General features: G+C 38.7%; 2 protein-coding genes across 3 annotated transcripts; one reads left to right on the forward strand and one right to left on the reverse strand.

Moving 5' to 3' along the window:
- Positions 1-1,008: 1,008 nt before the first annotated feature.
- On the reverse strand, positions 1,009-14,700 carry LOC145738444 (translation initiation factor eIF2B subunit epsilon-like). Its single transcript, XM_081993270.1, has 9 exons — positions 14,460-14,700; positions 10,966-11,090; positions 9,569-9,760; positions 8,575-8,752; positions 7,152-7,396; positions 7,052-7,102; positions 2,878-3,179; positions 1,236-1,433; positions 1,009-1,172 (listed from the first exon to the last, which is right to left on the reverse strand). The coding sequence occupies exons 1-9, from the start codon at positions 14,565-14,567 to the stop codon at positions 1,024-1,026; spliced, it is 1,548 nt and encodes a 515-aa protein (XP_081849396.1). The 5' UTR covers positions 14,568-14,700; the 3' UTR covers positions 1,009-1,023.
- Positions 14,701-14,835: 135 nt separating this feature from the next.
- Positions 14,836-49,996, forward strand: LOC145738440 (vacuolar protein sorting-associated protein 18 homolog). Of its 2 annotated transcripts, XM_081993263.1 has the most exons (16): positions 14,850-15,072; positions 17,732-17,828; positions 18,258-18,435; positions 20,466-20,629; positions 20,699-20,777; positions 22,294-22,382; positions 22,908-23,115; positions 23,171-23,277; positions 27,192-27,444; positions 27,506-27,651; positions 32,488-33,140; positions 35,839-35,974; positions 38,110-38,314; positions 47,578-47,970; positions 48,052-48,147; positions 49,791-49,996. In XM_081993263.1, exons 2-16 carry the CDS (start codon positions 17,766-17,768, stop codon positions 49,937-49,939), a joined length of 2,919 nt encoding a protein of 972 aa, XP_081849389.1. In that variant the 5' UTR covers positions 14,850-15,072; positions 17,732-17,765; the 3' UTR covers positions 49,940-49,996. The 2 variants fall into 2 exon arrangements, with proteins under 2 accessions (XP_081849390.1, XP_081849389.1); XM_081993264.1 differs by lacking the exons at positions 47,578-47,970; positions 48,052-48,147 and having other exon boundaries at positions 14,836-15,072.
- The last annotated feature ends 2,266 nt before the right edge of the window (positions 49,997-52,262 follow it).

Raw genomic sequence — 52,262 nt, forward strand, 5'->3', positions numbered from 1 at the left:
AGAAAAAAAAAAAAAAAAAAAATTCGATTAGACAAAAAAAAAAAACGAAAAAAAAAAACAAATCAGGTTAGACAAAAAAAAAATTAAAAAAAAAAAAATTGGGGTAGACAAAAAAAAACAAAGAAAAAAAAAAAGTCAGGTTAGACAAAAAAAAAATGAAAAAAAAAAATAAGTCAGGTTAGAAAAAAAAATTAGATTAGACAAAAAAAAAAAACGAAAAAAAAAAACAAATCAGGTTAGACAAAAAAAAAATTAAAAAAAAAAAGTCAGGTTAGACAAAAAAAAAATGAAAAAAAAAAAAGTCAGGGTAGACAAAAAAAAATGAAAAAAAAAAAATAAGTCAGGTTAGAAAAAAAAAAAAAAAAAAAAAATTAGATTAGACAAAAAAAAAACGAAAAAAAAAAAATCAGGTTAGACAAAAAAAAATTAAAAGAAAAAAAGTCAGGTTAGACAAAAAAAAAAACAAATGAAAAAAAAAAAGTCAGGTTAGACAAAAAAAAAATGAAAAAAAAATGAAAAAAAAAAGCCAGGGTAGACAAAAAAAAATGAAAAAAAAAAATAAGTTAGGTTAGAAAAAAAAAAAAAAAAAAAAATTAGATTAGACAAAAAAAAAAACGAAAAAAAAAAACAAATAAGGTTAGACAAAAAAAAAATTAAAAAAAAAAAAAATTGGGGTAGACAAAAAAAAACAAAGAAAAAAAAAAAGTCAGGTTAGACAAAAAAAAATGAAAAAAAAAAATAAGTCAGGTTAGAAAAAAAAATTAGATTAGACAAAAAAAAAAAACGAAAAAAAAAAACAAATCAGGTTAGACAAAAAAAAAATTAAAAAAAAAAAAGTCAGGGTAGACAAAAAAAAATGAAAAAAAAAAATAAGTCAGGTTAGAAAAAAAAAAAAAAAAAAAATTAGATTAGACAAAAAAAAAACGAAAAAAAAAAAAACAAATCAGGTTAGACAAAAAAAAAATTAAAAAAAAAGTCAGGTTAGACAAAAAAAAACAAATGAAAAAAAAAAAAAAAATTAGATTAGACAAAAAAAAAAATGAAAAACTCTACCTCTTTGACGGCAACGTTGTAAGCGTAGCGGGACGAGTTGATTTCCAAAATGAGATTGTCGCACAGCAATTTGTCTTCGTAGCCGCGCGTCAAACTGTCAATCACTTCGGCGAAAAAAACTGTCAAAAATCGGTGGGAAAAAGTGACATTTGACAGCAAAAAAAAATCAAAAATTTAGTTACGTTTCGTGTCGTCGGGGGGCGGCGACTGCGTGTGCGACAATTCGTCGTCCGTCGCGCTAAACGCGTCGTCGCTGTCGCAGTCTGACGTCATCGTGGCCTCGTGCGAGAGTAGAAGTGACGTGCGCACGCTCGGCGCCTCGTCCTCGTCGCTTGCGCGCAAGCGGTACGCGCGCGCGCCCAGTTTGTCGACGTCGTCGCCTGAAAGTGCGTTTTTTTTAAATTTTTTTTTTTAATTTTTATTTTTTTTTGGAAATTTGACAGCAGAAATGGATTCCCCGACCCCGAGTTAGTCGAAAACGAGTACAAACTTGGGGGAGTTAACTTGAAAAATAACCGAGTTATCAGGCTTTGAAACGCAGGCAGCGCCACCTGAAACTAAAAATAACTTTGTTATTTTTCAACTTAGACCCCCCGAGTGACCACTCGTTTTCGACTAATTTGGGGTCGCCGATTTCAATTCCGCTGTCGGAATTCACCCAACTGTCACCCAGCTCGAGTTTTTCCCACCTATTTCGCGACCGCGTGACCTGATTTGCCGGAAATTTGGCGTGGACTTGAGTATCGACTAAATGTTGCCACCCTAAAAATTTCAGCCTTCCAACTTGAAAAACGACCGAGTTATAGCAGTTTTGATACTCTCCATTGTAATGGAGAGTTATCATAAGTGGAATAACTTGCGAACGGAAAGTGATATCAAAAAACGGATTGCACCAGCGTGTTTGGAAGGAAAAACTCTTCCAAGAAGATAAAAAAAAAATATTTTTTTTCAAAAATTTTTGAATTTTTTTCTAAAATTTTTTTTTTTGGAAATTTGACAGCAGAAATGGATTTCCCGACCCCAAGTTAGTCGAAAACGAGTACAAACTCGGGGGAGTTAACTTCAAAAATAACCGAGTTGTCAGGCTTTGAAACGCAGGCAGCGCCACCTGAAACTAAAAATAACTTTGTTATTTTTCAACTTAGACCCCCCGAGTGACCACTCGTTTTCGACTAATTTGGGGTCGCCGATTTCAATTCCGCTGTTGGAATTTACCCAACTGTCACCCAGCTCGAGTTTTTGCTACCTATCTTGCGACCGCGTGACCTGATTTGTCGGAAATTTGGCGTGGACTTGAGTATTGACTAAATGTTGCCACCCTAAAAATTTCAGCCTTCCAACTTGAAAAACGACCGAGTTATAGCACTTTTGATACGCTCCATTGTAATGGAGAGTTATCATAAGTGGAATAACTTGCGAACGGAAAGTGATATCAAAAAACGGATTGCACCAGCGTGTTTGGAAGGAAAAACTCTTCCAAGAAGATAAAAAAAAAATAATTTTTTTCTAAAATTTTTGAATTTTTTTCTAAAATTTTCTTTTTTTGGAAATTTGACAGCAGAAATGGATTCCCCGACCCCAAGTTAGTCGAAAACGAGTACAAACTCGGGGGGGTTAACTTGAAAAATAACCGAGTTATCAGGCTTTGAAACGCAGGCAGCGCCACCTGAAACTAAAAATAACTTTGTTATTTTTCAACTTAGACCCCCCGAGTGACCACTCGTTTTCGACTAATTTGGGGTCGCCGATTTCAATTCCGCTGTCGGAATTTACCCAACTGTCACCCAGCTCGAGTTCCAAGAAAAAAAAAAAAAAAAAACTTACCAGGAAGCGACTGAACCAAAGCGTTGTCGATCAGCAAACCGGCATCGACAACCACGTCCTTGCCCAGAATCGAGCCGCCGGTGATTTTGGCGCCTTTTTGGACGCGACAGCCCGGTCCGATGACGCTCAACGACACGATGACGTCATCCTCGATTGTGACGTCATCCATGACGAAAGCGTCGTGCAGGGTGACGCGTGCGCCCACAGTCACGCGCGATCCGACCACGCTTCGGCGCAGTGACGTCGTCGCGCTTAATTGCGCGGACGTCGACACGGCCGAGTCGTCGTCGACAAACCGGTTTCTGTAAGAAAAATGTCATTTTGACTCGAGATAAGTGGGCCGTGTTTGTACTCGTTTTCGACTAATTTGGGGTCAAGGAATCCATTTCCACAGTCTGTTTGTCCGTATCTGTCACTCAGTTCGAGAAACTTAACTTTTCATAAAAATCTCGGTTAGGAAGAGAGTTACGCAAAAATGAACGTAACCACTGAATTCCCCGTCCCCGAATTAGTAGAAAACGAGTACAAACTCGACTTTTTAGAAAAAAATCAAAATGGCGCCGCCGGACGCCATTTTGCAATTTCCGCCATTTTGGATCAAATTAGACTAGGCTTGATGGTACTCGTTTTCGACTAATTCGGGGTCAAGGAATCCATTTCCAAAGTCTGTTTGTCCGTATCTGTCACTCAGTTCGAGAAACTTAACTTTTCATAAAAATCTCGGTTAGGAAGAGAGTTACGCAAAAATGAACGTAACCACTGAATTCCCCGTCCCCGAATTAGTAGAAAACGAGTACAAACTCGACTTTTTAGAAAAAAATCAAAATGGCGCCGCCGGACGCCATTTTGCAATTTCCGCCATTTTGGATCAAATTAGACTAGGCTTGATGGTACTCGTTTTCGACTAATTCGGGGTCAAGGAATCCATTTCCAAAGTCTGTTTGTCCGTATCTCTCACTCAGTTCGAGAAACTTAACTTTTCATAAAAATCTCGGTTAGGAAGAGAGTTACGCAAAAATGAACGTCACCACTGAATTCCCCGTCCCCGAATTAGTAGAAAACGAGTATAAACTCGACTTTTTGAAAAAAAATCAAAATGGCGCCGCTGGAGGCCATTTTGCAAATTCCGCCATTTTGGCTCAAAGTAGCCTAGGCTTGATGGTACTCGTTTTCGACTAATTCGAGGTCAGGCAATCCATTCCAGCTGTCAGATTTGACGTATCTGTCACTCAGTTCGAAAAACATGATCTGACGTCTTCTGAGCACTCGACCATCTATGTTTACTAAATTTCTGAGCTTCTAAGGTATGATTCCAAAAATCGTTGCAGGTCTGAGACACACATTTCGTATTTCTTTCGAGCTTCCGAGATCTATTTTAGAATTTCTGATCTGACAAAAATGTCTGATCCTAAAGGTGGTATTCAGACGTTTTGAGCCGGTAATTTCTGAGACATTTTTTTGGAAACTTTTGAAATTGGTCATTTTCAGACGTCTGAATCACAAATTTTAGATTTCTGAGCTTCTGAGCAAATTATTATCGGCCGTCTGAGCCACAAAGACATTCTTTCAAAATTCTGAGTCTAACCAGATTATACACTTCTGAGAGTTTTTTAAAAGTAATTTTGGATTCCTGAGTCCTTTTTGGTCTTCTGAGCTATTTTTTAAGTGATTTCTAAGTATTTTGAGCCATTTTAGCAAAAAACAGTATTTTTTCGGTTTTCTAAGTTATTTCTGTCTTCTGAGTCCTTTTTTGGTCTTCTGAGCTATTTTTTTAAGCCTTCTGAGTTATTTTAACAAATGACCCTCATTTTTGAGCTTCTAAAACTTTTTTAGTTCTTTTGTCTTCTGAGTTTTCTTTTCTGTGTCTTGTGAGTCATTTTGACAATTTATTAGTTTCTAAAGCTTCTTTATGTAATTTCTGCCTTCTGAGTCCTTTCTCGGTCGTCTGAGCTATTTTTCCACATGATTTTAAAGTCTTCTGAGTTTTTTCTAAAAATGTTTAAAATTTCTTTAGTTGGGTTTGTCTTCTGAGTCATTTTGACATTTTTTTTTTAGTTTCTAAGCTTCTTTATGTAATTTCTGTCTACTGAGTCTTTGGTTGGTCTTCTGAGCTACCTTTCCAGATGGATTTTTTTAGTCTTCTGAGTCATTTAAACAAATAATAAACCCTTATTTTGTTTGGTAAGCTTTTTAAAGTTATTTTTGTCTTCTGAGTAATTTTTAGTCTTCTGAGTCCTTTTAAGGCTTTTTGAGAAGATTTTAAAGTTTTCTGATCCATTTTAACAAATGACAGTCTTTTTTCAGTTTTTAAAGCTTGTTTTAGTTATTTATGTCTTCTGAGTCATTTTTGGTTTTCTGAGCTATTTTTTTTAGTCTTCTGAGTAATTTTAACAAATGACAGTCTTTTTTCAGTTTCTAAAACTACTTTAGTTGTTTTTGTCTCCTGAGATTGCTTTTCGTGTCTTCTGAGCCATTTTGACATTTTTTTAGTTTTTACAGCTTCATTACGTAATTTCTGTCTTCTGAGTCTTTAGTTGGTCTTCTCAGATACTTACTAAATATTTTTTAAGTCTTCTGAGTTATTTTTTTATAAAATGACACTCTGTTTTCGGGTTCTAAAATTTTCTTTAATAATTCCTGTCTTCTGAGTCTTTTTTGGTCTTCTGAGCTACTTTTCCAGATGATTTTTTTTAAGTCTTCTGAGCCATTTAAACGAATGAGTTTTCTTTTACTTTGGTAAACTTTTTTTAGGTTATTTTTGTCTTCTGAGTCCTTTTAAGACTTTTCCAGAAGATTTCAAGGTTATCTGAGCCATTTTAACAAATGACAGTGTTTTTTCGGTTTTTAAAGCTTGTTTTAGTTATTTACGTCTTCTGAGTCATTTTTGGTTTTCTGAGCTATTTTTTTGTGCTTTCTGAGTCATTTTGACAATTTTTTAGTTTCTAAACCGTTCTTATGTAATTTCTGTCTTCTGAGTCCTTTTTTTTTTGTCTTCTGAGCTAATTTCTTGCTTCTGAGTCATTTAAACAAATGATAACTCTCTTTTTAGTTTGTAAAACTTCTTCAAATTATTTTTGTCTTCTGAGTAATTTTTTATTCTTCTGAGCCGTTTCTAGACTTCTGAGCTACTTTTCCAGAAGATTTACAAGTTTTCTGAGCCATTTTAACAAAAAACACTTTTTTTCAGTTTCTAAAACTCCTTCAAGTCATTTTTTTCTTCTGAGTCATTTTTTTGGTCTTTTGAGTCATTTTGACCATTTTTAGTCATTTTTCAGTTTCTGAGCTCCTTTACGTTAGTCGGTCTTCCGAGACATTCTGGTTTTCTGAGCCACTTTTTTCAAACGCTACTTTCATTCTTCTGAGTCGTTGTACGTAAAAACACATTGCACCACTGAATTCCCCGTCCCCGAATTAGTAGAAAACCAGTACAAACTCGACTTTTTGAAAAAAAATCAAAATGCGCCACTGGGCGCCATTTTGCAAATTCCGCCATTTTGGCTTGAGATAAAGGGGTCGTGTTTGTACTCGTTTTCGACTAATTCGGGGTCAGGGAATCCATTTCCGCAATCAGTGTGTCCGTATCTGTCACTCAGTTCAAGAAACTTGATTTTTCGTAAAAATCTCGGTTAGGAAAAGAGTTACGCAAAAATGAACGACACCACTGAATTCCCCGTCCCCGAATTAGTAGAAAACGAGTACAAAGTCGACTTTGTGGAGAAAAATCAAAATGGCGCCACTGGGCGCCATTTTGCAAATTCCGCCATTTTGGATGGAGATAAAGGGGCCGTGTTTGTACTCGTTTTCGACTAATTCGGGGTCAGGGAATCCATTTCCGCAATCAGTGTGTCCGTATCTGTCACTCAGTTCAAGAAACTTGACTTTTCGTAAAAATCTCGGTTAGGAAAAGAGTTACGCAAAAATGAACGTAACCACTGAATTCCCCGTCCCCGAATTAGTAGAAAACGAGTACAAACTCGACTTTTGCGAAAAAAATCAAAATGGCGCTACCGGGCGCCATTTTGCAAATTCCGCCATTTTGGCTTGAGATAGCCCAGGCTTCATGGTACTCGTTTTCGACTAATTCGGGGTCAAGGAATCCATTGCCACCATCAGATTTCCGCTAACTCTTACCAGTGACGAGAAAAATACAAAATGGCCGCCAAAAACCACTTACCGTTTACTGGACGGTTCCAACGGGTGAATCCAACGATTTTTCAGTTCCACGCTGCAAAAACCACACTTAGTCTACACTTTTTACCAGAAAAAACACAAACCTGATCGACTGGTAAGTGCGCCAATTGTGGATGGCGCCACCGTAGCTGTCGCCTGTCAAAATGTGACAGTAAACGGTGCTGCCCATAATCTCCTCGTTCATCAGCAGGCAACGGACAAAGTCGTCTTTGGTCTGAAAGTCGAAATTGTCGGAGAAGAGCGGCAACACCGCAGACGAACAAACGGCAACGTTGCTGTCCTTCAAGTTGTGACGTAACGACACCGACGGATGGTCCAAGAAGATTTCCTGTCGACATGGAATATCTCGAAAACGGTAGGAGATAACAAAAAACGGATTGCGCCAGCGTGTTGGGGAGGAAAAATTCAATTTATAAAAAAAATTTAAATTTTTTTTTTTTTTTTCAATTTTTTTTTTTTTTTTTGTTGTAGACATGAAATATCTCGAAAACGGTACGAGTTAGAAAAAAACGGATTGCGCCAGCGTGTTGGGAAGGAAAAATTCAATTTATAAAAAAAATTTAAAAATTTTTTAATTTTTTTATTTTATTATTTTTTTTTTTTAATTTTATTTATTTTTTTTCGTTGTAGACATGAAATATCTCTAAAACGGTACGAGTTAGAAAAAAACGGATTGCGCCAGCGTGTTGGGGAGGAAAAATTCAATTTATAAAAAAAATTTAATTTTTTTTTTTTTTTTTCAATTTTTTTTTTTTTTTTTGTTGTAGACATGAAATATCTCGAAAACGGTACGAGTTAGAAAAAAACGGATTGCGCCAGCGTGTTGGGAAGGAAAAATTCAATTTATAAAAAAAATTTAAAAATTTTTTAATTTTTTTATTTTATTATTTTTTTTTTTTAATTTTATTTATTTTTTTTCGTTGTAGACATGAAATATCTCGAAAACGGTACGAGTTAGAAAAAAACGGATTGCGCCAGCGTGTTGGGAAGGAAAAATTCAATTTATAAAAAAATTTAAAAATTTTTTAATTTTTTTATTTTATTATTTTTTTTGTTTAATTTTATTTTTTTTTTTTTCGTTGTAGACATGAAATATCTCTAAAACGGTACGAGTTAGAAAAAAACGAATTGCGCCAGCGTGTTGGGGAGGAAAAATTCAATTTATAAAAAAAAATTAAATTTTTTTTTTTTTTTTTAATTTTTTTTTTTTTTCCAAAAAACATTTTTTTAATAAATTTTCAAATTTTTTTTTTAATTCTTTTTTTTTTCATTTTTTTTTTTTCCAAAAAACATTTTTTTAATAAATTTTCAAAAATTTTTTTTTTCAAAATTTTTTACAATTCTTTTTTTTTAAATTTTTTATTTTCCAAAAAACATTTTTTTGATAAATTTTCAATTTTTTTTTTTTTTTTTCCAAAAAACATTTTTTTAATAAATTTTTAAATTATTATTTTTTTTTTTCCATTTTTTTTTTTCCAAAAAACATTTTTTTATAGAAAATCTTACCAAAGGAAAATCCATTTTTCTTCCGGAATTTGTAGCGATTTTCTTGTGAAACAGCACTCGATTGGCTTGATTAGTGGCGATCAGAATTTGGTCTTCTGGACACAAACTGCGATGGCCCAGAGCAGTTTCCTGGTAAATCAGGGTCATGGCGGCGCCCCGGTCCGTCTGACATACGTCACTGTAACGTTGTCAGATTGGTGAATGCGCCGCGCACGCGGTTTGGATGTGTTCTTTTCGAGAAATTGAAGTTTCGCGAACTGAGTGACAGATACCGTCAAAATGACTGCAGAAATGGATTCCCTGACCCCGAATTAGTCGAAAACGAGTACCATCAAGCCTGGGCTATCTCAAGCCAAAATGGCGGAAACTAGAAAAATGGCGCCCGCAAGCGTCATTTTGACATTTTCGTAAAAAATCGAGTTTGTACTCGTTTTCCACTAAATCGAGGACGAGGAATTCACTGGTGACACTAATTTTCGTGTATCTTGCGCAGAAACTCAGTTTTTCGCAAAAAACTTCCTAAAATCAAGTTTCTCGAACCGAGTGACAGATACGTCAAATCTGACAGCGGGGATGGATTCCCCGTCCCCGAATTAGTCGAAAACGAGTACCATGAAGCCTGGGCTATCTCAAGCCAAAATGGCGGAAATTAGCAAAATGGCGCTCAAAAGCGTCATTTTGACATTTTCGTAAAAAATCGAGTTTGTACTCGTTTTACACTAAATCGAAGACGAGGAATTCACTGGTGCCACTAATTTTCTTGTATCTTGCGCAGAAACTCAGTTTTTCACAAAAAACTTCCTAAAATGAAGTTTCGCGAACTGGGTGACAGATACGTCAAATCTGACAGCGGGAATAAATTCCCCGTCCGCGAGTTAGTCGAAAACGAGTACCATCAAGCCTGGGCTATCTCAAGCCAAAATGGCGGAAATTTTCAAAATGGCGCCTAACACCAAGCGAACACATCCAAACCGTTCCGGTCGTCTAATTTCACCTGTGTTTTTTCAAAAGCGGCCGCAAATTCACGTTGGACAGCACGCCGGGCTCGCAAAGCACGAAATCGCCCCTCAACAGCCCTTTCGCGTCCAAATCCCTCAAACAATCGCCGAAGGACCGACAACTTTCCGAAACGATCACGTGCACTTTCATATTCACCGACCAGCCGACCGTTTCTTTGACACTTTTACTGCAAAAAAAAATGACACAATTCTGACAGTAAAATGACAGATCAAATGTCAAAATGGACAATTGTTTTGACAGTTTTGACAGCTGTCACAACTGAGAGAGAGACGGTTAAAAGTCAATTTTGACAGTTTAGACACCAAAATGACAGTTGTACATAATTTTGACAGATTCGATTACAAAAATGACTGTTTTGACAGTTCGAAAGTCATAATGACAGTTGTAGACAATTTTTGACAGAATAAACGTCAAAATGACATTTGCAACATTTTTGACAGTTCTAAATAATTTTGACAGTTGCCAACTGAAAATTATTGGATGAAAACAATTTTGACAGCTTGAACGTCAAAATGACAGGAAAAAAACCATTTTGACATTTTTGACAGTCTAAACGTCAAAATGACAGTTTTGACAGTTGCCAACTGAGAGAGACAGGTAAAGACCAATTTTGACAGCTTAAACGTCAAAATGACAGTTGTACATAATTTTGACAGATTCGATTACAAAAATGACTGTTTTGACAGCTCCAACGTCAGAATGACAGTTGGAGACAATTTTTGACAGTCTAAACGTCAAAATGACAGTTTTGACAGTTGCCAACTGAGAGAGACAGGTAAAAACCAATTTTGACACTTTAGACACCAAAATGACAGTCGTACATAATTTTGACAGATTCAATTACAAAAATGACTGTTTTGACAGCTCCAACGTTAGAATGACAGTTGGAGACAATTTTTGACAGAATAAACGTCAAAATGACATTTGCCACAAAATTTGACAGCGTCAAACGGTTTGACATAAAATGACAGGTTAATAACCAATTTTGACAACTCGAACGTCAAAATGACAGTTGTAGGTAATTTTTTGACAGATTCAACTTTAAAAATGACAGGTGTAGCCAGTTTTTGACAGCCAAGTCATTATGACAGGAGTTTTGACAGTCTAAACGTCAAAATGACGATTGCAACTTTTTTGACAGTTCCACAACAATTTTGACAGTTGCCAACTGAAAATTATTGAATGAAAACAATTTTGACAGCTTAAACGTCAAAATGACAGTTATAGACAATTTTTGACAGTCGACATGTCAAAGCGACAGTTGAAGACAATTTTTGACAGCTGTCAACTGAGAGAGAGACAGTTAAAAGTAAATTTTGACAGTTTAGACGTTAAAATGACAGTTGTAGGTAATTTTGACAGTTCCCCCACCTGATGTGACGTTTGATTTCGGCCACGTGACTGCAACAAAAGAGAAACGTCTCCTCGACGCCACCTAGCGACAGAAATTCCAACGTGTAATCGATCAGCGGCTTGTTCACCACCGGAAACAGGCTCTGCAACAAGAAAAATGACAGTTTTTTGACATTTTTTGACAGAACAAAAGTCAAAATGACAGTATTTGACAACTTTGACAGTTTAAATGTCAAAATGACTAATTTTTGACAGCTCCCAGCTTGAAAATGACATTCTTAAACAATTTTGACAGAACTAATAAAAAAATGACAGTTTTAGTTAATTTTGACGGTTTGAATGTCAAAATGACAGCTCCAACCCGATTTGACAGGTACAACGTGAAAAAAAAAACAATCCGAGTTTCGACGTCAAATTAACACATTTTTGACAGCTGTCACACCACACTAAACTGTCATTTAAGTGTCAACTGTCAAAATAACAATTTTGACAGTTCAGTCCGGTTTTCAACTTGAAACGTATCGCACGTCTGTTTCGTGGGCGCCATTTTGTGTCGCTAAGAAACCACGTTTCTTGAAACGGTGTACAGAGAAATTTGAAGTTGACGACCGAACTCCGCAGCCGGTCGAGTGGAGATGGTGGGAGCTCTAAGTGGAAATGTCGATTCCTAAAAGTCTACGGGGAGTTGTCTTGTGCGGTGCACTTCCAGGAGGTGGAAAGGGTGAAAACCTAGGAGAAGACCACGTGGATGTGACAGTGACGGTTATAGTTTCCACGAGGAAGGACTACATCTTTTGCTCGGATCGTGCCTTTAAGCGATTTTTTAGAACTTTTAGTAGCTATCTGGGGCTCAGGGGCACAAGCCCGACTATCTGAGCCTCTTTCGTATCGAGCTGGCAGAATACCCTAGTTGGTAACGCCATTAAACAGAGCAAAAAAAAAAAAAAAAATTTTGACAGTATAAACACAAAAATGACAGCTGGAAAGATTTTTGACAGACGCTACGTTAAAAATAACATTTTCAACTATTTTGACAGTTCCAATGTTAAAGTGACATATTTTTGACAGTTTCAACCTTAAAAATGACAGTTTTTTGACAGAACAAAAGTCAAAATGACACTAAAATGACAACTTTGACAGTTTAAATGTCAAAACGACAGTCGCAACTACTGTTTGACGGTTAAATCACAAAATGACTAATTTTTGACAGCTCCCACCTCGAAAATGACATTCTTAAACAATTTTGACAGAATTAATAGAAAAATGACAGCTCCAAGCCCATTTGACAGGTACAACGTGAAAAAAAGAGATTAACACATTTTTGACAGCTGTCACACCACACTAAACTGTCATTTATGTGACAACTGTCAAAATTGTTATTTTGACAGTATAAACACAAAAATGACAGCTGAAAAGATTTTTGACAGATGCTACGTTAAAAATAACATTTTCAACTATTTTGACAGTTCCAATGTTAAAGTGACATATTTTTGACAGTTTCAACCTTAAAAATGACAGTTTTAGACACATTTGACAGTTTCAAGCTTCACAATGACAGTTTTGAAAGTTTCAAACAATTTCAATAATTCAAATGTCAAAATGACAATTTTTGACAGTTTAAATCCTAAAATGACAAGTTTGTGATGATTACAATACAAAAAATGACACTTTTGGACAATTTAAACGTCAAAATTACTGCTTTTGACAGTTTAAAATCTCAAAATGACACTTTCGGGCAATATTGACAATTTCAATATCAAAATGACAATTTTTGACACTTTTGACAGCTGTCATTTTTAGGCCACACTCTGGGCTACAATCTGTCAAAAAAAACCAACTCGCCAACTGTCAAAATAACCGAGTTATCGGCTGTCAAAGTGACAGTAGAACAAATAGTTAGGTTCTAGTGCATCCGAGCGAATTTCGTGCCATAACTCGGTTAGTTGTCATTTCTCGTACAAATTTGACAGTTGACAGTTTGTAGAGAACACTCTGGGCTACAATCTGTCAAAAAAATCAACTCGCCAACTGTCAAAATAACCGAGTTATCGGCTGTCAAAGTGACAGTAAAACAAATAGTTAGGTTCTAGTGCATCCGGGCAAATTTCGTGCCATAACTCGGTTAGTTGTCATTTCTCGTACAAATTTGACAGTTGACAGTTTGTAGGGAACACTCTGCGCTACAATCTGTCAAAAAAATCAACTCGCCAACTGTCAAAATAACGTCAAAATTTGACATTAAAGACAACATTGCATTTACTAGGTGCCACTCGACTTGGTTCACTTTGACAGCTCGTGATTCTGTCATTTTGACAGTTACGTCGGTCTAGTTTTGACCAAATTGTAGTACTTTCAATTGTCCACCCAGTAACTGTCAAAAAAATCGCGTGACAAGCTGTCAAAGTGACAAATGTCAAATTTTGTCAAGTCACCTTTTAACTGTCAATAACTCAGTTATTTGACATTTCTCGTAAAATTACTATATGAGGTGATTGAAAGAAAATTAAAATAGCTTTAAACTGGTTTTTTGAACCACCCTGTAACTGTCAAAATAACCGAGTTACAAGCTGTCAAAGTGACAACTGTCATTATCAGATTAAGCAATTTTTTAATTCCGGTTAATCACTTTTTAATTGTCAATATCTCGGTTATTTGACATTTTTCCTAAAAACTCTATAGAAAGTGATCGCAAGAGGAGTGAAAGAGCTACAATCTGTCAAAAAAATCACAACGCCAACTGTCAAAATAACCGAGGTACGAGCTGTCAAAGTACTAGAAACCCCCAAAACACTGAAACAGGTACGATCCGAGTTACAGCTCGATGAGTAAGGATTTTGACACTTGTCACATGGTGAGGATCTGTCAGAAACGTCAATTAATCTGTCATTGAAGTGACAGCTGTCAAAATGTCACCCATCGAGCTGTCAAAGTACTAGAAACCCCCAAAACACTGAAACAGGTACAATCCGATTTACAGCTCGATGGATGGAAATTTTGACAGCTGTCACATGGTCAGGGCCTGTCAGAAACGTCACTCGAGCTGTCACTAACGTGACAACTGTCAAAATTGCTTCCAGCGAGCTGTAAACACACTCTCCGAGGAATGGCAGTGAACCCGAGCAGTTTAGTGGGGTTTTTTGACTAAACTGTCAATTTTTGACTGTAAGCTGTCAGTTTGACTGTCAATGCACAAACTGACAGCTGTCATTACAGTGATTTTCACCTTGAATCAACCCTCGTGTACTCGTACCAGGTTATTTCATGAAATTGGCTTGATTTGAGTGGTTCGAAGGAAAAAAAACCATCTGGAAAGCAAACTGAGCTGGTTTCAGGGGGTGGGAGCCCCCTAAAACGCTGCCAAACCCCCCAAATTGCTTTAAACCACTCGAGTAGTCACTGTAAAGCTCGTTTCACTCGGTTAACCCCCCCAGAGGGGGTAGAAAGCGTTCTACAAGCTAAAACCCCCCCAGAGGGGGTGGAAAGCGTTTTACAAGCCAAAACAAGCCACTTACCGGCGGTAGATCGTCGGAAAGAGGGGCAAACTCCCCCTCGAAGGTGTCAGCGACCAAAACAGCTTGCACCCCATTCTCGTTGCCTTTAACCGCACTTTTGGGGCACATAACTCACTCGGGACTGTCCCACCAGGCTTTTAACGCCCAAAACACCACAAAAACACTGGAAAAACCTTAAATTTGGGGCCCCCGCACTGTTTTTGGTTTACACCCCTCTAAAGTTGGGTTAGATTGCCACCGGACTGACATTTGACAGTTCAATGACGTACGTCACTCCCGCGTAAGCTGGGAGTGACATTTGACAGTTGACTGGTTGACAATTCCCATTTTTCAGGTTAATTCACTTGTTAGGGTTAGCTGGGGGTTAGTGGGGGGTTAAACTAGCCCTAAGAGGGTAAAAGGGGTGGCTGGAAGGGGGGCGAAGCCCCAAAAAACACAAAAACCCCAATTTTCTTGACAGTTCATCTGTCATCCGTCATTGCGCTGTCAAGCGTCAAATCCACCGCCCAAACCACAACAATAACTTATTTTTGGTGTTTATTTAGTGTTTTTGATCGGTTTTCGGGTGTTTCGGTGCGTAATCCAGTGTTTTACAGTGTTGGTGCTGTGGCAGGTAGGCAAAATCCAGTTTTTCCGCTTTTTTTGCCCCGCAAAATGTCCGTGTTCCACCCACTTTTCCAGTGTTTTCAGCCCTTTTCCCGGCTTGTTTACTCAAAATTTAGTGTTTTCCCTGCTAAATCAGGCTGGGAACACCCCAAAACACCGACTGGAACACTGTTCCAGCAGGGAAAAACACTTAAACAGCCTCTCCGAGGCCCAAAAAGGTTTACATGTTTTTTCGTGGAAATCAGGCCTAAAACACCAGATTTTTAGTGTTTTTTTCACTGAATTAGCTTTAGAACACCCTAAAGTACACTGTGTGACACTTTTCCACCCTCAAAAAGCACTAAAACAGCTCCTCGAGAGTGTAAAGTGGTTTTTAAGGTTAGTCGAGGAAGAGGGGCCTAAAAATGGTCACATAACCTCAAATTTAGTCTAGTTTTCACTGAATTAGCTTTAGAACACCCTAAAATACACTGTGTGACACATTTCCACCTTTGAAAAACACTTAAACAGCCTCTCCGAGGGCAAAAAAGGTTTACATGTTTTTTCGTAGAAATGAGGCCTAAAACACCAGATTTTTAGTGTTTTTTTCACTGAATTAACCTCAAAACACCCTAAAATACACTGGGTGACACTTTTCCACCCTCAAAAAGCACTAAAACTGCTCCTCGAGGGTGTAAAGTGGTTTTTAAGGTTAGTCGAGGAAGAGGGGCCTAAAAACAGTCACTTAACCTCAAATTTTGTCTTGTTTTCACTGAATTAACCTTAAAACACCCTAAAATACACTGTGTGAGACATTTCCACCCTCGAAAAACACTTAAACAGCCTCTCCGAGGCCCAAAAAGGTTTACATGTTTTTTCGTGCAAATGAGGCTTAAAACACCAGAATTTTAGTGTTTTTTTTCACTGAATTACCTTAAAACACCGTAAAATACACTATAGGACACTTTTCCACCCTCGAAAAGCACTAAAACAGCTCCTCGAGGGTGTAAAGTGGTTTTTAAGGTTAGTCGAGGAAGAGGGGCCTAAAAATGGTCACATAACCTCAAATTTAGTCTAGTTTTCACTGAATTAACCCTAAAATACACTGTGTGACACTTTTCCAGGCTGAAAAGCACTAAAAGAGGTATAAAACAACAGTAAAATGAGACCCCCGAGAGTATGACACCCATCGAGCTGCAAAATGCACTTTGTACCCATTTTGACAGCTCGTAACTCGGTTATTTTGACAGTTATCGAGTTGATTTTTTTGACAGGTTGTAGCTGGGAGTGTCCCCTACAAACTGTCAGATGACAAGTTTGTTGGAAAAATGTCAACTAACCGAGTTATTGTCGGTTGAATGGTGACTTGACAAAAATTGACATTTGTCACTTTGACAGCCTGTAACTGGGTTATTATGACAGTTACGGGATGGTTCAAAACACCAGTTTAAAGCTCGTTTAATTCTCTTTCGATCACTTTCTATAGTAATTTTACGAGAAATGTCAAATAACCGAGTTATTGACAGTTGAAAGGTGACTTGACAAAAATTGACATTTGTCACTTTGATAGCTTGTAACGCGGTTATTTTGACAATTACAGGGTGGACAATTTAAAGAACTACAATTTGGTGAAAACTAGAGTGACGTAACTGTCAAAATGACAGAATTACGAGCTGTCAAAGTGAACCAAGTCGAGTGGCACCTAGTAAATGCAATGTTGTCTTTAATGTCAAATTTTGACGTTATTTTGACAGTTGGCGAGTTGATTTTTTTGACAGATTGTAGCCCAGAGTGTCCTCTACAAACTGTCAACTGTCAAATTTGTGCGAGAAATGACAACTAACCGAGTTATGGCACGAAATTTGCCCGGATGCACTAGAACCTAACTATTTGTTCTACTGTCACTTTGACAGGCTGCAACTCGGTTATTTTGACAGTTGGCGAGTTGATTTTTTTGACAGTTTGTAGCCCAGAGTGTCCTCTACAAACTGTCAACTGTCAAATTTGTGCGAGAAATGACAACTAACCGAGTTATGGCACGAAATTTGCCCGGATGCACTAGAACCTAACTATTTGTTCTACTGTCACTTTGACAGCCGATAACTCGGTTATTTTGACAGTTGGCGAGTTGATTTTTTTGACAGGTTGTAGCCCATAGTGCGGTCTAAAAATGACAGCTGTCAAAAGTGTCAAAAATTATCAACTGTCAAATGTGTCTAAAACTGTCATTTTTAAGGTTGAAACTGTCAAAAATATGTCACTTAAGATTGGAACTGTCAAAATTATTTAAAATATTATTTTTGACGCAGCAACTGTCAAAAGTGTGTCCAGCTGTCATTTTTCTGTTTACGCTGTCAAAATTGTCTAAAAACTGTCATTTTACTGTCAAATTTATGTAAATGTCATTTTTTTACGTGGGAACTGTCAAAAATACGTTATTTTAAGATTTCTTCTGTCAAAACTTGCGCGAAAAGTGTCATTTTAAAGCTCCAACTGTCAAAAGTGTCTAAAGCTGTCATTTTTAGTTGCCCTACTGTCAAAATGTTATTTTTGATTTTTGCAACTGTCAAAAAATATGTCACTGTCAAATTGGTTTTGTCAAAAGTCATTTTGACGTTTAAACTGTCACCGGATAGTTTTGACAGAGGCAACTGTCAAAAATTTAAAAAGTCAATTTTTTTTGGCAGAAAAATCAAAAAGTGCGAGAGAGAGAGCAACAGAATGACGTCATTGTTCGATCAGCTGGAGCAAGTGACGTTTCACAGCAAAACCCGATCGGATTTGGTAAGTGTCTCAACTTTGACGCCCTCTAGCGGCCAAACGCCCAAACCAATCGAGTCGTGTGACCATATTTTTGGAAAGCTCACACTGTCAGCTAACTTTTTTATTCAATGACATTTCGACGTCAGCTGTCAAATAAGCGAGTTATTTGACGTGAAACGAGTTGGTGCACTGGAAATTTGAGGAAAGTGGGTAGTTGCAACTTTGACGCCCTCTAGCGGCCAAACGCCCAAACCAATCGAGTCGTGTAATCATATTTTTGGAAAGCTCACACTGTCAGCTATCTTTTCTATTCAATGACATTTCGACGTCAGCTGTCAAATAAGCGAGTTATTTGACGTGAAACGGATTGGTACGCGAAATTTTTCTCTTCTCGACAAAAATGACGTTTGACAGGTGATTTTTGACAGAATCGGTTCGAATTTTTTCCAGTCCGATTTTGACAGTTTGCCGGGGGAGAACGACGTGCCGATTTTCACCAAATCCAAGAAGGATTTCACTGCGCCGGACAAAATCAGCCACGTTGCCATATCGAACAAATTGATGGTGATCGTCATGACCAATCACGTGCTACTCCGGATCAACTTGCGCACTCCAAACGAACGAAGCGGTAACGTTTTTTGTTTTTCAGCTTCTGTCAACTGTCAAAATGGTTGAAATTTGACAGAAATGTCACTTTTTTTACAGAAATACTGTTAAAATTACTTGTTTATGTCGAAAAAAACTGTCAAATGTCATTTCTGTCAAAAATTTCGACATTTGACAGAAATACTGTCAAAATTGCTTGTTTATGTCGAAAAAACGGTCAAATATCATTTCTGTCAAAAATTGACGTTTCTGTCAACAATTTTGACTTTTGTCAGAAATGTCACTTTTTTGACAGAAATACTGTTAAAATTGCTTGTTTATGTCAAAAAAAACCGGTCAAATGTCGTTTCTGTCAAAAATTTCGACATTTTACAGAAATACTGTTAAAATTGCTTGTTTATGTCAAAAAAAACGGTCAAATGTAATTTCTGTCAAAAATTTAGGTTTCTGTCAACAATTTTGACTTTTGTCAGAAATGTCACTTTTTTGACAGAAATACTGTTAAAATTGCACGTTTATGTCAAAAAAACGGTCAAATGTCATTTCTGTCAAAAATTTCGACATTTGACAGAAACTTCACTTTTTGACAGAAATACCGTTAAAATTGCTTGTTTATGTCAAAAAAACGGTCAAATGTCGTTTCTGTCAAAAATTTCGACATTTAACAGAAACGTCACTTTTTGACAGAAATACTGTTGAAATTGCATGTTTATGTCGAAAAAACGGTCAAATGTCGTTTCTGTCAAAAATTTCGACATTTGACAGAAACGTCACTTTTTTGACAGAAATACTGTTAAAATTGCTGGTTTATGTCAAAAAAACCGGTCAAATGTCATTTCTGTCAAAAATTTCGACATTTGACAGAAATACTGTTAAAATTGTTTGTTTCTGTCTAAAAAAAAATGGGCAAATGTCATTTCTGTCAAAAAATTTAATATTTGACAGAAACGTAACTTTTTGACAGAAATACTGTTAAAATTGCTTGTTTATGTCAAAAACACGGTCAAATGTCATTTCTGTCAAAAATTGACGTTTCTGTCAACAATTTTGACTTTTGTCAGAAATGTCACTTTTTTGACAGAAATAGTGTTAAAATTGCATGTTTATGTCAAAAAAAACGGTCAAATGTCATTTCTGTCAAAAATTTCGACATTTGACAGAAACGTCACTTTTTGACAGAAATACTGTTAAATTTGCTTGTTTATGTCAAAAAAACGGTCAAATGTCATTTCTGTCAAAAATTGACGTTTCTGTCAACAATTTTGACTTTTTTCAGAAATGTCACTTTTTTGACAGAAATACTGTTAAAATTGCATGTTTATGTCAAAAAAACGGTCAAATGTCATTTCTGTCAAAAATTTCGACATTTGACAGAAACGTCACTTTTTGACAGAAATACTGTTAAATTTGCTTGTTTATGTCAAAAAAACGGTCAAATGTCATTTCTGTCAAAAATTGACGTTTCTGTCAACAATTTTGACTTTTGTCAGAAATGTCACTTTTTTGACAGAAATACTGTTAAAATTGCATGTTTATGTCAAAAAAACGGTCAAATGTCATTTCTGTCAAAAATTTCGACATTTGACAGAAACGTCACTTTTTGACAGAAATACTGTTAAATTTGCTTGTTTATGTCAAAAAAACGGTCAAATGTCATTTCTGTCAAAAATTGACGTTTCTGTCAGAAATGTTGACTTTTGACAGAAATGTCATTTTTTTGACAGGAATAGTGTTAAATTGCATTTTTATGTCAAAAAAACGATCAAATGTCATTTCTGTCAAAAATTTCGACATTTGACAGAAACGTCACTTTTTGACAGAAATACTGTTAAATTTGCTTGTTTATGTCAAAAAAACGGTCAAATGTCATTTCTGTCAAAAATTGACGTTTCTGTCAGAAATGTTGACTTTTGACAGAAATGTCATTTTTTTGACATTTGACCGATTTTTGACAGCAACGTCAATTTTGACAGAAATACCATTTTAATGCGACAATTTGACTGATTTTTGACACCGAATGTCATTTGAATGACAGAAATTACATTTTGACAGAAATTGCGCTGTCAAAATTCACCCAAAACCGGCTGTCAAACGTGTTTTTGGACCCGTCCGGCAATCACGTGTTACTCACCTTCCTGCCCCGCAATCGGACAATGGACGCGCCCGAACTGATGTATCTGTCACGGAAATCGGACAAGGTCAAGCCCTGTCATAAGGTAAGTGTCAAATTCGGTTGTCAACTGTCAAAATTTTTTTTGTTTTGTTTTTTTGACGTTTTGTTGCAGTTGAGAGGAAACGAATTTACCGCGGTCGCTTGGAATCGTTTGAACGATTCCGACGTCAACACCGGTCCCATTTTGCTCGGTGAGTGATTTTGACACTTGACATCAATTTGTCCAACTTTTTTGTTTTTTGAGCTAGAGCGTTCATCTTACCGTCATTTTATGTTAAAATTTCCCGGAAAACACTCTGGTGAAGTCGGTTTTGTGATATCTCAAAAACTATTAGAGCAGAAATTTCACTTTTTTATGTTTAATTCGCAAGCAACTCGGCCGAGTTTGGAGATATGGGAAATCTGACTGCGGATTTGAAATCGGCGACCCCAAATTAGTCGAAAACGAGTGGTCACTTGCGGGGTCTAAATTAAAAATCAAAAAAGTTGCGAGCGGAAAGTGTTTTGTCCGCACTAAAAACCAACTTTTTTGCTTTTTGAGCTAGAGCGCCCATCTTACCGTCATTTTATGTTAAAATTTCCCGGAAAACACTCCGGTGAAGTCCGTTTTCTGATATCTTCAAAACTAACCGAGTTAGAGCAAAAATTTCACATTTTAACCACTAATTTGCCAGTAACTCGTCCAGGTTACTAGATACATAAATTTTGACTGCGGATTTGAAATCAGCGACCCCAAATTAGTCGAAAACAAGTGGTCACTTGGGGGGTCTAAATTAAAAAACAAAAAAGTTGAGCGCGGAAAGTGCTTTGCGCACACTAAAAACCAACTTTTTTGCTTTTTGAGCTAGAGCGCCCATCTTACCGTCATTTTATGTTAAAATTTCCCGGAAAACACTCTGGTGAAGTCGGTTTTGTGATATCTCAAAAACTAACCGAGTTAGAGCAGAAATTTCACTTTTTTATGTTTAATTCGCTAGCAACTCGGCCGAGTTTGGAGATATGGGAAATCTGACTGCGGATTTGAAATCGGCGACCCCAAATTAGTCGAAAACGAGTGGTCACTTGGGGGGTCTAAATTAAAAAACAAAAAAGTTGTGAGCGGAAAGTGCTTTGCTCACACTAAAAACCAACTTTTTTGCTTTTTAAGCTAGAGCGTTCATCTTACCGTCATTTTATGTTAAAATTTGCCGGAAAACACTCTGGTGAAGTCGGTTTTGTGATATCTCCAAAACTAACCGAATTAGAGCAAAAATTTCACATTTTAACCACTAATTTGCGAGTAACTTGGCCAGGTTAAGAGATTCCGAAATTCTGACTGCGGATTTGAAATCAGCGACCCCAAATTAGTCGAAAACGAGTGGTCACTTGGGGGGTCTAAATTAAAAAACAAAAAAGTTGTGAGCGGAAAGTGCTTTGCTCACACTAAAAACCAACTTTTTTGCTTTTTAAGCTAGAGCGTTCATCTTACCGTCATTTTATGTTAAAATTTGCCGGAAAACACTCTGGTGAAGTCGGTTTTGTGATATCTCAAAAACTAACCGAGTTACACCGGAAAAACCTTTTGATTTCCCTAGAAGCTCACATTTTTTTGATTTTTAACTTAAAAATTCGACTATCAAGTCAATTTACACAATAATTTACTTTTTTTTTTTGATAAAAATAATGATTTTATTTGATTTCTTTTTTAAATTTTTGTCAAATTGACAGGTACGTCAAAAGGGCTGATTTTCGAAACGGAAATCCAGTTTGAGGATGACAAATTTTTCAGTCACACTCTGGAACAGTATTGGAAACAGGTGAGATACATTTTTGTCATAAAAAAAAAATATTAAAAAAAAAACAGAAAAAACAAAAAAAAAAATGCAAAAATTTAGAAAAAATAAAAAATTTGCAATAAAACAGAATAAAAAATTGAAAAAAACAAATTATAAAAAAAAAAAAAAAAAAAAAATAAATAAAAAACAAAGAAAAAAAATCGTAAAAATTGTAGATAAACAAGAAAAAGTTGATAAACAAATTAAAAAACAATTAAAATCTGAAATGTCAGTCAGTGGCGGCCATTTTGAATTTTTTTCAAAAACCGACTTTGTACTCGTTTTCGACTAATTTTGGGACGAGCAATTCAGTGGTGACGTTTATTTTGACGTCACTCTCTCCCAAACTCAAAAAATCTAATTTCTCAAACTGGATGACAGATACGAACAAACTGACTGCAGAAATGGATTCCCCGTCCCCGAATTAGTCGAAAACGAGTACCATCAAGCCTGGATTATTTCAAGCCAAAATGGCGGAAATTGTGACAGTTTGACGTGTTTTGACAGGTATTCGACATTGGCAAGAACACCAGCACGCCGGTGTGCGCGCTCGACTATTTCCATCACGTGACCGCGGGCCGTTACGTCATCATGGCGGCCACGCCCACTCGTCTCTACTACTTTAGCGGTCACGTGACCCATCCCGAGGACAAACCTGCGCTCCAACACGTGTTTCATCGTTACTTGCACGTGCCCGAAACCGACACTTATTTAGGTCCGTTTTTTTGACAGATTTTTGACAGATTTTGACGTTTCACGTATTTTGACAGCCATCGACAGTCAGCTCAACTACTCGAAATTGCAATTCTGGTGCGACGACTCGGTCACGCCCAATCAGTTTGCGTGGATCACGGAAAAGGGCGTGTACTACGGTCAGGTGCGTGGTAAAACAATTATCTCGAACTGGGTGACAGTTACTGTCAAACTGACTTCGGAAATGGATTCCCTGACCCCGTTTTAGTCGAAAACGAGTGGTCACTTCGTATGTCTAAGTTGACCAATAACAAAGTTGTTTTCAGTTCAAGGTGGCGCTGTTAGCGCTTCAACGCTCTGTAACTCGGTTATTTGCACAGATAACCCCCCCGAGTTTGTACTCGTTTTCGACTAACTTGGGGACGCTCTATTCGTTCCCGCTGTCAAATTTGCGATATTTGGTCAACTAACCGAGTTGGACCCAAAATTCAGGGTTTTAACGGGTAAAATGTCAGTTACTCGAGCTGGGTGAGAGGTACGTCAATTCTGACTTCGGAAATGGATTCCCCGTCCCCGAATTAGTCGAAAACGAGTGGTCACTTCGTATGTCTAACTTGACCAACAACAAAGTTGTTTCTAGTTCAAGATAGCGCCGTTAGCGCTTCAACGCTCTGTAACTCGGTTATTTGTCCAGATAACCCCCCCGAGTTTGTACTCGTTTTTGACTAACTTGGGGACGCTCTATTCGTTCCAGCTGTCAAATTTGCGATATTTGGTCAACTAACCGAGTTGGACCCAAATATCAGGGGTTTAACGGTTAAAATGTCAGTTACTCGAGCTGGGTGAGAGGTACGTCAATTCTGACTTCGGAAATGGGTTCCCTGACCCCGAATTAGTCGAAAACGAGTGGTCACTTCGTATGTCTAAGTTGACCAATAACAAAGTTGTTTTCAGTTCAAGATGGCGCTGTTAGCGCTTCAACGCTCTGTAACTCGGTTATTTGTCCAGCTAACCCCCCCGAGTTTGTACTCGTTTTCGACTAACTTGGGGACGCTCTATTCGTTCCAGCTGTCAAATTGGCGATATTTTGTCAACTAACCGAGTTGGACCCAAAATTCAGGGTTTTAACGGGTAAAATGTCAGTTACTCGAGCTGGGTGAGAGGTACGTCAATTCTGACTTCGGAATTGAAATCGGCGACCCCAAATTAGTCGAAAACGAGTGGTCACTCGGGGGGTCTAAGTGAAAAAATAACCAAGTTATTTTTAAACGTCTAGGCCGCTGTTTTTTTATTTTCTGAGCTTCTGAGTCGAATCTGTACAATTCTGAACTTGCGAAACTTTTTTTGGACTCTCTGAGCTTGGAAAGTATTTTGAGACGTCCGACACAGAATTTTTAACGGTATGAGCTTCTGAGTCATTTTTTTTACAATTCTGAGCTCTCAAAACAATTTCTGAGCTTCTGAGACAAAATTTTACAATTTTGGGCTCTGCAAACGTTTTATGCGCTTTGTAAGGTATTTTAAAACACGTGAGTCACTATTTTGAAATTTCTGAGTTTCTGAGCTAATATTTTTGAATTTCTGAGCCTCACAGACAAATTTTTTACAATTTTGAGCTTTTCAAACCTTCTATGGACAATCTCAGTTTGAAAGGGATTTTGAAACGTCTGAATCATTATTTTCTAATTTCTGAGTCATTTTTTACAATTCTGAGCTCTCAAAACAATTTCTGAGCTTCTGAGACAAAATTTTACAATTTTAGGCATTTCAGACCTTTTACGGACACTCTAAATTTGAAAGAAATTTTTAGTCAATATTTTTACTTTCTGAGCTTCTGAGTCGACTTTTTACAGTTCTGAGCTCTCAAAGGAATTTCTGAGACACAATTTTACAATTTTGGGCTCTAGAAACGTTTTGTGATTTTTCCATGCTTAAAAGGTATTTTAAGACGTCCGAGTTACTATTTTTAAATTTCTGAGCTTCTGAGACAAATTGTTACATTTTGGATTCTCAAAGTGTTTCGTAGAATTTCTGAGCTTAAAAGAGTAATTTTAAGTCGTTTGGGTCGCTTTTTTTTAAATTTCTGAGCAACTATTTTCTAATATATGAGCTTCTGAGACTAGACGTCTGAGTCGCAATTTTTAATTTCTGAGCTTTCTAATGGATTTTTCAAAAGTGTTTTTTACTTTCAAGCTCAGAAGGTTCAAAAAACTTTTTGAGAACCCAAAATTTTCAAAAATTGTCTCAGAAGTTCAGACTTAAAACATAATGACTCAGAAATTTTCAAATAGTGACTCTTGACGTTTTAAAATCGTTTTTAAGCTTAGAAAGGCCACAAAACGTTTTGAGAGCACGGAATTTTAAAATTTTGCCTCAGAAATTGTTTTGACAGCTCAGAACTGTAAAACGTCGTCTCAGATGATCAGAAAGTTGAAAATATTGACTCAAGACGTTTAAAAATGGCTTTCAAGCTCAGACTGTCCACCAAACCTTTTGAAAGCTCAGAATTGTAAAAAATGACTCAGAAATTTAAAAATGGTGGCTCAGAAGTCTTAGTTTTCCTTTCAACCTCACAAAGTCTTAAAAAAAGGTTTTGAAAGCTAAGAATTGTAAAAAGCCGACTCAGATGCTCAGAAAATTAAAACACAGCGGGTCAGACGTTTTGAAATAACTTTGTTATTTTTCTACTTAGACCCCCCGAGTGACCACTCGTTTTCGACTAATTTCGGGTCGCCGATTTCAATTCAGCAGTCAGAATTCACGTATCTATCACCTAGCTCGAGTAACTCACAAATTAACCGTTAAAAACTTGAATTTTGGGTCCAACTCGCTTAGTTGACCAAATATCGTAAATTTGACAGTTGGAACGAATAGAGCGTCCCCAAGTTAGTCGAAAAGGAGTACAAACTCGGGGGGGTTATCTGGACAAATAACCGAGTTACAGAGCGTTGAAGCGCTAACAGCGCCATCTTGAACTAGAAACAGCTTTGTTATTGGCCAACTTAGACATACGAAGTGACCACTCGTTTTCGACTAATTCGGGGTCAAGGAATCCATTTCCGAAGTCAGAATTGACGTACCTCTCACCCAGCTCGAGTAACTGACATTTTAACCGTTAAAACCCTGAATTTTTGGTCCAACTCGGTTAGTTGACCCAATATCGCAAATTTGACAGCGGGAACGAATAGAGCGTCCCCAAGTTAGTCGAAAACGAGTACAAACTCGGGTGGGTTATCTGGACAAATAACCGAGTTACAGAGCGTTGAAGCGTTAACGGCGCCATCTTGAACTAGAAACAACTTTGTTATTGGTCAACTTAGGCATACGAAGTGACCACTCGTTTTCGACTAATTTGGGGTCGCCGATTTCAATTCCGCTGTCAGAATTCACGTATCTATCACCCAGCTCGAGTAACTCACAAATTAACCGTTAAAAACCTGAATTTTGGGTCCAACTCGCTTAGTTGACCAAATATCGGAAATTTGACAGCTGGAACGAATAGAGCGTCCCGAAGTTAGTCGAAAAGGAGTACAAACTCGGGGGGGTTATTTGAACAAATAACCGAGTTACAGAGCGTTGAAGCGCTTACAGCGCCATCTTGATCTAGAAACAACTTTGTTATTGGTCAACTTAGATATACGAAGTAACCACTCGTTTTCGACTAATTTGGGGTCGCCGATTTCAATTCCGCTGTTAGAATTCACGTAAATATCACCTAGCTCGAGTAACTCACAAATTAACCGTTAAAAATCTGAATTTTGGGTCTAACTCACTTAGTTGACCAAATATTGTAAATTTGACAGCTGGAACGAATAGGGCGTCCCCAAGTTAGTCGAAAAGGAGTACAAACTCGGGGGGGTTATCTGTGCAAATAACCGAGTTACAGAGCGTTGAAGCGCTAACAGCGCCATCTTGAACTGAAAACAACTTTGTTATTGGTCAACTCAGACATACGAAGTGACCACTCGTTTTCGACTAATTCGGGGACGGGGAATCCATTTCCGAAGTCAGTTTGACAGTAACTGTCACCCAGTTCGAGATAATTGCCCGAGATGATTATTATCTTAAAAATATCTGAAAAACGGTTTTATGGCGCAGATCGACGCGTCCGCCGACGACAAAATGGCGTCTTTGAAGGAGAAAATCGCGTTTGTCGACTATCCGACGTCGATCGACGAGGATCCGTCGAAACGTCATCCGATCGCGGCGGCCATGACCGAATTCCACCTGCTCTTAGGCTACGCGGACGGCATCAGAGGCGTCTGTCTTCTGAGCGGTCACGTGGTCTACGAGGACGTTTACAACGAGGCGTTTGGCCGATTGGTGAGCGTGGTGCGCGACCTCAGAACCGGTAATTTTCTGATCTTGCGCGCTTCCAGGGCGCATCCGCCATTTTGTTTTTTTTTTTCCAGGCGACATTTGGGCGGTTTCCGAAAACGCCATGTTTCGATTCAGGGTGCGTCGCGAGGCTAGAGACATCTGGCGCATCTACTGCGCCAACAACCAGTTCGAGTTGGCGAAAAAGTACTCGAAAGACGACGACGCCTGCTACAATCAGGTGAGAAAATTCAAAATGGCGCCCGAACGCGTCGAGTTAGAGGGGTCAAGTTTGTACTCGTTTTCGACTAATTTGGGGTCAAGGAATCCATTTCCGCTGTCAGTTTGACAGTAGCTGTCACTCAGTTCGAGATAATTACTTTTTTTCGGTTTGTGTGACAGATACGCAAAAAGTAACATCACCACTGAATTCCTCGTCCCCGAATTAGTCGAAAACGAGTCCAATCTCGATTTTTTTTGAAAAGTCAAAATGGCGTCCCTGGACGCCATTTGCAATTTCCGCCATTTTGGTTTTAGATAATCAGGGCTTGTTTGTACTCGTTTTCGACTAATTTGGGGTCAAGGAATCCATTTCCGCTGTCAGTTTGACAGTAACCGTCACTCAGTTCGTGAAACTGTCTTCTGAGCCGGTAAAATGTCTGCACAAGGTTTTTCTTGCTCAGAAACGCTAAGAAGCTTGTCAGTGTCTCCAAAACGTGGCTAGAAATTTTATCAGTAGCTCAGAAGAATCTGTGGCTCTCAAACGGTCTTCTGAGCATTAAGAGCGTTTTCTGATCCTCTAAAAGGTTACTAGAAATGTTTTCAGTAGCTCAGAAGCATCAGCGGCTCTCAAACTGTCTTCTGAGCATTAAAAGTGTGTTCTGATCCTTTAAAACGTCACCAGAAATGTTTTTAGTGGCTCAGAAGAACCAGTAGCTGAAACTGTCTTCTGAGTCTGTAACAGGTCTGCAGGATTTTTTGCTTGCTCAGAAACCCTAAAAAGTCTGCCAAAATCTCTAAAACTGTCTTCTGAGCATCGAAAATGTTAGAGTTTTTTTTTCTTGCTCAGAAACATCACAAAATGTTACCAGAAGTTTTAAAACTGTTTTTAACAGCTCAGATTTGCTCAAAGGGTATCAGAAGCTTTCAAACTGTCTTCTGAGCTTTTCCAGTGTTGTCAGAGCTTCTCAAACGGGTTTATGGTCGCTCAGAGACACTGAAATGTTACCAGTGCCTCTCAAACTGTCTTTTGAGCATTTAAAGTGCCTTCTGATCGTCTAAAACGAAGCTCAGAAGCACCAATGGCTCTCAAACTGTATTCTGAGCCTCAAATTTGTTACGAAAGGTTCTCAAACTGTTTTTGCGCTGCTCAGATTCTGAAACTGTTTTTATGGCTCAGAAACACATTTTTTGTGTTTCTGAGCGTAGCAAATGGTTTTCTGAGCTGCACAAGACGTAACACTGGCTGTCAAACAGTTTTCCAGTCTTTGAGTTGTCTGAATTGACATTTGAAGCATTTTTGATGTCCAGAACGTGTCAAAAGACGTCATCAGTACCGTACGAGGCACATTTACACCAAAAGTTTCAGTTTTCAGCCGAAAAACACAACTTTTTTGTTTGTCACGCTAGAATTGACGTCTCAATGTCATTTTATGTTAAAATTTTCCGGAAAACACGCTGGTGAAGTCGGTTTTGTGATATCTCCTAAACTAACCGAGTTAGAGCAGAAATTTCACTTTTTTATGTTTAATTCGCAAGGAACTCGGCTAGGTTAAGAGATATGGGAAATTTGACTGCGGATTTGGAATCAGCGACCCCAAATTAGTCGAAAACGAGTGGTCACTTGGGGGGTCTAAATTAAAAACCAAAAAAGTTGTGAGCGGAAAGTGATTTGCGCGCACTAAAAACCAACTTTGTTGCTTTTTGAGCTAGAGCGTTCATCTTACCGTCATTTTATGTTAAAATTTCCTGGAAAACACTCTGGTGAAGTCGGTTTTGTGATATCTCAAAAACTAACCGAGTTCGAGCAGAAATTTTACTTTTTTATGTTTAATTTGCAAGGTACTCGGCCAGGTTAGGAGATATGAGAAATCTGACTGCGGATTCGGAATCAGCGACCCCAAATTAGTCGAAAACGAGTGGTCACTTGGGGGGTCTAAATTAAAAAACAAAAAAGTTGTGAGCGGAAAGTGTTTTGCGCGCACTAAAAACCAACTTTGTTGCTTTTTAAGCTAGAGCGCCCATCTTACCGTCATTTTATGTTAAAATTTCCTGGAAAACACTCTGGTGAAGTCGGTTTTGTGATATCTCAAAAACTAACCGAGTTCGAGCAGAAATTTTACTTTTTTATGTTTAATTTGCAAGGTACTCGGCCAGGTTAGGAGATATGAGAAATCTGACTGCGGATTCGGAATCAGCGACCCCAAATTAGTCGAAAACGAGTGGTCACTTGGGGGGTCTAAATTAAAAAACAAAAAAGTTGTGAGCGGAAAGTGATTTGCGCGCACTAAAAACCAACTTTGTTGCTTTTTGAGCTAGAGCGCCCATCTTACCGTCATTTTATGTTAAAATTTCCTGGAAAACACTCTGGTGAGGTCGGTTTTGTAATATCTCCAAAACTAACCGAGTTAGAGCAGAAATTTCACTTTTTTATGTTTAATTTGCAAGAAACTCGGCCGGGTTAGGAGATATGAGAAATCTGACTGCGGATTTGAAATCAGCGACCCCAAATTAGTCGAAATCGAGTGGTCACTTGGGGGGTCTAAATTAAAAAACAAAAAAGTTGTGAGCGGAAAGTGTTTTGCGCCCACTAAAAACCAACTTTGTTGCTTTTTAAGCTAGAGCGCCCATCTTACCGTCATTTTATGTTAAAATTTCCTGGAAAACACTCTGGTGAAGTCGGTTTTGTGATATCTCAAAAACTAACCGAGTTCGAGCAGAAATTTTACTTTTTTATGTTTAATTTGCAAGGTACTCGGCCAGGTTAGGAGATATGAGAAATCTGACTGCGGATTCGGAATCAGCGACCCCAAATTAGTCGAAAACGAGTGGTCACTTGGGGGGTCTAAATTAAAAAACAAAAAAGTTGTGAGCGGAAAGTGATTTGCGCGCACTAAAAACCAACTTTGTTGCTTTTTGAGCTAGAGCGCCCATCTTACCGTCATTTTATGTTAAAATTTCCTGGAAAACACTCTGGTGAGGTCGGTTTTGTGATATCTCCAAAACTAACCGAGTTAGAGCAGATATTTCACTTTTTTATGTTTAATTCGCAAGGAACTCGGCTAGGTTAAGAGATATGGGAAATTTGACTGCGGATTTGGAATCAGCGACCCCAAATTAGTCGAAATCGAGTGGTCACTTGGGGGGTCTAAATTAAAAAACAAAAAAGTTGTGAGCGGAAAGTGTTTTGCGCGCACTAAAAACCAACTTTGTTGCTTTTTGAGCTAGAGCGCCCATCTTACCGTCATTTTATGCTAAAATTTCCTGGAAAACACTCTGGTGAAGTCGGTTTTGTAATATCTCCAAAACTAACCGAGTTAGAGCAGAAATTTCAGTTTTTTATCTTTAATTCGCAAGCAACTCGGCCGGATTAGGAGATATGAGAAATCTGACTGCGGATTCGGAATCAGCGACCCCAAATTAGTCGAAAACAAGTGGTCACTTGGGGGGTCTAAATTAAAAACCAAAAAAGTTGTGAGCGGAAAGTGATTTGCGCGCACTAAAAACCAGCTTTGTTGCTTTTTAAGCTAGAGCGCCCATCTTACCGTCATTTTATGCTAAAATTTCCTGGAAAACACTCTGGTGAGGTCGGTTTTGTAATATCTCCAAAACTAACCGAGTTAGAGCAGATATTTCACTTTTTTATGTTTAATTCGCAAGGAACTCGGCTAGGTTAAGAGATATGGGAAATTTGACTGCGGATTTGGAATCAGCGACCCCAAATTAGTCGAAATCGAGTGGTCACTTGGGGGGTCTAAATTAAAAAACAAAAAAGTTGTGAGCGGAAAGTGTTTTGCGCGCACTAAAAACCAACTTTGTTGCTTTTTGAGCTAGAGCGCCCATCTTACCGTCATTTTATGCTAAAATTTCCTGGAAAACACTCTGGTGAAGTCGGTTTTGTAATATCTCCAAAACTAACCGAGTTAGAGCAGAAATTTCACTTTTTTATGTTTAATTTGCTAGAAACTCGGCCGGGTTAGGAGATATGAGAAATCTGACTGCGGATTTGAAATCAGCGACCCCAAATTAGTCGAAATCGAGTGGTCACTTGGGGGGTCTAAATTAAAAACCAAAAAAGTTGTGAGCGGAAAGTGATTTGCGCGCACTAAAAACCAGCTTTGTTGCTTTTTAAGCTAGAGCGCCCATCTTACCGTCATTTTATGCTAAAATTTCCTGGAAAACACTCTGGTGAGGTCGGTTTTGTAATATCTCCAAAACTAACCGAGTTAGAGCAGATATTTCACTTTTTTATGTTTAATTCGCAAGGAACTCGGCTAGGTTAAGAGATATGGGAAATTTGACTGCGGATTTGGAATCAGCGACCCCAAATTAGTCGAAATCGAGTGGTCACTTGGGGGGTCTAAATTAAAAAACAAAAAAGTTGTGAGCGGAAAGTGTTTTGCGCGCACTAAAAACCAACTTTGTTGCTTTTTGAGCTAGAGCGCCCATCTTACCGTCATTTTATGCTAAAATTTCCTGGAAAACACTCTGGTGAAGTCGGTTTTGTAATATCTCCAAAACTAACCGAGTTAGAGCAGAAATTTCACTTTTTTATGTTTAATTTGCTAGAAACTCGGCCGGGTTAGGAGATATGAGAAATCTGACTGCGGATTTGAAATCAGCGACCCCAAATTAGTCGAAATCGAGTGGTCACTTGGGGGGTCTAAATTAAAAACCAAAAAAGTTGTGAGCGGAAAGTGATTTGCGCGCACTAAAAACCAGCTTTGTTGCTTTTTAAGCTAGAGCGCCCATCTTACCGTCATTTTATGCTAAAATTTCCTGGAAAACACTCTGGTGAGGTCGGTTTTGTGATATCTCAAAAACTAACCGAGTTAGAGCTAGAAAACGAAAATTTCAGGTTCTGATCAAGGAAGCGGACGTGCTGTTCGAGCGTAAGCAGTACGCTTTAAGCGCTCAGCGCTACGCAGAGACTCGCACCTCTTTCGAAGCAGTTTGCTTGAAATTCCTGGACAAAAGTCAGCGGGACGCTTTACTCGTGTTCCTGCGCAGCAAACTCGACACTTTGGAGGGGAAAAACAAGGCGCAAATCACGATGATCGTGATTTGGACGGTCGAACTCTACCTGACCAAATTAGATCGCATGCGTCGCGACGGTTTGGAAAAATCCGCTTCGTACGCCGCCATTTTGAAGGAATTCGACGCTTTCGTGGCGCTGCGCGCCTGCGCCGAATCCATCCGCACCAACAAAACGACCGTGTACGAGTTGATGCAAAGTCACGGCGACGCCGCCAACTTGACGAAACTCTACATCGTGCACAAGGATTTCGAACGGTTGATACGTCATCAGATTTTTAAAAATGACTTTTTCGCCGCCTTGGACGTGCTCAAGAGTCAAAATAACGCGGAACTGTACTACCAGTTTGCGCCGGTCCTGATGCAGGAAGTGACCAAATTGACGGTGAAAACGCTGATCGAGCAGGGGAGGCGGTTGAGCGCGACGCGGCTTTTGCCCGCGCTGGTCGCGTGCGCCGACGCGTTCGAGGTGATTAGGTGAGTTTTCCGCCATTTTGGGTTGAGTTAGGTGGGGCTTCATGGTACTCGTTTTCGACTAATTCGGGGACGGGGAATACGGTGGTGAAGTCGGTTTTGCCGTATCTCTGTTCCAGTTCGAGAAAACCCATTTTTGAGGGGTTTGCGTTTCGATTGGAGCAAAATGGTTGCCACCGCTCGATTCCCCGTCCTCGATTTAGTCGGAAACGAGTCTAATCTCGATTTTTTTGGAAAAGTCAAAATGGCGGCTCAGACGCCATTTTGCAATTTCCGCCATTTTGGTTTGAGATAGAGGGGCCGTGTTTGTACTCGTTTTCGACTAATTTGGGGTCAAGGAATCCATTTCCGAAGTCAGTTTGACAGTAGCTGTCACCCAGTTCGAGAAACTTACCATAAATCGAGTGGGTGAGGAGTTAGAGGAAAATTAACCCCACCACTCGATTCCCCATCCTCGATTTAGTCGAAAACGAGTATAAACTCGATTTTTTTGAAAAAAAATCAAAATGGCGGCTCAGACGCCATTTTGCAAATTTTGCCATTTTGGTTTAAGATAGAGGGGCCGTGTTTGTACTCGTTTTCGACTAATTTGGGGTCAAGGAATCCATTTCCGAAGTCAGTTTGACAGTAGCTGTCACCCAGTTCGAGAAACTTACCATAAATCGAGTGGGTGAGGAGTTAGAGGAAAATTAACCCCACCACTCGATTCCCCATCCTCGATTTAGTCGAAAACGAGTATAAACTCGATTTTTTTGAAAAAAAATCAAAATGGCGGCTCAGACGCCATTTTGCAAATTTTGCCATTTTGGTTTAAGATAGAGGGGCCGTGTTTGTACTCGTTTTCGACTAATTTGGGGTCAAGGAATCCATTTCTGAAGTCAGTTTGACAGTAGCTGTCACCCAGTTCGAGAAACTTACCATAAATCAACTGGGTGAGGAGTTAGAGGAAAATTAACCCCACCACTCGATTCCCCATCCTCGATTTAGTCGAAAACGAGTACCTACAAACTCGATTTTTTTGAAAAAAATCAAAATGGCGGCCGTAAACGCCATTTTGCATTTTCCGCCATTTTGCTTTAAGATAGATGGGTCGTGTTTGTACTCGTTTTCGACTAATTTGGGGACGGGGAATTCATTCCCGCTGTCAGATTTGACGTGTCTGTCACTCAGTTCGAGAAACTTGATTTTGTAAGTTAATTTGTCTTTTTCTGAGCACCGCAGACGTTGTAACTAAATTTCTGAGCCTCAAAAACTATTTTCAATCACCCGAGAGGCTTTTTCAAAAATTGTTGAAACTTAAATTCGTAATTGACCTTCTGAGTCATCGATTTCTGAGCTTCTGAGACTTATTCTAATATTTCTGAGATTTGAAATTTTTTTCTGAAAATTTCTGAACCTGAAGAACATTTTTAAACATTTCTATGATTATTTTCTAATTTCTGAGCTTCTGAGACTTATTCTAATATTTCTGAGATTTGAAATTTTTTTCTGAAAATTTCTGAACCTGAAGACCATTTTTAAACATTTCTATGATTATTTTCTAATTTCTGAGCTTCTGAGACTTATTTTATTATTTCTGAGCGTTCAAAACTTTTTTGGTACTTTCTGATTCTGAAAGTCATTTTCAAACATCTGATTCATCAATTTTTGAGTTTCTGAGACCAATTTTTTTTTATTATTTTCCAATTTCTGAGCTTCTGAGACTTATTTTAGGATTTCTGAGCCGTCAAGACTTTTTCGATACTTTCTGGTTCTAAAGGTCCTTTTCAAACATCTGATTCGTTAATTTTTGATTTCTGAGCTTCTGAGTACAATTTTAAAATTTCTGATACTGGTCGTGGTGTGGCGTTGTCTTCTGAGCACTCTTCTGAGACAAATTAAGCTTGTGAAGGATTTTTTGCTGTTTTCTGAGCTATTTTCGTAAAAATCTACGTCACTATTGAATTTTTGTAGGAAAAAAATATTAAACGGCGTTTTCTGAGCCTTCTGAGACACTGAAAAAATTTCTAATTTACGCGCTGATATTTTTTGTCTTCTGAGCCATTTTTTCAGGTAACAATATTTGCTGATATTTTAGTTTTCTGAGTCTTTCCGGTTTTGTATTCTGAGCCCCCTTTTTAAAGTGTTTTTGTCTTCTGAGTCATTTTTAACCTTTCTTTTAATTATTCAATTTTCTGAGCCTTGTTTTGTGTTTTCTGAGCTATTTCTTCTCAGCCGAACTTTTGAGCTTTTTCAATGTTTTTAGTCTTCTGAGTCTATATATTTTTGTCTTCTGAGCTCTTTTTGGTGTTTTCGCCTTCTGAGCCGTTTTGCAGATATTTTTTAAACTTTGGGGTTTCTATTTGTGCCTTCTGAGTCATTTTTTCATTCCTTTAATTATTTGGCTTTCTGAGTCTTGTTTTGTGTCTTCTGAGTCATTTTCCAGATCTTCTGAGTCGCTTAGGCAAAAACTACTTTTACCATTAAATTCCTCGTCCTCGAATTAGTCGGAAACGAGTACAAACTCGATTTTTTCGGAAAAATTCAAAATGGCGCCCGCAGGCGCCATTTGCAATTTCCGCCATTTTGACTTAAGATAGAGGGGCCGTGTTTGTACTCGTTTTCGACTAATTCGGGGTCAAGGAATCCATTTTTAACGTCAAATTGACAGTAGCTGTCACCCAGTTTGAGAAACTTGTTTCAACTGTCATTTTTTTGACAGGTACCTGGAATTTTGCGTCGGCAAACTGAAGAACACGGACCGCGCCATTCACAATCTGTTGCTGTCGTTGTACGCGAAATGCGATCCCGCCAAACTGATGGACTATTTGAACGCGCAAGGTCCGGACCTCAGTTTGGTAAGTTTGCTTTTACCACTTTGGCACTTTTGGCTTGAAACGTGAAAATTTTGCAATTTTAACCTCAGAAATGGATTCCCCGACCCCGAATTAGTCGAAAACGAGTACCATCAAGCCTGGGCTAGCTCAAGCCAAAATGGCGGAAATTGCAAATGGCGCCCGCGAGCGCCATTTTGAATTTTTCCAAAAAAATCGAGTTTGTACTCGTTTCCGACTAATTCGAGGACGAGGAATTTAATGGTGACGGTAATTTTTTTCTGAGACGACTCAGAAGACTGCAAATGACTCAGAAGACCGAATGATTTAAAAAAATTGGTTAAAAAATGACTCAGAAGACACGAATAGAGACTACAAACTCTAAAAATATCGTCATTTTGAAAAAATAGCTCAGAAGACAGAAGAAACACTAAAAAATAGCTCAGAAAACAAAAAACACTAAAAATATAACTCAGAAGCCAAAAACTTAATGGCTCAGAAGACTAAAAATTTTACTAAAAAAATAAAAATTATCACCAAATGCAATGGTTCAGAAATAGCTCAGAAGACACCAAACCGTGCCTCAGAAGATCAAAATTACTTAAAAGTTCACAAGAATAATTTAAAAGCCCTAAAATGGCTCAGAAGACACAAAACAAGACTCAGAAGACTGAATGATTAAAAGAATTGGTAAAAATGGATCAGAAGACAAAAACGGAATGACTCAGAACACAAAAAATTTGTCTGAGAAAATTAAAACTCATCAGCAAAAGAAATGATTGATAAATCCCAAAATGGCTCAGAAGACACAAAACAAGGCTCAGAAGACTATATAATATGTAGAATTGGAAAAAAATGACTCAGAATGCACAAATATAGAATCCAAATCCTAAAAATGTTGTGAAAACCTGAAAAATGGCTCAGAAGACAAAAAAACACTAAAAAAAGAGCTCAGAAGACAAAAACTGAATGACTCAGAACACTAAAAATTTGGTTGCTGAAATCAAAAAATAATTAGCAAAAGAAATGTTTTAGTAATCCCGAAATAGCTCAGAAGACACGAAACCGAGACTCAGAAGACCAAAATGACTTAATTAGTTTAGAAGAATAAAAACGGATGAGATGATTGCAAAGTATTTATAAAAAAATGTCTCAGAAGACAAAACAAGACTCAGAAGACCTAATAATTAAAAGAATGGCTCAGAAGGCACAAATAGAAACTCTGGAGTCTGAAATATTCGTAAATTGGCTCAGAAGACACAAACACTGAAAAGGAGTTCAGAAGACAAAACAAAATTACTCAGAAGACTAAAAATATAAAAACGAGCTCAGAAGATATAAAAGAGGACTCAGAAGACTAAATAATTTTAAAAAATACTCAGAATGTACAAATAAAGATTCCAAAGTCTGAAAATATTGTTACTTGGAAAAATGGCTCAGACGACAAAAACGCACTAAAAAGAGCTCAGAAGACAAAAACGAAAAGACTCAGAAGGCGAATGTCAGCGAGTACAAAACAAGTTTACCATTAGAAATTCTTTCGGTGTCTCAGAAAAAGAGCTCAGAAGACAAAAAAACGAAATGGCTCAGAAGACTGAAAATTTGGCCGAGAAAATTAAAAATTTATGAGCAAAGGAAATGTTTCAGAAATCCCGAAATAGCTCAGCCAAAACAAGACTCAGAAGACCTAATAATTAAAAGTGACTCAGAAGACTAAAAGCATTAAGAAGAGCTTAGAAGACTTAAACTGAAAGACTCAGAAGACAATTAACAGCGAGTGACATAAACGGACCAGTTTACGATCAGAAATTGTTTCGGTGTCTCAGAAGGCTCAGAAGACTTTTTCGAAAAAAAATCGAGTTTGGGCTCGTTTCCGACTAAATCGGGGACGGGGAATCCGGTGGTAAGGTTCGTTTCGACTTTTCATAAACGAAAAGTGCAAAAATCAACTTTCTCGAACTGGGTGAGAGTTAGCGGAAAACTGACTCGAAAAATGGATTCCCTGACCCCAAATTAGTCGAAAACGAGTACCAACTTGACTGTGGTACCGTCAAAATTTTGGTCGGTACCGCTTCGGTTCCGGCGGTACCATTCGAGAAATTTTACCGTTTTTGCGCTAAAAATCGAATTTTACAGTTTTTTTTTTCGTTCGCGCTCAGATCAACTACGACGTGTACTTTGCTCTGAACCTGTGCACCGAACATAAGCTGAAAGAGGCGTGCGTCAAACTGTACAGTTTGTTGGGCATGTGGGAGTCGGCGGTCGATTTGGCTTTGGAAATCGATCTCGGATTGGCCAAGCTGGTGGCCGATTTGCCGCCGAAAGAGGACGCGGAACTGCAGAAGAAATTGTGGCTGAAAATTGGTGAGTGCGCGCGAAAAACTCGAACTGGGTGGCAGATACGGTCAAAGTGACCGTGGAAATGGATTCCCCGACCCCGAATTAGTCGAAAACGAGTGGTCACTCGAGGGGTCCAAGTTGAAAAAGAAAAAAGTTGCGCGCGGAAAGTGTTTTGTCCGCACTAAAAACCAACTTTTTTGCTTTTCAAGCTAGAGCGTTCATCTTACCGTCATTTTATGCTAAAATTTCTCGGAAAACACTCTGGTGCAGTCGGTTTTTTGATATCTCAAAAACTAACCGAGTTACAGCGAAAAAACACATTTTTAACTTTGATTTTGCTAGAAACTCGAACTGGGTGAAAGTTACATAAATTCTGACCGCAGATTTGGATTCCCCGACCCCGAATTAGTCGAAAACGAGTGGTCACTCGGGGGGTTTAAGTTGAAAAAGAAAAAAGTTGCGTGCGGAAAGTGTTTTGTCCGCACTAAAAATCAACTTTGTTGCTTTTCAAGCTAGAGCGCCCGTCTAACCGTCATTTTATGCTAAAATTTCCCGGAAAACACTCTGGTGCAATCGGTTTGTTGATATCTCAAAAACTAACCGAGTTACAGCGAAAAAACACATTTTTAACTTTGATTTTGCTAGAAACTCGAACTGGGTGAAAGTTACATAAATTCTGACCGCAGATTTGGATTCCCCGACCCCGAATTAGTCGAAAACGAGTGGTCACTCGGGGGGTCTAAGTTGAAAAAGAAAAAAGTTGCGCGCGGAAAGTGTTTTGTTCGCACTGAAAACCAACTTTTTTACTTTTCTAGCTAGAGCGCCCGTCTTACCGTCATTTTATGCTAAAATTTCCCGGAAAACACGCTGGTGGAGTCGGTTTTTTGATATCTCAAAAACTAACCGAGTTACAGCGAAAAAACACATTTTTAACTTTGATTTTGCTAGAAACTCGAACTGGGTGAAAGTTGCATAAATTCTGAGCGCAGATTTGGATTCCCCGACCCCGAATTAGTCGAAAACGAGTGGTCACTCGGGGGGTCTAAGTTGAAAAAGAAAAAAGTTGCGCGCGGAAAGTGTTTTGTCCGCACTGAAAACCAACTTTTTTGCTTTTCAAGCTAGAGCGCCCATCTTACCGTCATTTTATGCTAAAATTTCCCGGAAAACACGCTGGTGGAGTCGGTTTGTTGATATCTCAAAAACTAACCGAGTTACAGCAAAAAAACACATTTTTAACTTTGATTTTGCTAGAAACTCGAACTGGGTGAAAGTTGCATAAATTCAGACCGCAGATTTGGATTCCCCGACCCCGAATTATTCGAAAACGGGTGGTCACTTGGGGGGTCTAAGTTGAAAAAGAAAAAAGTTGCGTGCGGAAAGTGCTTTGTCCGCACTGAAAACCAACTTTTTTGCTTTTCAAGCTAGAGCGCCCGTCTAACCGTCATTTTATGCTAAAATTTCCCGGAAAACACTCTGGTGAAGTCGGTTTGTTGATATCTCAAAAACTAACCGAGTTACAGCGAAAAAACACATTTTTAACTTTGATTTTGCTAGAAACTCGAACTGGGTGAAAGTTACATAAATTCTGACCGCAGATTTGGATTCCTCGACCCCGAATTAGTCGGAAACGAGTGGTCACTCGGGGGGTTTAAGTTGAAAAAGAAAAAAGTTGCGTGCGGAAAGTGTTTTGTCCGCACTGAAAACCAACTTTTTTGCTTTTCAAGCTAGAGCGTTCATCTTACCGTCATTTTATGTTAAAATTTCCTGGAAAACACGCTGGTGAAGTCGGTTTGTTGATATCTCAAAAACTAACCGAGTTACAGCGAAAAAACACATTTTTAACTTTGATTTTGCTAGAAACTCGAACTGGGTGAAAGTTGCATAAATTCAGACCGCAGATTTGGATTCCCCGACCCCGAATTAGTCGAAAACGAGTGGTCACTCGGGGGGTCTAAGTTGAAAAAGAAAAAAGTTGCGCGCGGAAAGTGTTTTGTCCGCACTAAAAACCAACTTTTTTGCTTTTCTAGCTAGAACGTTCATCTTACCGTCATTTTATGCTAAAATTTCCCGGAAAACACGCTGGTGGAGTCGGTTTGTTGATATCTCAAAAACTAACCGAGTTACAGCGAAAAAACACATTTTTAACTTTGATTTTGCTAGAAACTCGAACTGGGTGAAAGTTGCATAAATTCAGACCGCGGAAATGGATTCCCCGACCCCGAATTAGTCGAAAACGAGTGGTCACTTTGGGGGTCCAAGTTGAAAGAGAAAAAAGTTGCGCGCGGAAAGTGTTTTGTCCGCACTAAAAACCAACTTTTTTGCTTTTCAAGCTAGAGCGTTCGTCTAACCTTCATTTTATGTTAAAATTTCCTGGAAAACATGCTGGTGAAGTCGGTTTGTTGATATCTCAAAAACTAACCGAGTTACAGCGAAAAAATACATTTTTAACTTTGATTTTGCTAGAAACTCGAACTGGGTGAAAGTTACATAAATTCTGACCGCAGATTTGGATTCCCCGACCCCGAATTAGTCGAAAACGAGTGGTCACTCGGGGGGTCTAAGTTGAAAAAGAAAAAAGTTGCGCGCGGAAAGTGTTTCTTCCGCTAAAAACGCAACTTTTTTGCTTTTCTAGCTAGAGCGCCCGTCTAACCGTCATTTTATGTTAAATTTTCCCGGAAAACACTCTGGTGAAGTCTGTTTTTTGATATCACAAAAACTAACCGAGTTACAGCGAAAAAACACATTTTTAACTTTGATTTTGCTAGAAACTCGAACTGGGTGAAAGTTACATAAATTCTGACCGCAGATTTGGATTCCCCGACCCCGAATTAGTCGAAAACGAGTGGTCACTTCAGGGGTCTGAGTTGACCAATAAGAAAGTTATCTTAAGACGTCTGAGCCGCTATTTTTAAATTTTCTGAGCTTCTGAGTCGACTTATTACAATTCTGAGCTTTCAAAATCTCTTTTAGACCCTCTGAGCTTGAAAAGTATTTTAAGACGTCTGAGTCAGTATTTTAATGTTTCTGAGCCATTATTTTTTAATTTCTGAGATGTAAAAGTCTCTTCTGAGCTGAGTCTTCTTATTCTGAGCTTTTTAAACCTTTTATGAACACTTTGAGCTTGAAACGGACTTTGAGACGTATGAGTCACTATTTTATAATTTCTGAGTTAATTTTTTTACAATTCTGAGCTCTTAAACCGTCTTTGGACTATCTGAGCTTCTGAGTCGATTTTTAACAATTCTGAGCCATCAAAACCTCTTTTAGACTCTCTGAGCATGAAAAGTACGTTAAGACGTCTGAGTCAGTATTTTACACAACTAGTTTCTGAGCAACCATTCCTTAATTTCTGAGCTTCTGAGACAGTTGGTAAAATTCTGGGTTCTCAAAAAAAACGTTTTGTGGATCTTCTGAGCTTAAAAACTAGTCCACTCAGAAACTCTAAAAAACGTAGAAAATGGTTGCTCAGAAGCTCAGAAATTTAAAATTGCGACTCAGACGTCTTAAAATACTTTTTAAGCTTAAAAAGACCACAAAACGGTTTTAAAATCCCAAAATTGTAAAATTTTGTATCAGAAGCTCAGAAATGGTTTTGAGAGCTCAGAATTATAAAAAAAATTGATTCAGATGCTCAGAAAGTTGAAAATATTGACTCGGACGTTTAAAAATTACTTTCAAACTCAGATAGTCCACAAAACGTATTTTAGAGCTCAGAAATTACAATAAATAATGGCTCAGAAGCTCAGAAATTTAAAAACAGTAGCTCTGACGTCTTAAAGTACGTTTTAACCTTAGAAAGACCAGCAAACGGTTTTAGTTCCGAAAATTGCAAAATTTTGTATCAGAAGCTCAGAAATAGTTTTGAAGGCTCAGAACTGTAAAAAGTCGACTCAGAAAGTTAGAAATATTGACTCAGACGTTTCAAGAAAAATTAGTCGAAGACGACTGGTCAATCAAGTGGTCTGAATTAAAGAAAAAGAAAAAAGTTGCGTGCGGAAAGTGTTTTGCCCACACTAAAACGCAACTTTTTTATTTTTTACGCTAGAGCGCTCGTCTAACCGTCATTTTATGCTAAAATTTCCCGGAAAACACCCTGGTGAAGTCAGTTTGGTGATATCTCAAAAACTAACCGAGTTAGAGCAGACATTTCACTTTTTTATGTTTAATTCGCAAGGAACTCGGTCAGGTTACGATATATGGGAATTCTGACTGCGGATTTGGAATCAGCGACCCCAAATTAGTCGAAAACGAGTGGTCACTTGAGGGGTCCAAGTTGAAAAACAAAGAAGCTGCGTGCGGAAAGTGTTTCTTCCGCTAAAAACGCAACTTTTTTATTTTTCACGCTAGAGCGCTCGTCTAACCGTCATTTTATGCTAAAATTTCCCGGAAAACACTCTGGTGATGTCGGTTTGGTGATATCTCAAAAACTAACCGAGTTACAGCAAAAATTTGATATTTTAACCGCTAATTTGTGAGTAACTTGGCCAGGTTAAGAGATATGGGAATTCTGACTGCGGATTTGAAATTAGCGACCCCAAATTAGTCGAAAACGAGTGGTAACTTGAGGGGTCCAAGTTGAAAAACAAAGAAGCTGCGTGCGGAAAGTGTTTCTTCCGCTAAAAACGCAACTTTTTTATTTCTCACGCTAGAAGCGTCATCTCAAATTCATTCTATGCTAATTTTTACCAAGAAACACGCTGGTGAAGTCGGTTTGGTGATATCTCAAAAACTAACCGAGTTAGAGCAGAAATTTCATATTTTAACCACTAATTTGTGAGTAACTCGACCAGGTCAAGAGATATGGGAATGCTGACTGCGGATTTGAAATCAGCGACCCCAAATTAGTCGAAAACGAGTAGTCACTTGAGGGGTCCAAGTTGAAAATCAAAAAAGTTCCGTGCGGAAAGTGTTTCTTCCGCTAAAAACGCAACTTTTTTATTTCTCACGCTAGAAGCGTCATCTCAAATTCATTCTATGCTAATTTTTACCAAGAAACACGCTGGTGAAGTCGGTTTGGTGATATCTCAAAAAGTAACCGAGTTAGAGCAAAAATTTCATATTTTAACCACTAATTTGTGAGTAACTCGACCAGGTTAAGAGATATGGGAATTCTGACTGCGGATTTGAAATCGGCGACCCCAAATTAGTCGAAAACGAGTGGTCACTTGGGGGGTCCAAGTTGAAAAAGAAAAAAGTTGCGTGCGGAAAGTGTTTCTTCCGCTAAAAACGCAACTTTTTTATTTCTCACGCTAGAAACGTCATCTAAAATTCATTCTATGCTAATTTTTACCAAGAAACACTCTGGTGAAGTCGGTTTGGTGATATCTCAAAAAGTAACCGAGTTAGAGCAAAAATTTCATATTTTAACCACTAATTTGTGAGTAACTCGACCAGGTTAAGAGATATGGGAATTCTGACTGCGGATTTGAAATCAGCGACCCCAAATTAGTCGAAAACGAGTGGTCACTTGAGGGGTCCAAGTTGAAAAAGAAAAAAGTTGCGTGCGGAAAGTGTTTCTTTCGTTAAAAACTCAACTTTTTTAATTCTCACGCTAGAAACGTCATCTCAAATTCATTCTATGCTAATTTTTACCAAGAAACACGCTGGTGAAGTCGGTTTGGTGATATCTCAAAAACTAACCGAGTTAGAGCAAAAATTTCATATTTTAACCACTAATTTGCCAGTAACTCGGTCAGGTTAAGAGATATGGGAATTCTGACTGCGGATTTGAAATCGGCGACCCCAAATTAGTCGAAAACGAGTGGTCACTTGAAGGGTCCAGGTTGAAAAAGAAAAAACTTGCGTGCGGAAAGTGTTTCTTCCGCTAAAAACGCAACTTTTTTATTTTTCACGCTAGAGCCCTCATCTCAAATTCATTCTATGCTAATTTTTACCAAGAAACACTCTGGTGAAGTCGGTTTGGTGATATCTCAAAAACTAACCGAGTTACAGCAAAATTTTGATATTTTAACCGCTAATTTGTGAGTAACTCGACCAGGTTAAGAGATATGGGAATTCTGACTGCGGATTTGAAATCAGCGACCCCAAATTAGTCGAAAACGAGTGGTCACTTGGGGGGTCCAAGTTGAAAAAGAAAAAAGTTGCGTGCGGAAAGTGTTTCTTTCGTTAAAAACTCAACTTTTTTAATTCTCACGCTAGAAACGTCATCTCAAATTCATTCTATGCTAATTTTTACCAAGAAACACGCTGGTGAAGTCGGTTTGGTGATATCTCAAAAACTAACCGAGTTAGAGCAAAAATTTCATATTTTAACCACTAATTTGCCAGTAACTCGGTCAGGTTAAGAGATATGGGAATTCTGACTGCGGATTTGAAATCGGCGACCCCAAATTAGTCGAAAACGAGTGGTCACTTGAAGGGTCCAGGTTGAAAAAGAAAAAACTTGCGTGCGGAAAGTGTTTCTTCCGCTAAAAACGCAACTTTTTTATTTTTCACGCTAGAGCCCTCATCTCAAATTCATTCTATGCTAATTTTTACCAAGAAACACTCTGGTGAAGTCGGTTTGGTGATATCTCAAAAACTAACCGAGTTAGAGCAGAAATTTCACGTTTCAACCACTAATTTGCCAGTAACTCGACCAGGTTAAGAGATATGGGAATTCTGACTGCGGATTTGAAATCGGCGACCCCAAATTAGTCGAAAACGAGTGGTCACTTGAAGGGTCCAGGTTGAAAAAGAAAAAACTTGCGTGCGGAAAGTGTTTCTTCCGCTAAAAACGCAACTTTTTTATTTTTCACGCTAGAGCCCTCATCTCAAATTCATTCTATGCTAATTTTTACCAAGAAACACTCTGGTGAAGTCGGTTTGGTGATATCTCAAAAACTAACCGAGTTAGAGCAGAAATTTCACGTTTTAACCACTAATTTGCCAGTAACTCGACCAGGTTAAGAGATATGGGAATTCTGACTGCGGATTTGAAATCGGCGACCCCAAATTAGTCGAAAACGAGTGGTCACTTGAAGGGTCCAGGTTGAAAAAGAAAAAACTTGCGTGCGGAAAGTGTTTCTTCCGCTAAAAACGCAACTTTTTTATTTTTCACGCTAGAGCGCTCATCTAACCGTCATTTTATGCTAAAATTTCCCGGAAAACACTCTGGTGATGTCGGTTTGGTGATATCTCAAAAACTAACCGAGTTACAGCAAAATTTTGATATTTTAACCGCTAATTTGTGAGTAACTTGGCCAGGTTAAGAGATATGGGAATTCTGACTGCGGATTTGAAATCAGCGACCCCAAATTAGTCGAAAACGAGTGGTCACTTGAGGGGTCCAAGTTGAAAAAGAAAAAACTTGCGTGCGGAAAGTGTTTCTTTCGTTAAAAACGCAACTTTTTTATTTTTCACGCTAGAAGCGTCATCTCAAATTCATTCTATGCTAATTTTTACCAAGAAACACTCTGGTGAAGTCGGTTTGGTGATATCTCAAAAACTAACCGAGTTAGAGCAGAAATTTCACGTTTCAACCACTAATTTGCCAGTAACTCGACCAGGTTAAGAGATATGGGAATTCTGACTGCGGATTTGAAATCGGCGACCCCAAATTAGTCGAAAACGAGTGGTCACTTGAAGGGTCCAGGTTGAAAAAGAAAAAACTTGCGTGCGGAAAGTGTTTCTTCCGCTAAAAACGCAACTTTTTTATTTTTCACGCTAGAGCCCTCATCTCAAATTCATTCTATGCTAATTTTTACCAAGAAACACTCTGGTGAAGTCGGTTTGGTGATATCTCAAAAACTAACCGAGTTAGAGCAGAAATTTCACGTTTTAACCACTAATTTGCCAGTAACTCGACCAGGTTAAGAGATATGGGAATTCTGACTGCGGATTTGAAATCGGCGACCCCAAATTAGTCGAAAACGAGTGGTCACTTGAAGGGTCCAGGTTGAAAAAGAAAAAACTTGCGTGCGGAAAGTGTTTCTTCCGCTAAAAACGCAACTTTTTTATTTTTCACGCTAGAGCGCTCATCTAACCGTCATTTTATGCTAAAATTTCCCGGAAAACACTCTGGTGATGTCGGTTTGGTGATATCTCAAAAACTAACCGAGTTACAGCAAAATTTTGATATTTTAACCGCTAATTTGTGAGTAACTTGGCCAGGTTAAGAGATATGGGAATTCTGACTGCGGATTTGAAATCAGCGACCCCAAATTAGTCGAAAACGAGTGGTCACTTGAGGGGTCCAAGTTGAAAAAGAAAAAACTTGCGTGCGGAAAGTGTTTCTTTCGTTAAAAACGCAACTTTTTTATTTTTCACGCTAGAAGCGTCATCTCAAATTCATTCTATGCTAATTTTTACCAAGAAACACTCTGGTGAAGTCGGTTTGGTGATATCTCAAAAACTAACCGAGTTAGAGCAGAAATTTCACGTTTCAACCACTAATTTGCCAGTAACTCGACCAGGTTAAGAGATATGGGAATTCTGACTGCGGATTTGAAATCGGCGACCCCAAATTAGTCGAAAACGAGTGGTCACTTGAAGGGTCCAGGTTGAAAAAGAAAAAACTTGCGTGCGGAAAGTGTTTCTTCCGCTAAAAACGCAACTTTTTTATTTTTCACGCTAGAGCCCTCATCTCAAATTCATTCTATGCTAATTTTTACCAAGAAACACTCTGGTGAAGTCGGTTTGGTGATATCTCAAAAACTAACCGAGTTAGAGCAGAAATTTCACGTTTTAACCACTAATTTGCCAGTAACTCGACCAGGTTAAGAGATATGGGAATTCTGACTGCGGATTTGAAATCGGCGACCCCAAATTAGTCGAAAACGAGTGGTCACTTGAAGGGTCCAGGTTGAAAAAGAAAAAACTTGCGTGCGGAAAGTGTTTCTTCCGCTAAAAACGCAACTTTTTTATTTTTCACGCTAGAGCGCTCATCTAACCGTCATTTTATGCTAAAATTTCCCGGAAAACACTCTGGTGATGTCGGTTTGGTGATATCTCAAAAACTAACCGAGTTACAGCAAAATTTTGATATTTTAACCGCTAATTTGTGAGTAACTTGGCCAGGTTAAGAGATATGGGAATTCTGACTGCGGATTTGAAATCAGCGACCCCAAATTAGTCGAAAACGAGTGGTCACTTGGGGGGTCCAAGTTGAAAAAGAAAAAAGTTGCTTGCGGAAAGTGTTTCTTCCGCTAAAAACGCAACTTTTTTATTTTTCACGCTAGAGCGCTCATCTAACCGTCATTTTATGCTAAAATTTCCCGGAAAACGCTCTGGTGCAGTCGGTTTTGCGATAACTCTCCCCGTTTACGAGGCACTCGAAATTTTCGCAGTAAAACACGCGGTGAGCGACAAAAACGACATCCAGGAAGCGATGCGCTACTTCCGTCAGCTGTTCAGCAACGAGGTGATCCGAATCGAGGACATTCTGCCCTTTTTCCCCGATTTCGTCACGATCGACCATTTCAAGGACGCGATCTGCGACTCGCTCAAGGAGTACAACGCGAAAATCGTCGCGCTCAAACTGGAAATGGAGGAAGCGACCAAATCGGCGGAACGAGTGCGCAACGACATTCGATCGTTCCGGAACGGATTCGTGCGCGTGAGCAACGCGGAACGGTGCGAAGTGTGCCGTGCCGCGTTGACCGTCAAACCGTTCTACCTGTTCCCGTGCGGTCACGTGTTCCACTCGGACTGTTTGCTCCGCGAACTGGAACCGTCCATGGGTACGTTCACTTTTTTTTTAAATTAAATTTTTTTTTTTTTTTTTTTTTTTTTTTTTTTTTTTTATTCTGTCATTTTGACAGGTTTGACCAAGCGGAATCGCTTGGCCGAGCTGGAGAAACACCTGCAAACGCTAAACTGCCTGGCGGGTTCGGACAGCGCCAGCACCAATTCGGTCGGTAAGTTTCAACCACCAATTTGTCGGTTACTCGCACCGAGTGAGAGATACGTGAAATTTAACTGCGGAATTGAAATCGGCGACCCCAAATTAGTCGAAAACGAGTGGTCACTTGGGGGGTCTAAGTTGAAAGAGAAAAAAGTTGTGTGCGGAAAGTGTTTCTTCCGCTAAAAACGCAACTTTTTTATTTTTCACGCTAGAGCGTTCATCTAACCGTCATTTTATGTTAAAATTTCCTGGAAAACACTCTGGTGAAGTCGGTTTTGTGATATCTCAAAAACTAAGCGAGTTAGAGCTAAATATTCACATTTTAATCACCAATTTGTCAGTTACTCGAACTGAGTGAGAGATACGTGAAATCTGACTGCGGAATTGAAATCGGCGACCCCAAATTAGTCGAAAACGAGTGGTCACTTGGGGGGTCCAAGTTGAAAGACAAAAAAGTTGCGTGCGGAAAGTGTTTTGCGCGCACTAAAAACCAACTTTTTTGTTTTTTAAGCTAGAGCGTTCATCTTACCGTCATTTTATGCTAAAATTTCCCAGAAAAGACCTTGGTGAAGTCGGTTTTTTGGTATCTCAAAAACTAACTGAGTTAGAGCCAAAATTCAAGGTTTTAACGGTTAATTTACCAAAAACTGGACTTAAGTGAGAGGTACGCGAATTCTGACTTCAGAACCGAAATTAGCGACCCCAAATTAGTCAAAAACGAGTGTAAACTCAATTTTTTAGATTTTACCGCCATCTTGAATTTTCTCCCTTCCAGTGACAGTTGGAGTAAAACTGACAGTTTCAGTCAACTCGCCGACCCCAAATTAGTCGAAAACGAGTACAAACTCGAAAGGTCCAAGTTGAAAAACAAAAAAGTTGAGTGCGGAAAGTGTCTTTCCCACACTAAAACTAACTTTTTTGCTTTTTGAGCTAGAGCGCTCATCTAACCGTCATTTTATGCTAAAATTTTCCAGAAAACACTCTGGTGCAGTCGGTTTTGTGATATCTCAAAAACTAACCGAGTTAGAGCTAAATATTCACATTTTAATCACCAATTTGTCGGTTACTCGAACTGAGTGAGAGATACGTGAAATCTGACTGCGGAATTGAAATCGGCGACCCCAAATTAGTCGAAAACGAGTGGTCACTTGGGGGGTCCAAGTTGAAAAACAAAAAAGTTGAGTGCGGAAAGTGTCTTTCCCACACTAAAACTAACTTTTTTGCTTTTTGAGCTAGAGCGCCCGTCTAACCGTCATTTTATGTTAAAATTTCCCAGAAAACACTCTGGTGAAGTCGGTTTTGTGATATCTCAAAAACTAACCGAGTTAGAGCTAAATATTCACGTTTTAATCACCAATTTGTCAGTTACTGGAACTGAGTGAGAGATACATGAAATCTGACTGCGGAATTGAAATCGGCGACCCCAAATTAGTCGAAAACGAGTGGTCACTTGAGGGGTCCAAGTTGAAAGACAAAAAAGTTGCGTGCGGAAAGTGTCTTTCCCACACTAAAACTAACTTTTTTGCTTTTTGAGCTAGAGCGTTCATCTTACCGTCATTTTATGCTAAAATTTCCCAGAAAACACGCTGGTGAAGTCGGTTTTTTGATATCTCAAAAACTAACCGAGTTGGCTATTTTTTTTTTCTGATTTTCTAGGCACAACAACGCGCGACCAAATCAAGTCGGAAATCGACCACATCGTCGCCTCCGAGTGTTTGTACTGCGGCGAGAACATGATCCGGAACATCGACAAGCCGTTCATCGACGACTACAACTACGAGGCGATCGTCAAAGAGTGGCAATAGTTGGAATTAAGTTGAATTATTTAAATAATTTTTTTTTGTTGTCGTTGAAGCTTGAAAGTGTGGTTTTTTTTTCCACCCCCCCTTCGCGAACGAGCGGAAAGTGACTTTCCGCACTAAAAACGCAACTTTTTTGCTTTTTGAGCTAGAGCGTTCATCTTACCTTCATTTTATGTTAAAATTTCCCGGAAAACACTCTGGTAAAGTCGGTTTTGTGATATCTCAAAAACTAACCGAGTTAGAGCTAAAAAACCACATTTTTAACCTTGAATTCTGCAAAAACTCGAGCTGGGTGAGTGGTACGTGAATTCTGACTGCGCAGGTCGATTCGCCATCCTTGATTTAGTCGAAAACGAGTACAAACAAGCCCAAGTTATCTCAACTCAAAATGGCGGAAATTTCAAAATGGCGTCCGGAGACGCCATTTTGATTTTTTTGGAAAAATAGAGTTTGGACTCGTTTCCCACTAATTCGGGGACGGGGAGTTTAATGGCGGCAAGCATTTCTGCGTCGCTCGAACGAAAACCCGTTTTTTTTGCGAGTTTCTTGAACTGGACGCGAGATACGGTCAAAGTGAGGTCGGAAATGGATTCCCCGTCCCCGAATTAGTCGAAAATGAATGGTCACTTGGGGGGTCCAAGTTGAAAAATAAAAAAGTTGTGAGCGGAAAGTGTTTTGCGCACACTAAAAAACAACTTTTTTGCTTTTTAAGCTAGAGCGTTCATCTTACCGTCATTTTATGTTAAAATTTCCCGGAAAACACTCTGGTGAAGTCGGTTTGGTGATATCTCAAAAACTAACCGAGTTAGAGCTAAAAAACCACATTTTTAACCTTGAATTCAGTAAAAACTCTGCCTGGGTTAGTGGTAGGTGAATTCTGACTGCGCAGGTCGATTCGCCATCCTTGATTTAGTCGAAAACGAGTACAAACAAGCCCAAGTTATCTCAACTCAAAATGGCGGAAATTTCAAAATGGCGTCCGGAGACGCCATTTTGATTTTTTTGGAGAAATAGAGTTTGGACTCGTTTCCCACTAATTCGGGGACGGGGAGTTTAATGGCGGCAAGCATTTCTGCGTCGCTCGAACGGAAACCCGTTTTTTTGCGAGTTTCTTGAACTGGACGCGAGATACGGTCAAAGTGAGGTCGGAAATGGATTCCCCGTCCCCGAATTAGTCGAAAATGAGTGGTCACTTGGGGGGTCCAAGTTGAAAAACAAAAAAGTTGTGTGCGGAAAGTGTTTTGCTCGCACTAAAAACCAACTTTTTTGCTTTTTGAGCTAGAACGTTCATCTTACCGTCATTTTATGCTAAAATTTCCTAGAAAACACTCTGGTGAAGTCGGTTTGGTGATTTCTCCAAAACTAACCAAGTTAGAGCAAAAAATTAACTTTTTTTTGTTTCACTCGCAAGGAACTCGGCCAGGTTAGGAAATATGGGAAATTTGACTGCGGATTTGGAATCAGCGACCCCAAATTAGTCGAAAACGAGTGGTCACTTGGGGGGTCTAAATTAAAAAACAAAAAAGTTGCGTGCGGAAAGTGTTTTGTCCGCACTAAAAACCAACTTTTTTACTTTTTCAGCTAGAGCGTTCATCTTACCGTCATTTTATGTTAAAATTTCCCAGAAAACACTCTGGTGAAGTCGGTTTGGTGATATCTCAAAAACTAACCGAGTTAGAGCAAAAATTCCACTTTTTTATGTTTCATTCGCCAGGAACTTAGTCAGGTTAGGAAATATGGGAAATTTGACTGCGGTTTTGGAATCAGCGACCTCAAATTAGTCGAAAACGAGTGGTCACTTGGGGGGTCTAAATTAAAAAACAAAAAAGTTGCGTGCGGAAAGTGTTTTGCGCGCACTAAAAACCAACTTTTTTGCTTTTTGAGCTAGAGCGTTCATCTTACCGTCATTTTATGTTAAAATTTCCCGGAAAACACTCTGGTAAAGTCGGTTTTGTGATATCTCAAAAACTAACCGAGTTAGAGCTAAAAAACCACATTTTTAACCTTGAATTCAGTAAAAACTCTGCCTGGGTTAGTGGTACGTAAATTCTGACAGCGCAGGTCGATTCGCCATCCTTGATTTAGTCGAAAACGAGTACAAACAAGCCCAAGTTATCTCAACTCAAAATGGCGGAAATTTCAAAATGGCGTCCGGAGACGCCATTTTGATTTTTTTGGAAAGATAGAGTTTGGACTCGTTTCCCACTAATTCGGGGACGGGGAGTTTAGTGGCGGCAAGCATTTCTGCGTCGCTTGAACGGAAACCCGTTTTTTTGCAAGTTTCTCGAACTGGACGCGAGATACGCTCAAAGTGAGGTCGGAAATG

This window comes from Ips typographus, linkage group LG15, assembly GCF_016097725.1.
Source record: "Ips typographus isolate SLU linkage group LG15, UJ_Ityp_2.0, whole genome shotgun sequence".
NCBI lineage: Eukaryota > Metazoa > Arthropoda > Insecta > Coleoptera > Curculionidae > Ips > Ips typographus.

Excerpts from the sequence above, each read along its gene's own strand:
- LOC145738444 (XM_081993270.1), bottom strand. The coding sequence starts at position 14,567 with ATGTGCCCCAAAAGTGCGGTTAAAGGCAACGAGAATGGGGTGCAAGCT. Across the intron at positions 7,397-8,574 it reads GAAAAATGGATTTTCCTTTG|GAAATCTTCTTGGACCATCC; the intron begins GTAAGATTTTCT and ends CCATGTCGACAG. Across the intron at positions 3,180-7,051 it reads TTGGAACCGTCCAGTAAACG|AAACCGGTTTGTCGACGACG; the intron begins GTAAGTGGTTTT and ends TTTTTCTTACAG.
- LOC145738440 (XM_081993263.1), top strand. The coding sequence starts at position 17,766 with ATGACGTCATTGTTCGATCAGCTGGAGCAAGTGACGTTTCACAGCAAA. Across the intron at positions 33,141-35,838 it reads GACGCGTTCGAGGTGATTAG|GTACCTGGAATTTTGCGTCG; the intron begins GTGAGTTTTCCG and ends TTTTTTTGACAG. Across the intron at positions 47,971-48,051 it reads CGAACTGGAACCGTCCATGG|GTTTGACCAAGCGGAATCGC; the intron begins GTACGTTCACTT and ends TCATTTTGACAG.